Source organism: Dermacentor variabilis, chromosome 3 (genome assembly GCF_050947875.1).
Source record: "Dermacentor variabilis isolate Ectoservices chromosome 3, ASM5094787v1, whole genome shotgun sequence".
In the NCBI taxonomy this organism is placed as follows: domain Eukaryota; kingdom Metazoa; phylum Arthropoda; class Arachnida; order Ixodida; family Ixodidae; genus Dermacentor; species Dermacentor variabilis.
The window spans coordinates 127,970,155-128,042,243 of NC_134570.1; the positions used below are offsets into that span (position 1 = coordinate 127,970,155).

The following is a 72,089-nucleotide window of genomic DNA, read 5'->3' on the forward strand; positions in this document are numbered from 1 at the left end:
TGCCTCTCCCATACTTCTCCAACTATGCCGGTCATGTGCCAGTCGCGGCCATGTTGTCCCTGCAAACTTCTTAATCTCATCCGCCCACCTAACTTTCCGCTGCCCTCTGCCACGCTTCGCTTCTCTTGGAATCCAGTCCGTAACCCTTAATGACCATCGGTTACCTTCCCTCCTCATTACATGCCCTGTCCATGCCACCATTTCTTTTTCTTGATTTCAACTAAGATGCCAATAACTCGCGTTTGTTCCCTCACCGAATCTGCTTTTTTCTTATCCCTTAACGTTACACCCATCATTCTTATTTCCATAGCTCGTTGTGTCATCCTCAATTTAAGTAGAACTATAAGAACCAATTAAGAAGCATAGCTTCCAAGGCTTTCTTTACTTTTTCCGGCGTTACTTGGGGGATGTCAATTTCCTCTAGACTATTCTCTCTTCCATTAGTGTTCTTGCCTATTCCTAGTTTCTTCTTCACTGCTTTTAGGCTTCGTCTATTCCTGAGAGCATGTTCAATTCTGTCCATATTGTACTTCCTTATGTATTCGCTAAAGACGAAAAAACGAGCAGGTTTTATTTTCCTCGGGGGGGGGGGGGAGAAAGGGAGGAGGAGTGGAGGGAAAAGAGACAACTTTTCGCTCCATGACATAAAAGGTTCCCTGGGCAGCAAGCAGCAGCCAACGCGGACAAAACAGCGTTTGTAGTGCTTGCAGCACCTGCGCAGAGTTGCTTGCATTGCTTTCCGCAGCTCGCGAAGTTAGAGGTACCTTGCAATGCCAAACCGAGAACCGGCAAGAACCGCGTTCTTGAGCCTAAGAACCTCGTTCACACAGCACACATTCAAATATCTTCAGCAAAGAGAATCTATCGCGTTTTTATTCCTTATGAAAACAAACCTCACTTGTCGAGAGAAAACCACGCGCAATTTCCGTCAGGGGGTTAGCTAGCACTCGCTCTACTCATCAGCTGCTGTTGACAGGCAGCTTGAATGTCTTTAGAGACCGCAAACATGTTTACCGCGCACAGAAGACACTTCGTTGCGTCTATTAGTTTTTCAATAAGTTTGGCGACCATTCTATACACAACGACTTCATAAAAAGCGCGCTTACCTTTCATTCTCCTGGAAGAGGAATAAGGGGCCCGGCCATCTCGATGTGGCCCACGGAAAAGTCGCGCAGAATGTCTTGTAGCTTTTCTTCAGTTTGCGTTAAATTGCTGGAACACTGGCCTATACAGAAACATAATCCTGCTGCGCCCAGTAGAAAGCAAAGGCCTACACGCGTGCACTCAGTGTTAGGAGCACATGAACAGGAGAAAGCTGAAGCGACATCAGCGAAAGCGTCGCCCTTTGGGGCAACCAATGAAGTGACTAAATAAAGGCGAGAAGGACAAGATGGGATGAAACCCATTTTATTTCTACTCATAGTTCTGTCATTTTGCTTTAGTTACTCGTAGGTACCAAATACGGAGGCAAACATGCGAAATGTATTTAATTTTCCGTTGGCCACCAGATATATGGATGTTGACGTGGGCAGCGCGAAACAACAGTGATAAAAGGAGAGAAAACACAAGACTCAGCGTAGTCAATGAAATGAGAATCTCATTGAAAAACAAACAGATATAAACACCCTGAGAAACATGTGGTACCAAGAAGGTCAAAGTTGGAAGGAAGGTTTCAATTTCAAATCTCAGTTAGTGGTGCGCGTCCAAGTTATATAACTCGGCGGCATGTAGCGGAACGCCAGATATATGGTGACGCTTATTGCCAGAACGGAAAGTAGTCTGGCTGTGCACCCCTTGGTTATACTAGTTATACCGCAAGACACTTCAAAGCACGACTACGTTTACTACGCTTATAGTTGTCTAGGCTGCCGGCCTAGCTTTTTATGGAATTACTCAGTCATAAAGTAAGTGATACGTAGCTGTCCTCATTAAAAAAAAGATATGCGTCCTCAATACCACAATTTCTTTAACAAACGAACGTTTCTACCCTTTCTATGCGTACTTTACTAGCAACTATATAGGCACAATACGTCAAAGTCGCCATCTTGCGGACTGGTACGATTATGCATAATTACGTGACCTACGTACTACATGGGACAGATTTTCACAGGCGCCTGGCAGCAAACACACATCTGAATGCAACATGTACTTTATTTTTCTCTATTCTGATATGATTCGAATAGAGAAATGTTACAAGTAAGGGCTACATGTTTTCTCTGCCATTGTATTTATTCTCATCGTGCGCTGCTTTATTGATCTGTCACTATTACTGATGTCTGACTGTTCTGCGCCCGTCCATGTGTTCCTGTCTGACAGTGAGTATTTAGGTTTTAGGTCGCTTGAAAGTGGGAGAAACAATGAGCCAAGGCAACCCATTAGCCAGATTTGTGGCAACGTGTGTTCAGCTGCCTTTGACTGCGAGCTGGTTCAGGTACTTGACTACGCAATGATGCGTAGGATTTTTAAATACATGGATGCATTTTTATTCACATTGATAGCTAATTCTTCTATGACCACCATAAGCTCAGTGGATGAACTGTTAGTGTTGTTTCCACTACATACAAAGCGGCTTACCGTCACGCACGAGATGCCCCCTGGCCACATTCTATAGCTTCTAACGCGAGAGCGTTAAGGGCCCCGCGTCGCAGAAAATTCGGAGTCGGCGTCCGGCGCCGGCATCCGGCCATGGAGAAAGAAATTCAGCAAGAAGGGCCGATCGGCGAAAACTGGCAATAGGAAATGCATCGCGGCAGTATTAATGTCGGCCGTTTACTGCCGCGACCATAGGAAAGAACGAACGTGAAATGAAGGTAACAAATATGGTTTTCTTTTTGCATTCTTTCCTGGCAAAACGAAAAGCTTTGCATATAAATTAAATTATATTTTGCGACTCACTTTTCTTGCGTTACCTAGCGACAGGCCAATGACGCGCATGATGCATACGCCATAAGTCAGACACGCCACCGAAGCGAGCGAGGTAGGCTGTGCATGTGAGCGTTAGCCGGTTTGGCGATCCATCTGCCTGTTTTTCTTTTTTTGGACTTAGCCCGCTTTTCTTTTTCTTCGGCTAATAAAAAAAAAAAAGAAATCCAGTTTTTCTCGGCATATTAATGCGTCTTAAACGCGTTCACATAACTTTGTCGCAATGAGTTCTCGTGATTCTGTGACGTCGACTGACAGACAGGTGAAGAGGGGGAAGCCTGAAACCTTTTGAGCGATAGCAGAGAGTTAATGGAAAAAAAGCGTCGAATCGTAAATAATTATTTTTCTTTTCCGTCGAATCTTGCATGGTCACTGTGTACACTTTATGTCAGATTGGGGGCTATCGCGGTTTTCGTGACCTCGCATGAGAGGCAGGTGAAGTGGGGGTGTCTGGCTGGCTCAATAAACTTTATTGAAACCAGCAGGAGGTGGTGGCTGGGCCTATAGGCCTCCCACGTGGGGACGTCAAGGTGTTGCCTCTTCTCCGCCTCGCAGGCTTGCTGGGTCGCCAAGAGTTGGTCATCAAGGGTCAATTCAATTCAATTCAACAGTAATTTTATTCAAATAATCAAAACTGGTATGCGACAACGTCTGGATTCTTAGCCATAGGCTAGTAATGGATCCATGCAGTTATACAAATAAATGTAAACGATTCATACACAAGCACAATCATTTCTTGTTTTGGATCGAACAAACAAAACAAAAACAGACAAAAAAGAAAAACGAAAGAAGGAAATGCAACCAAACAAAAACCAACAAGCTAAGGTGCAGACCACTGCAGGAGGGAAAAAGCCACGGCCCCCGCCGGCTCGGGCGCGCCCCATTCCCCGCATGCCGGCAACACAGCCATCGGCACCCAGAAGCGAAAAGGCTTAGTTTCGGTCTACACTGCTAAGTGTCACCTGCTTGTTGGGCTCCCGGCGTATTCTTGCGTTTCTTCTGTACTTCGACGCGGCACCACTGCACTGTTGGACTACACTGCAGCAAGGTGAGCAATTTTGCTTGACAGTATGCGACACATTTCAAGCAATTAGGCTTACGGCACGAGACCTATTGGGGGCGATCTCCACCACTAGAAAAGCTGGCGTTGTTGTCAGCGTGATGTGGTATGAGGGATCAAGTGGACACAGCGGCCGCTTCAGCTTAATACGTCGGCTGCTTCGGAAGCGCCGAAGGGAGCTGGGAACGAAAGCTTAAAGTCCGACCTGCGCTGCGGTTCTGATTAAGTGGGGAGGTTTTCCCGCTTCGGGTGTGTGCTTGACAACCCCTCAAAGCCCTATAATAGGTAGCCACTGCCTTTGATGGCGTCCAACATGGCTCGGTGCCACAGTGCCGGACCTACGCAACGGGGCCCGGTGTCCGCCTTAACACGTACCGCGTGCAACAAGTGGCAAGGTTCTGACTGGTGTTGCGCAAGTCACTGACCAGTTTTTTTCGTCGCGATGATAGATTGGATTTTTTACAAGGACAACTCCACGAGGCACATGTAACCGGCAAACGGAGGCCTCAGGAGAACGCCTGAGATTATAATAAAGGCGGCGGTGCAGGATCTCTAGGGCACCCAAGGGGTAGCAAGGAGATCAAAGCTGGAAGCACGGGGGCTCATGGGTTAGGGCCGCGAAGGCGGAAGCGTGCCAGGGGTTGCTCACATCAAAAATTGGCTGTCCGCGAAAGCAGACAGCCGCTGTTATACACCCCTGGCATGCGCAGGCCTCGGCGTGCCCCAACCAACGGACAAGTCCGGGTTCTAGCTTTGGTGTTCCAGTTGCTGCTTTGGTGCCCTGGAGGCGCCGCCAATAATGCAAAATAATGACACGTTGTTAGAACTAGTAAAAAGCACGATAGAATAATAATAAACATGTCCAGCCCTCAAGTTGTGATGCTAAGTTGAGCACTACCGCGCCCCGCGACTTCTGCAACACCAGTCAGAGTTTTGCCCGAGAAGCTTTTGAAGCATGGATCGTGAAACTGAAAACCAGCAAGCAGCCATCGACTACAACTCTGGTATGCAGCAAGCGCAGACGCGAGGAAGATTTCTGCTACGGCATCGGAAATGCGATGTTCGGTGAGTAGCAGAAAGCGCGGACTGAGACGCTCGCCCGCTCGCGCTGTCCGGCTAATGTCATGAAGCTTAGAACTATGAACTTGCTCATGCTAGGCAGTGGCGAGTTCACGGGAATGGAAAGAGAACCGTGTGAAGCACATTAAGAAATGCATGGAATATGCTCGATTTTTGTTAGCACCAAACAATGAATGTATGGGATTAAGAAAAAAGAAACAGTGGGAAATGGCGCAATTAAAGGACCGATAAACATGCAGTGCGATGCAACTTGAGAAATAATGATATTAAGACGTCTAAGATTTTTTTACATTGAATAGTCCCGACGGCGCATCACAAGTGGCCGTCGTAGGCGTCCAAGTCGCTAGTTTTTATTAAATTACTTTTGAACAGTTCTGGTAGTGTTCATGCAAGAATGGTTGCTTGTGTGCTGTCAAGTGCACATATTCTGCGGCCTAGAGCTGATGGCGCGATGCAAAAACACGCTAGCAGCGAAAGCGAAATATCATATTGTTCGCTGACATATATATGCTTGGAGGCGCGCAGTCGGTCACCGCGAACTTGTGCGATCGCTGCACGGAAGCTTCATTCCGTTGCGCTCCATTTGGTTATACAGACAGCACACTATAGTTCACATAGTTAGCTATCAGCGATTTTCGACCTTTCACGCAAGAAGCCGGCTCGGGTGGCTCCATCGCGGCGACCGCCGCAGTGGGGGTTCACTGTACGTATTCGGTAAAAGGATATACTGTCTGTAAACGATTCTGTGTTTTCTTTGCCCAAGATTATTATTTTACCAGTAAAAAACTCCCTTCGTTTCGAGAGTAGTTACAGAACTGTTCAGTGAGGTGCTTCCGACAGATGGCCACTGCGTGAGTGCTCGCCTCCCATACTTGTGACGCAGATGGCGAAAAACAGCTCAGCCGTCCTGGGGCATGTAATCTGAGTTAACGACTTGTACTGGGAGATGTTTGCCACGCTTTGTGTGAATGCGACATTATTATAACTAATTTTGGTAGATATTGGGCGCGCACGCTGCACCTGGTGTTGTGACCCAGTTAGCCAAAAACAGTTCGACCGTGTGACGCAGTTAGTTTCGCGTGTGCAGAACCTTCCTGGGACAAGTTCGTGACGCTTTCTCGGACCCCGAGCATTATTGTAATCAATTTCGTTACTTTTTGGGATACCTTTTAGGATACTTTTGAGACGCGCTCGCCACGCCTGGCGCTGTGGTGCGGTTAGCGAAAACCAGCTTGAACTTGGTGACAAAGTTAGTTTGGCGCGCAATAAATCTTAGTGGGACAAGTTTAGTTTATGGCACCTTTTATGGCCCTCCAACAACATATGCCTTCTTTCGGTACTCACGCTTGTCGAAAACGCGACGAGCGATTTCCAAGAGTGATAACAATGGAGTATGTTGCTTGCGCCGGCAGAATGCGCGAAACATAACGCCAAGGAGCTCAAACACAAGGAAACTGTAACTTGCAAATTCTGCCTTTTGCATGACTGAAGACAGGCTTTGCACCCGCGCATTTGTCTTGAGTGCGAGTAGAACGAATTCTGTGTGTGTCTAGCATGGTCTAGCGCCTGTCTTGTGGTTACTTCTGTGTACTCGCCCAGTCGCCCGTGTATTTGTGCTCTTAAAGTGCAGGAATTAGGGCCCGAGAATGGGGGAGTGCTTGGAAAGCGGTCATTCTCGTGATGTATTGCGTACGGTGTTGTTTGGTATGAGTACGGCATTTTCTACACCACGTATGTAAAAGCAAATTTCTTTTGTTTGTAATGAGGCCCATTCACCACTTTTGCACGATGCGCCTGTACACGCTATATTCCTGTAAGCTGTTAATAGGAAAATAACACATGCTTGTAATTTCCTCTTTTTCAGCTGATGCAATCCGGTGTAGCATCGTACAGGAACTACTGCTGCTTACCTGGTGCCACAATGTTGGATGAGTGCTGAAAAAGCTCGGAACGAGTGTGTACATAGAATAAAATAAACATTTCCTCATTTCACAAGGCGTCCTGCGTGTTCTTTACGAAATTGCACGTGGCACATATTCGATTGAGGTTTGTAAAATCGTTCGGAATCGTTTATTCTTAATAGTAAATGTCGGCTGCTTGTTGCGGTGCAGTTAATTCGGCCGCTGGGCTCTATGGGAGTGTTTGCTCTCGTGGAATCCTTTCTCTAAGCTTCCTCAACCATTCCGCAAGGTAAAATATGTCAGAAAAAACGTAAAGAACGACTTACAATTTACAGACATCATAACATCGGATTATAGCTTGAATTTACGAGAAAACGTAAATCTGTTACGCGGAAACTCAAAACACTAACCCCTTCCGAAAAATTCAAAGGCCATAAAGCGGTTCGCCCAGTTCCTTGCAACAGCTGCAGATGGCGCTGGCCTCCGCCGCATCGCGCCCCACGCAAGAGACGGCGTCGTCGAGTTTCCACCAGAAAGCTCGCCATCGTTCGAGTTTATTGCTGTTATTTATTGTTTATCATTCCGAAAATGCCCCTCCTGCTTGCCAAAGAATTGGCCTGCAGTATGGTTAAATAAATAAAATAATAAATCGTGCATAGCGTCGCCATCAGCGTTTTCTGGCAAATTGTATGGCTACGTAAGTTGCAATTGCCGGGAAGCGTGAGAAGCAGTGAAGGATCTTTGAATGCTATCGCGGTCCAGTGTTAAAGGCGAAACATAGGCGCCCTCCAAACTTCTAGACTTCAGCCTCACATTTTCAGAGCGGCACATCTGTGGCGTTCACTGGCCTCGGTCGCGCAAGGAGCTTTTATCGTTCGATACTGCCCACTACAAACATTTTAAGAGGTGTATGCATCCTGGAGGGAGGGTTCTGCTAAGATCTTACCGCCGCAGGATGCAGGAAAGCTTTGACATTCACGCTAGCCGGTTTTCTTCGGAGGGATATTCAAGCTCTGTCGCTAATACAATTGCACAATCTTTCATTCAAAACTTGAAAGGAAATCGCACAGAAACGTCCCGACGGGGCAAGAAGGCCAATAGCCGTGCCTTACGTGTATAATGTTACGCACAACCTTAAAAATGTGGCTTGCACCTGCGTGCATAAAAACAGCCAAAGCTATCCACGTGTGTCACGAGGCATGTAAGCTTATACATTACATGCGCTGTGGCTGCGGTTTACAAACTGCATGTTATTTGCTTGGTTGAGGCAGGCTTTACATGGGTCAAACAGGCCGATGCTTAAACGATGGAGCTAGGGAACCGGAGCTTTCTATGAAAAGTAAACGTGCAGCCCTTCTGCCTTCACTTTGTAAGTCCTGCAAATATAGGGTTATTTTTTGGGTATCACCATACTTCTTAAGGGCAACGGTGCTTTAGTATGTGAAATCATGGAGGCCTATAACATGCGAGATAAAATGAGATCTGTGTCCCTGACGCCCCTGTAGTTTTGCGCACCGCCCAATAGAAATTCTTTTGTGGTTTTATAAATTAGCCCATATCTAAAAAATAATCCGATCTTGCTCGGCGCAATGCGCAGACCTATCTGGCGCATGATCGGCACGGAATTACACGGCGCACTTTGAGAATAAAGTTAGTTCCGGCGAGCGCTCTGTCCTATCGTTGGGGTTCTTTCTTCCTCGGATGCTGTGCGTCTAAGCAACATTAAGTAAGCCAACTCGCGTCATTAAAATCAGATGGAAGTTATCTCCGTTTTGTTAAGGGTGATAACCTCGGCAACCATACCGGAGGCCATTCCGGCGGTTTTTGCACTTTTCCTCGGGCTGTTAGACTTTCTCGGAAGTGCATTCGCGCTGGTCGTACGCCTCGGTCACAGGCATTTCTGAAGCGCCAGAGGCTGCGAAGGTCGGCAATCCTTAATCGATAGATCAAGAGGAGTCGCATCTTCAGTTACTATCGCCTACAGGTCACGATCGCAGGCGCTCGTTTCAAAGCCAGACAGTATTTCCCGGCGCGTGTGCTCTCTGCCACTTTGTCGTCTGCCTTCCTTGTGACAGCTCGCCCTTTGAGGCGCCGTGTTAGGCCACTAATATCCACAAGAGGGAGCTGCATCTTGCCTCGAGGGCGCGGGCCTCAATTCGGTGGGCTTGTCCCTGAAGCGAGCGCCAGCGTCCGCTCGATAGCTACCACACATGTTCCAATTTACGAATAATACGTGTCACTAATTCAACCACTTACATATTCAATTCTGGTTTGCTTAGAGCTGCAGGCTACCAAAAATCGAGATATTTTTATCAGCCGTCATAACATAGCGCTCAACGTTTTGGTGTTTTCTACATTGCTTTGTTTACTTCAGATTGTTCTATGTCAGGCACGTTATATTCAGAAGCACCTTTCGCATGCCATCATTTTTAACACGTATTGGCAGTTCCACTGATCTCCCCTTAGATCAGTGGGCAGTTCCCGAAACTGCAACGTGACAGTTCTTTTAAATGGAGCTCTTTGTACGCTTATTTAGCTGCCCTTGACTTTATAGAAATTAACCGTAAGCAGATTTTTTTTTACTTTCGTACTCTAAAGCTAACTGCTCACTGTAAATTTTATGCGTTGTATTTGTGAAGTAGCCAGAAAAATTTGGAGAACGCTTGAACTTCGCCTTTAAGAGTGGCACGCCGATAGCATTCAATGATCCCTGACTGGTTCTCACGCTTCCCGAGCACTGCAGCGCATGTAACCGTTACGTCTGCGGGTAAACGCTGGCGCCGAACGCTGTGCACGAAGGCGAGGTTTCTGGTGAAAACGCGGCCTCTTGCGCTCTGGTGGAAACGCTACCGCGATGCGGTGGAGGCGAGCGCCATCTGGATGTGTTGGTACGAACTGGGCGCTCCGATGCGTGGCCTCCAAGGTTTGCGCGTGCCGGCACGCGCAAACGACGGACGCCGCGGTCGGTCTGTGATTTGTAGGAGCGCAGGAAAAGGGTTTGTTTTAGTTTCAGCGTAACAGCATTATGTTTTCTCGTATATTGAAATAACAATCCGACGCTATCATCACTGCAGGGTGTGTATAAGTCGTACGTTACAATTTTTCTGACGTATCTTCTGTTGAGGAATTGTATTAGTTCAGTAACTTCCTTGCACCGCAATAGGGGTCTCCCTGGTTGGGTATGCGTCGTTCTGTTTGTACTGCTCTAAATGATTGTTGCCGAAACAACGGTTCATGCTGTCGCGTTAAAATGAAGCATTTTTGTCTCTTACGACCTGTATTAAGAGTCCGTAATTATCAGTATTATTTTTTTGCTTTACACAGGTATGAGCACTTGGCGACAAACACGACGGAATTTTCGGAACCTTTCCATTGTAGGCAAAAATGAAATGGCACACAGTGCCACACAAACAAAATAGCAACAACATACAAATCTAGTATTTGTAAACATGCGATTACTGCCCATATCATGAAACCAAAACCCAGCACAGCGTATAACCTCGATGACGAGCGTAAATGTCGCTCGCAGAAAACCGCACTTCGAGAAGGACGTCAGGTTGATGTGTATGTCGCTTCCTCTTAAAAAGTACATTCAACGAAAATTTATTTCCACCTGTGGCCGCCCCATGCTGTCTTTCCTTGCTCTAGTGACCACGGGGAAGAAATGTTAAAAAAAAAAAACACGAAAATGCGATCAGAAAAAGTGCCCCAGCTCGACAATGCTTCAATTTCACGCATTTCACGCATACGCTTCGAAGCCCTTGAAACACGTGTATCTTCGCTCGAATCTTCTACAGGAGCTGTTGACTGTAGTACAATGTATGACAAGCTTAACTCCGAAATAGTCTCACTTAGGGAATCTATCGCTAAACTCGCTTCAAAATCCGATGAGGTGGAAAACCGGTCACGCCGGGACAATATCAGACCTTCATCAGACCTCTCAGACCTTCAAGCCAAAATTGACGACTTGGAAAATCGTTCCCGAAGGTCAAACGTAATATTCTATGGAATTGACGACGGGGAACAATTTGAAACATGGGAATCGTCCGAGCGCCTTGTGCGTGACTTCTGCATGAACCGACTTGACTTTTCGATTTCGTCACTGGCCAGGGCTCACCGCATAGGTCGCTTCTCCTCAGATAAAAAGCGCCCCATCATCGCTAAACTTTTTAATGACAAAGAAGTCGAAACTATTCTGAGCAAAGGCTTGAAACTAAAGAATACGCCCTTCAGTGTCGCACGGGACTATTCGGAGGCTGTGCGGGACAAACGCAGGAAGTTGTTGCAGTTTTCGAAAACACTAAGGAAGGAAGGTGATCGTGTACGTCTTATTTTTGACAGGCTGTGCCTAAATAACGTCACCTACATTTGGGACACAACTTCTAATTGCGCGGTGTGTGTACCACGCACAGACGCACGCTCAGCAATGACCCCACCTACGTGACGTCCCCCTTCTAAGCGTCAAGCACATGTAACCACCCCATCTCGTTCAGACGGAAAGGTCTCTTTCTTCTACACTAATATCAGAAGTGTTCTTTCTAAAAGTATTGAACTATCTTCAATTATCGACTCAAGTTCGCCTTCCATCATCGCACTAACAGAAACGTGGCTCAACGATACTGTTTCCGATAATAATATTCTTGTCAGTCAAGTAGATTTTAACTTTTTTCGCTGCGATGGAAAGCATCAAAGAGGCGGGGGTGTGCTTATTGGAATTTCTAAAGATTTCTTTGCTATACCTATCTTTGTCAACTCATTTCTTGAAAGCGTATTTGTGTCCCTGAAGCTTGGTTCCACTGACCTCATTGTTGGTATTTTTTATCGCCCCCCGGACATGAATGCGACCTTCGAAGGGGAATTTCATCGCGTTGTTGTTGAAATATGCGGGAGGTTTCCAAATGCGGTTCTTTTAATCTTCGGAGACTTCAACTATCCCAATATTCAATGGTCTACACTATCTGTTTCAGCCAACGATACTCAGGCACAGGAATTTCTTGATTCTTGCCTTGATTTTTCGTTGTGCCAGCTTATCGAAAAGCCTACACGTTGCTCGAGCACATGCGCAAATATTCTTGACCTAATTTTAACTTCTCGACCTGACCTGTTTACTGACATAGCCCATCTCGATGGTCTTTCTGATCATGACATAATTACTGGAAGCTTAACTTGTTCACTTAACCAAAAGAGAGTTGCTGAAAAGTGTATAAGGTGCTATAAGCGAGCCAATTTTGATGCAATATGTATCGAATTATCCCATTTCACGGACCATTTTTTAGACGCCTACTTGTCACGTTCCATTGAAGATAACTGGAACCTTTTTAAACATACTCTCTCAAACTTAATTAACAAATACATTCCAGTTATGACCATCAAAACAAGCAACATTTCTCCATGGTTCAATCAGCAATTACGTCGACTTAATAATAAAAAGAAACGACTTTTTAGAATGGCAGACAAAAACAGACTATCAGCTTCATGGTGTCGCTATAAAAAGTGTGACAAGGAATATCAACAACTTTTAAAAACTACTCGTCGTCGCTTTTTCAGTCGTGATTTGCCATCTTTGCTAATAAATAACCCTCGGCGCTTTTGGCGCACAATAAATCCCAGCAACCACCCCGATGTAACTCTTGTTAATACCAATGGTTCTCCTGTTACTGAATCCGAATGTGCTAAGTTATTAAATGACTCATTCTCAACAGTTTTTACTCTTGAGGACATTACTACATGCCCTAGCATTGATGTTGTTTCCGGTATTAATATGACTGAAATAATTATTGATGAAGCTGGTATTTTATCTCTACTTGGAAAATTAAAAACGTCATCTGCATCTGATCATAATGGCTTCAACAACAAAATACTTAAACATATTTCTTCTGGTATCTATCGTTGCTTGGCAGCCATCTTTTCTCTATCAATGTCGTCAGGCACAATTCCTCAGGACTGGCTAATAGCAAAAGTAGTGCCCATATTTAAATCAGGGGATCGCTCATCCCCACTTAACTACAGACCTATATCTTTAACTAGTACCATCTGTAAACTCTTGGAACACATTATACACTCACAAGTAATTACATATTTAGAGCGACACAATATCATCTTCAAATACCAGCACGGTTTTCGCAAGTGCTTCTCATGTGAAACACAACTTGCAGGATTTACTCAGGATTTACACTCATCATTGGACGCCGGCATCCAAATTGACGCCATATTCCTTGACTTCTCAAAAGCGTTCGATCGAGTTCCTCACCACCGGCTCTTACTAAAACTTAGACATCTTAATATTCACCCACTTGTTCTGGCATGGGTGCAAGCCTTCCTCTCTAATAGACAACAGTTCACGTCCGTCAATAACTTTGACTCTCCTTTCGTCCCAGTCTCAACCGGTGTTCCTCAAGGAAGTGTGCTCGGTCCATTGCTTTTCCTAATTTATATAAATGACTTACCCTCGTCCCTCAAATCTAGAGTTAGGCTATTCGCTGATGATTGTGTTATTTACCGCAACATCTCTTCTGAAGCTGACCGCCAATCGCTACAATCTGACCTTGACTCCTTAACTTCGTGGTGCACAACTTGGCTAATGACACTAAATCCTTCAAAAACTAAAGTGATGTCTTTCTCTAAAAAAGCTTCTCGAATTCCAACCTCTTACTTACTAAATAATACTTCAGTGGAACTTACGACCACGTACAAATATCTTGGAGTTAACTTTCAGTCTGACCTGTCCTGGAATTACCATATTAACGTCACCCTTGCTTCAGCAAACCGCTCACTTGGTTTTCTTAAACGTAACTTGAAATATACCCCATCGCACTTACGTAAACAGGCTTATATCACTTTAATCCGTCCTAAAATAGAATATGCCTCAGCCATTTGGGATCCCGATCAAGTCTACAATATTAAAAACATCGAAGCCCTGCAGAACCGTGCTGTGCGTTTTATTTTTTCGGATTATTCACGCCACACCAGCGTCACTTCATTGAAGAATCGTGCTGAACTGCATGTGTTATCATGTCGGCGTAAAATCGCTCGCTTATCACTTCTTCATAAGCTTTACCATCATGCATCACTTCGCGAGGACTTCTTTAGGCCACCCCCTGCCATCTTTCCCCGCCGTGATCACCCTTTTAAAATCGAACGCTTCACGTGTCGCACACTAACTTATGCCAGATCATTCATACCGCGCACCATAACCGAGTGGAATAGCTTGCCATCACACATCGCAACCGTCACCGACATAAATGAATTTCAGAAACTTCTAATCCTTAATGAAAGTGCATAAACCTTTTTTGTGTCATGTCCCACCCCCATTTTTTTTTTCGCTAAGAATGATGTTAAAAGATGTTCTTGTCCTCTATGTAACATGCATATTGTTTTGGTTATTGTTCCTATTTTTATTGCGGTGTTTTGCCTTTTTCTTTTAAGTTTACGTTTTGTATTGTTTACTGATTTGTTATACATTAATGGTCTGAGTGCTTTCTATGACTCAAATTACCCTCCATTTTTCGTGTGTTTGTGATACGTATTCTTCTTGTACACTTCTCATTATTTTTACTACCACAATAATCTTAATCGTCTTGTATTATTATCTTTTGTGATTATTGTTTATCAATTCCCAATTTTCGTTTTCAGCTTACTACTCACTTATTACATCTGTATGCGTTACTGCACCGCCCCCCCTATGTAATACCCTCCTGCGAGAGGGCCTTTAGGGGTATTCTGAATAAATAAATAAATAAATAAATTTCACGACAAGCGGAGGAACACACAATGGCTTCCCAGGCTCCCGCCTTCGTTAGCAGAGATGCGCCATCCAGCAATTTATTGAAGGTCAGTGTGTCAGACTGCGCTGTCTCCAGCATCGGATCATTTTCCCAAGTACCTACCTCGTAGTAGCTTACGCTATGTAGAAACTGTGCGACGTAGGTTACAGAGAATTCGTGATCGCCCACGTTAATCGAGTTCGGACATTCCTTCGGCGAATTGTAAATAACATCGTCGTTTTAACATACCCCACGTGAAGTAGACGTAGTACGACGATTGTATACACGTAGTAGCTGATGACGTCAGAATCCGCGTTACTCTTCCTTAGGCTTGCCCACTACCGTTGTAGATCCCAATAATTGCCATGTCGTATGCTCGCGCCGAACGAGCGGCGTATGAATCCAGCCACTGTCGTGTTACGATCATCTACAACGTACCTGTCGTCCTATGGCTGTCGTCAAACACACATATTGACAGCTCTGGGATTCTTTATCTGTCTCCAGTGAGTGCCGTTCAGCAGCTAACAAATGTTAAACATTATCGCTCAGAGCAGGACGCGCCTGCATGTATCGGAAGTTTCGCGAATGTTATCCGTGGTACTATACGTTGTCGGTTGTGGCTGCACCTTATGTAATGTGACTGTTTGCGCGACGTGAATCCTGTAGCACCTACTGAATACCTGCGGAGACCAACGATTACTCTGGAACCTTCCATAACTCATGTATAAAAGCAGACGCGCTTGACCCGCAGAACAGATTCCGACGATCACCGACATTTTATCACGACGATCGCTATCATTGTGCTTTGTGTGTCACGTGCTTCAGTGGGTACAAGTTCGCCGAATCAAAGTTAGTTTCCTCACTCAGAGCTTTGCTACTGTGTTCTTTGCGGTCACTACCGTCAAGAACAAATGAACAAATGAAAGAAAAAATTAATGCAAGCAATATTGGTTCCCGTTGGCGCCGTTATGGCGTTTCCCCTTCCCGCATCAACAAAACCGATGCCATGGCAGCATTCTTGAGGTTTTTTGCATTTCTCTCTCGAAACTTTGACCAACCAAGCAGTAAAGGAGAAATTGGCGTTCGTGACCCAGTTCCCGCTTACCTGGAGGGTGTATCAGCTGACATAACTGTGATGTCACTCTCCACGCCGCAAGCTGCCGTCGCTGCGGCAGCCTGCAAACAATATTTGCAGGGAAACGTTTGCGGGGAGCGCTACGTGCTTACCATTGTTACCAGGAGTGCTTTATCATCAATCATGTTGTTCGGATGCTTGTTTTGCACTTCTTCTTTATTCAAACTGATAGTGTGATGTATATTGTATGCGTTATATATCAAAGAATGTACGCACTTCTCGAGCGCTCCAATCGCCGAGGGGTTTGTTATGTTATGCGAAGTATTTTTCAGGTACCTGGCAATCCAGGCTTGTTCGGAGTTCCGAAATACAGCACCAGATGGAGTGGCGCATTCCTCTAAATTGAGTAGTTTTTGTGTGTGGGTCGCGAGCGCATGTGTGTGACAGAAGCAGCATGAAGACAGGTAAGTTGTAGATGATCATATGACGGCGATGGCTTGATTCTTACGCTGGCCATTCAGCGCGACGATTCAGCGCAACATGACGATTGTTGGGTTCTACAACGGTAGTGGGCGAACGTAAGCGAGAGCAGCGCGGACTGGGACGTCATCAGCTACTGCTTGTACACAATCGTACGTACTACGTCTATATCATGTGGCGAATGTTAAAACGACGATGCCATTGCCGAAGGAATGCCGATGCCGAAGGAATGCTACAACTTGATTAACCTGCGCGATCACGAATTCTGCGCAACGTCGCACAATTTCTACTTAGCGTAAGCTGCTGCCATGATAGTGCTGGGCAAAATGGGACTATGCCGGAGATTGTGCAGTCTAACACACAGACCTACACTAACACTGCTGGATGGCGCATCGCCGCTAACCAAGCCGGGAGCTTGAGAAGGCAGTGGATGTCCTGCCGCTTGTGCCGGAAGCGAGACTCTGTCGCGCTTCTCAATTGGCGAAAATGAAGCATTGTTGGGCAGGAGCGTTTTTTGCGATGGCTTCCTTTGTTAAACATCATATGCTCGTGTTCGCCACAGCAAGAATGGACAGCATGGGCTGCCACAGATGCAAATAAATTTTGGCTGAATGTACTTTTTAAGACGAAGCGATACACACTAACCTGACGTCGTTCTCGAAGTGTGCCTTTCTGGGAGGGGCATTTACGCTTGTCATCGCGGTTTTACGCAATGATGAGTTTCTTTCAAGATATGCGCCGTTATCGCGTGTTTAGAACCACTAGATTTGTTTATTGTTGCTATTTTGCTTACGTGACACTGTGTGCCGTTTCATTTTTCCCTGCGATGGAAAGCTCCAGAAATTCCGCCGTGTTGTCGGCAAGTGCTCATGCCTCCGTAAAGAAAAAAAATAATAATTGGAGAGTCCTTACTCCGGTAGTAGGAGATAAAAACCCATACATTTAACGCGATAGCCTCGAGGGCAACGTCTCGCAGAAAATCCGGCGCTGGCGTACCACGTCTGGCGGCCAGCTACAGTGTTGCCAGGTCGGACAACGTGGAGTAGCCCAAAGCTAGAGAAACTGTAGCCCAAATGTAGCCAAACACAAAAAAGAGCAAAACAAATTTGTAGCCAAATGTAGCCATTGTTATTTTCAGTTTTATTTGTATCTACATTTTCGCATTCGACTACGGTAATCGCTTCGTAAAAAATAGTCCGTGATGCCCTGACGGTCGACCCTTGACATCTACAACAGCTAAACATCTTGAAGGGGCAGCGCAATACAACGAAGACAGAAGGCAGGAACACACAGTAGAGCGCTGATCTCACAACTAACTTCATTCGAAGGCATACACAAACTTAGGTACATAACCCATAGTTACGTGCTCTCCCATCAATGGCGTCATTAACAGTGCACAGGCAAAAAACGCAAAACCCTGTAATCTAATGTTACACTATGAGGCGGCTTAAAAATTCAAATTCACTGTCATGCAAATTTAACGATGGCCTGCTAACGCAACGCGACCCTTTTTTCCTGATATAGTATACCTCCATAATCTCCCCCGTGGTCTCCCTCGATGTCGAATGGAAGCACGAACAAAAACTTGGAGGACGCTTGGAGGACAACTGGTCAGAAAGTGTTGTGGGACGTTGATGGAAATGAACTGATCATGATTTATGGCGATAGAAACAGGCACGCTGTTCGGGATTGAAGAAGGGATTATAATTTAAAATTGGCAAAGAATATCTCAAAGGCCAGTAAGTGGCGAGGCCTGGCAATGAAATCTTGGTACTTCGAATGTAGTCTATGCGATTACTGTAAGTAAGTCGGCTGTTATTTAATACAACATAATTATTGCTTAAAATTGCAGTTGCTATAGTATTAGACACTTGCGCTTTATTCTATTCTTCGGAAATAAAAAGCGCACGCATGGCTACGGCAACACGCTGAACTGCGTATCACACGTAAAATCGTCGTTTCGTTTCCAATCCGATTAGTTTCGCTTTGACTGTTTAAATACCAAAGCAGTTGGGCAGGAAACAATGGAAACACGTAGCTATTACCGCAAAAGTACTTAAGACTTCGGAAAACATGAATCGCAGGAACGTCGAATTGTTAGACAAACTACTTTGTCACACTTACGGCCGCACTTGTCGTCTGCCTCCCACTAATGCCGGCGTATAATCACTATCGCGCTCACCTACCACCGCTGCCAACAAGCTGCCAGTGAAAGACTACATCCTCACTGCAGATAAAAAAAATCTGATAAAAAAATGTTCCACGACGTTTTGCGCGTTACCACTTCATGATTATACACTCTGACTAGCAAACTTTCCATTGCTATAAAATATAGGTGCCATGAAAATTGGCTCTTAGCTCTTTAATATTCACATTTAAGAGTGGGATGTGATAACATTAAAAGATCCCTGACTGCTTTTCACCCTTCCCGGCAACTGCAGTGTATGCAACCATAATGTTTACCTTCAAACGCTGGAGGCGAACAATATGCATGAAGGCGCGCTTTCTGGTTCTTTTTTTTTCCATTCCACTCACATGGCAGGCGCCACCGATGCTGCGGAGGCGAGTGCCATCTGTATGGTGTTGCATGGAACCGAGAGGCGCGCTCCGCTCCTACTTGGCAGTAACCGCTTGTCCTCGTTTTTTTCCTGTGTCCCATGTCCTGGTTCGCGCTGCACCACTCAGTCTCATGGAAAACCAACTAGCCCAAACCATCGCCCCCCTACTAAGATGTCGAACAGCAGCTAGTAAAGGGGTTTGTGTTCGAGGTTCCGCGCAACAGGCATAGTTTTCTGGTATAATCAAATTACAATTCGACGCTACCATGTCTATAGAGTGAATGTAAGTCGTATTTTACGAATTTTCTGCCGCGTTTTACTTTGAGAAAATCAGTTACTTCAGTAATGCATATGCGCCAGCCAAAGGGCCTACGTGGTTCGGGATAATTTTTTCACACGGCAACGGCGTCGACGCCGGATTTTCTGCGACACGGGGTCCTTAACGCCTGCCTATCGCATTAAAGTTCATTTCACACGCAAAGGAAAATGGCAGTAAAAAGCTTACCGTGGGAAACGCGGACTAGGTCAGAAACTGTGCCTAGCGCGATACTTCAAAAAGACACCTTCGCCTTGGACACACTGGAGCGTGTCATTTACCCAGGCTTCCCTTCTTTCATGTCGGCGCCACGATGGCACAACCATATTGCTCTCTGTTTCTCAGCATAGCCATGTTAGTACAGTGCACTGTGAAACACCCTCCACTCCCAGGCTCATCCCGATGCCCGGTGATTGGGTGTCGGGATAAGACGAAGCAGAGACAACATTGCTGGAGGAGTAAATGTTAGCACGGTGAAGCGCGGTGTAAATTTAAGTTCGTCAAGGATAAAATCATCGGCTCAAAGAATGATGCACTGAGGGGGAGGGGGGGGGGGGGGCATTTCGCGCACACACGCACAGCCACGCTGCTGGCTCAGGCAGCTAAAACATAGCCTTCAAGCTTTGTTTCTACTCTATGAGAGTCACCTCTGGAGCGTGGATTAAGGATCCACTCATGGCCTAAACAAAGCCAAGTCGCAGATTTTCAGTAGCCCAAATATAGCCACGTAGCCAACTCACCCAAGTCGACGGCAAAAATTTTTTTCTGTAGCCCAATTTGGCTATATATAGCCAAACCTGGCAACACTGGGCCAGCATCGAATGTTATTTCGGCAACAGTGATTGCGAGCGATGCAAACCAAACCACGCATACCCAACCACGCAGACCGGCCATGTGGTGCATAGATATCACTGAACTAATAGAATTTCTCAAACTAAAATACATCAGAAAAATCGTAAAGCACAATTTACGCACACCCTGCAGTCATGATAGCGCGCGATTGTAATTTGAACATACGAGAAAATATAATTCTGCTACGCTTACACTCAAACAAACCCTTTTTCCAGCGTTTCTACGAAACATGAACCGGCCAAGGCGTCCGTCATTTGCGCGCGCCGGTGCGCGCGAACCTTGGAGGCCACGCATCGGCACGCCCGGTTCCATGCAAAACTTCCAGATGGCGCTCGCATCCACCGCATCGAAGCCGCGTTCCCACCAGACAGCTCGCCTTCGTGCTCAGCGTTCGGCGCCAGCGTTTCCCGGTTGACGTAACGAATATATATGCTGCAGTTGCCGGGAAGAGTGAAAAGCAGTCAGGGATCTTTGAATGCTATCGCGTTCCACTCTTAAAGGCGAAATTTAAGCGTCCTTGAAATTTTTATGGGAACTTGACAAATACAACGCATCGAATTTATAATGAGCAGTTAGCTTTATGGCGCGAAAGCAAAAAACTGATCCCACTTCATTTCTATAAAGTCGAGGGCAGCTAAATAAGTGTACAAAGTGCTCCATTTAAAAGAACTGTCACGTTGCAGTTTATGAAACGGCCTATTGATCTATGTGGAGGTCATTGGCACTGCCAATACGTGTTAAAAGCGATGGCATGGGGAAGATGCTAGAACAATCTGCAGTAAACGAAGCGATGCAGAAAACACCAAAACTTTGAGCGCTATGTTATGACGGCTGATAAAAATATATAGATTTATGGTAGCCTCCCGCCTTAAGCAAACCAGCATGTAAAATGTAAGTTGTTCAATTAGTCATGTTTATTATCACGTAAATTGGAACATGTGTGCCAGCTATCGAGCCGACGCTGGCGCTCGCTTCAGGGACAAGCCCAGCAAATTGAGGCCCGCGCGCTAGAAGCAAGATGCAGCTCCCTGTAGTGGATATTAGTGGCCTGACACAGCACCTCAAAGGGCGAGCTGTCACAAGGAAGGGAGACGACTTAGTGGCAGAGAGCACACGCGCCGGGAAAAACTGGCTGGCTTTGGAAAGAGCGCCTGCGATCGTGGCCTGTAGGCGATAGAAAATGAAGATGCCATTCTTGTCGATCTATCGATTAAGGCTTGCTGACCGTCGCCGCCTCCGGAGCTTCAGAAATGCCTGTGACCGAGACGCACGACCTGCGCGAATGCACTTCCGAGTAAGTCTAACCGCCTGAGGAAAAGTGCAAAAACCGCAGGAATGGCCTCCGGAATGGTTGCCGAGGTTAGAACCCTTGCCAAAACTGATAGAATTTCAATTTGATTTTTATCACGCTACTTGCCTTACATAATGTTACTTCGGCGTACAGCGTCAGAGGAAGAGAAAAACCCTACGTTAGGACCAGGGCGTACCCCGCAACTAACTTTATTCTCAAAGTGCGCCATATAATGCCATGCAGATTGTGCCCAAGAAAGTTCTGCGCATTAAAAAAAAATTAAATTATGGGGTTTCACGTGCCAAAACCACTTTCTGATTTGAGGCACGCCGTAGTGGCGGACTCCGGAAATTTTGACCACCTGGGGTTCTTTAACGTGCACCTAAATCTAAGTACACGGGTGTTTTCGCCCCCATCGAAATTCGGCCGCCGTGGCCGGGATTCGATCCCGCGACCTCGTGCTCAGCAGCCTAACACCATAGCCACTGAGCAACCACGGCGGGTCTGCGCATTTCGCCAAGCAAGATAGGAAGATATTTAGATATGGCCAATTTATAGAACCACGCAAAAATTTCTATTATTGATAACTAATAAATATAATAGGTCCTTAAGCGACCGAGCGCACCTGTCACAGCAGATTGCCGCTCTTAATATGTTAGTCTGAATTCCCAAAACTATAAATTATGCTGAGTGGGCATCTCGCGCGTGTAGGTAAGCCGCTTTGCATGTAGTCGAAACAACACTATATAGGTTACCCACTAATTCTGTAGTGGTCATGGAAGAGTTAGCTTTCATTTTCAATAAAAATGCATTCACGTATCTACAAATGCAAACATCCTTGCGCAGTCAGTCACCTGAACCAGCTCTCAGTATAAGGCAGTTAAAAGCATGCTGCCATAAATCTGGCTCATGGCTTGCCTTAGCTCATAATTTCTCCCACCTTCAAGCGACATAAATACTCATTGACACTCACAAACTCACGGACGCGCGCCGAACGCGTTTAAAAATACCTGATGCTTCTACAAACCGACATGGCTTCTTTTGTATTCATCGCTTCCTCGACTGCAATTACTGGTGAATATACTTGAAAGTTTTCCTGCTCACCTTTAGCGCTGTTTTACGACAACCCTTCATGGATGAGCCACTGCACAATGCTGCATAGATCACCAGAAACTCAGTAGACCGACTTAGGTTGGTCCCTCAAAGGAAAGTTCATGCGGCAATCTTCAACAGGGCTTACGGACCGAGCAAGGACCGCTCATGTCTGTGCTTGTCTGGCATACTGCGGCCATACGCCTACACGTGTTATACGCACTCCTCTTTGTGACAAGTTTCTCCTGCATCACTCGTGAACTGCAGCTTCTTCGGCCATGCAATTTCGTGAACAAATCAATAGCCCTAAAATGTTTAATAAGTTTGAATGATTATTGTGTATTTTATGAAACTTGCGCTATGCAGGATGTTCATTGGAGAACTTTACTTTTACGCTCTGTTGAAATGAAACCGTAGTGCTCAAAATGAAATCTTCATGTACTTCTTTCACTTCGTGAATGAGAGCGGAATATTGATAGATCACTAAAGCTGTGAGAGAGCACAAGAAATAGGACTGCACACAAAAGATGTAGCACTTACTTGTCCCACATGTCTATTCGAGTGGTATCAGAGCACAAATAAATAAAGGCCCTGTTGCATTCAGATGTGTATTTAACACGAACGAGCTGTATGCCGGGCTCCTGTGAAAATATTTTCCGTATACGTAGGTCGCATAATCATGATCATACTAATCCGAGAGATGGCGATAGTTGGACGCTTTGGGCCTACCTAATTGTTACCAAAGTAGCCATAGAAAGTTTGGAAACGTTTGTTCATTGAAGAAATTGTGGTATTGAGGACGCATATTTTCTTGCAATGAGAATATTTGGGTATCGTTTGCTTTATGGCTGAGTAATTCCGTAAAAAGCTAGGCCGGCAGCCTTGACAACTATAAGCGTAGTAAATGTAGTCGTGCTTTGGAGTGTCTTGCGTTTAATCAGTATAACCAAGTGGTGCACAGCCGGACTTTTTTTTATTCAAATGAAAATAAAAGAAAGAGACGTAGTCACCTTATAATGGTGACGGCTACTCCTTCTCTCATAGCAGAAACAACGATATAAAAATATGTTGGAAAATAAAAAAAAAGAAAGATCACTTCATAGGGTGAGAAAGCCACAGCACAGTCCTATAAGCCCATGAACATCACAGCGTAAAAGTCAAATGCAAGTTGCACCACAATGAGTTCATAAACGGTCACAAACACACACAAATGGCCATGATGTAGACTTCAATGAGCAAATAAACAGATGAGGAATTACAGTGTTAAAATAATTCACGCACAACAACAAAAGATGTATAATACGTAATGTACAAGCACTAATAATTACAAATAATAGAAGAATGTGTTAGTGACATCGTGTGATTATTCAATGCAATACCTAGTATTTGTTGAGGATGCTTGTGTCTTCGTAAAATTGCTCAATGGCGTGCAATGCTTTTCGCTGTGCTATTTTCGATGGCCATGGGCCGGCCGGACTACGTTCGGTTTTGGCAATAAGCGTCACCATATAGCTAGCGTTCCGCTACATGCCGCCGAGTTAGTTTACTTGAATGCGAACCACTAAGTGAGGTTTGAAATAAAGCTACCTTCCAACTTATTCATTTAAGGACCACGTATGTGTCAAAGTGTTAATATCTATCTGTTTTTCAGCAAAATGCTCAGTTGATAGTCTGTGTTTACTTTTTTATCTCTGTTGTTTCGCGCTGCCCACGTCGAGATCCATATATCTGCTGGCCAACAGAAAATTAAATACATTTTGCATATTTCCCTCTGTATTCGGGACCAACGAGTAACTAAAGCAATATGACGGTATTGTGAGTAGAAATAAAATACATTTCATCCTATCTTGTGCTTTACGCCTTTTTTTATTTCGTCACCTCATTGGCTGCACCAAAGGGCGACGATTTCGCTGATGTCGCTTCATACAGAGAGATATATAGATAGGGGAAAGGGGAATGGCAAGGAGGTTAACCGGAAGGGAAGATCCGTTTTGCTACCCTACGCTAGGGAAAGAGGGGAGGGTGAGGTAAAGTGATAACAAAGTAGGTATAAAGAAAGGAGCACAGACATACAATCACAGTTGGTCACTGTCGCCTCACACTGTCACCGCACAGCACAGTAGCACTTACAGCACTACGAACATCTGTTCATGCTACAGCCGCTTGTCCAATTCCGTAGCCTTCAGCTTCCTTCTGTTCGTATACACCTGACACTATCTGGACACGTGTACGCCATTGTTTCCACTGGGCGCTGCAGGATTTTGTTTCTGTATAGGCCAGTGTTCCAGCAATTTAACGGAAACTGAAGAAAAGCTACACGGCCTTCTGCACGACTTTTTCGTGGGCCAACACGAGATGGCAGGGCCACTTATTCCTCCTCCAGGAGAATGAAAGGTAAGCTCGCTTTTTATGAAGTCGTTGGGAATGGTCGCCAAACTTATTGGCGACCTTATTGGCCTTATTGGCGACCTTATTGGCCAAACAAAGAATGGTCGCCAAACTTATTGAAAGGCTATAAGACGCAACGAAGTGTCTTCTGTGAGCGGTAAACATGTTTGCAGTCTGTAAAGACGTTCAAGTTGCCTATCGACAGCAGCTGATGAGTAGAGCGAGGGTAGCTAACCCCCTGACGGAAATTTAGCGTGGTTTTCTCTGGGTAAGTATGGTTTGTTTCCATAAGGAATAAAAAACGTGATAGTTTCTCTTTGCTGGAGATATTTGAATGTCTGCTGTGTGAACGAGGTTGTTAGCTACAAGGAAGCGGTGCTTGTCGGCTCTCGGTACGGCATTGCAAGCCACCTGTAACTTCGCAAGCTGCGGAAAGCAATTCAAGCAGCAATGTAGGCACTGTTTTGTCCGCGGTGGTTGCTACGGCGCAGGAGGCCTTTTACGTCAAAAAGCAAAAATTTCTGTGTCGAACGCCCCCCCCCCCTACACACACACACACACGCGCGCACACACACACGCACACGCACACACACACACACACACACACACACACACACACACACACACACACACACACACACACACACACACACACACACACACACACACACACACACACACACACACACACACACACACGCACACACAAGAAAAAAAATATAGCCCGCTCATCTTTTCATTGTTATCGGATAATTATAGGGGATGTTGTTGTGGTTTACAAAGCACAAATCTGAGGAGCTGATTTTGCTGAGAACTAGCGAACTTGCGTTTCAGCAAGTCGCTCTACCGCGCAGTGCGTACAAAGGTGCTTACGTCGGCGATTAGCGATTCAAGAACTCCGGTGTTATCGCAAATTATAATATGGACTCTCCACGGCCATTTTTGCTGTCCTCTTGATGTGCCGTATTTAATCGAAGGGCGATCGATGTTATCGTCGCCGAGCGCCGTATGCCGCATGTGCGAGTGAAAGCGTGCGCGGGTGAGCCGACCATGGCGGCACAATCTCGCGCGCGCAAGTGATTAAACGGGAAGGATGCTTCTGCCGCGCGCAAGGCACCGGGGAGAGGGAGGGGTGTTCTATTCCGGCGGCTGCTGCCTATGGCTCCGCCGCGAGCAGCCGCGCGAACGTTATTTCGAAACCGATCTGCTATAGGGACAGATCACGCCGATTTCTGATAGCTTCGAGTGCGCTGTGTTTTCACTGCCTAATTCGTGTTAAAGCGAGAGGCAGCACTAAGGTCCATTCGATCGCTGCTGCTGCCGCCCTTCCTTACTTCAGCGTTTTCACAGCGACTTTCTGAGGTCATCAAGCGTGATGTGTTCAAGTTTGCTCGTGTGAGCGCGACACCATGCTTGTTAATTTAGTCAGCAAGCGAATGCTTACAAGTTGCTACGTCTGATAAAACTATTAACTTGACTGTAACTACCATCCTTACACAAATAAATGCTGCGGAAACCAATTTCTATTTCGTAGGGTTGTCACATTCAAATGAAAAGATCGTGACTGTTGCTACTCAGTGTTCGTCAGAAGCATTGGTATGTACTAATGCACCCTTAGAACGTACGGTTTGTACTGAGTATACGAGATACTCAGCTCTGACAAATGGTTTTGTGTAATGTATTGCCTGCCGTGCAAAAGTTGCGGACGATTATGCAAAATAAAGCAGATTTTTCTCCCAATTATGTCTGGACAAAACGGCACAACCGCACGCTATGGCATCCAGGCTCGCATATATTGAACGGAATAAAGTTTTAAGAAATACAGATGCACTGCAGGCACCGAAAACATAGGCGCAAAGCCACACACAAACACATCACCATTAGAAGAACGAGATATTTAAAATGACAGTTTTTACTACAAAACAGACTGCAAAAGCAAACCGAACTTGTGCTCGTTCCATGTCGCGAGTGCCGAGAATATCATGCGCTCATCGCGCTTAGCACACGACAAGCGAGATCATCTCGCCCGTGCGTGGCAACAAAACCGTTGCTGTGACAGCAGGTTTAACTTTTTAATGAATTTTTTTTCTCGGAAGCATGGGCTTCGAGGTGCCAGGGGAGAGACTGGCACTCGTGACACAGTTCTCATTTTTCTAGGAGGTATATCCGGTGACATAGCCGCGGTGTAACTCAGTGGGCATCTACAGGCCACGGCGTTCCTGGCACTCGTGGCGCTTTCACCGAAGGGGATCGCCGACAATCGTCACCGCTCAGTGGAAACGCGGCGGCTCAGGCCGTGTTCGTGTAGCTGGTGATCATACAACATGGGTAAGGGCGCTCGCACATGATGCCGCCAAAGCTCTAACGATGCCGTTTTGCCTCGCATAAGCAGAGACGCAGAGAAAGCCGGTAGGGACCGTTTGCACCTGAACACGTAGGGTTACGTGACCTTAGCAAAAAAAGAAAAAAAATGGCACCGTGGCTGAATATGGTTAAGACGTAAACTGGATGCGTCTTTTTTAATAGAAACAACATGCGCGCAGGCGCGGACAACGTGAGGAAAGCAACCTGTAGTTTTGTTTTCGAACTATGCGCCGCCCTCGCAGCGGATGGCTCTTTAAAGCAACAGTATGTGATAAAACGGAATAAACTAATACGTGTCAAGTGTGCTTGCTGTTCCAGTTGTTTTAATAACTAACCAAATCATAAAATAAAACAACTTTTATTGAAAAAAAGAAAAAAAAAGACAGGCTTTCTCTTACTTCAGTTCGTCGGTTTCGTCTGAGATAACCAGGCGGCGACGATTGACGGCTGCTAAGCTCAGCTCAGCTGGCTTAGCCGCTCATGCTTGATGTGGATGATGTGGAGTGTTTGGAGACAGTTTTCACTTCCACTTGTAGGCCAAACATGGAAACATCCTGAACCATCAATTTTGCGGCATTTCAAGAAGTGACTCAGGCAGACGAGCTTGGGTTAAATGACGACATGGCTATGTGGTGGAATCGCAACACCTTTACTGCTCTGTCGTGTACGCCGGCTACTTTCGATTCGTTAAAGGCGACAGGTAAGCGATATTGTTTTCTGTCAGTGTTTGATTTTCATTATCCAAACATTTTTGTGCAGTCGTGGTGTCCATAACCAAACTGGAGTAACTTTGTGACTCTACTTGGAGAAAGCTTAGTGTAATGCACATCATTGGATGAGTTTGCGTTATTTCAGACCTGATTAGCATTGTATTACAAATTTTTTACCAACTAATACCGGCAAGCGCGATCGAAAAAGGCACAGCAGTTGAGAATTGAGGTGATGGTCGCGCTAATTCATTGCTGTATCTCAGGGCACGCAGTGAAATCGCCGTTCTCTATTGTCACGAATGAAAGCAACGCTGCCAGCCTTGCAGCAGGGCTTGTTTGGTACTGAAATTTGTTTTTTTTTTCGTAGATAGGGAGAAAAAATCCGCATGAGGTGTTTCAACGGTCGAAATTAGCTTTCCCTAAGACATTCGCTGCATCTTTTGCCGTGAATGGGTTAAACGTAATATACAGACGAGTTCCCCAACGTCAAAAACTCAATGGGAGCCTCGGTTAACAAAAAATTGAGAGATGTATGTGTGAAAGATGAGCAATTTATGTGAAAGAAACAAATACAATCCCTTCAAGTACAACATAAACAATTAAATACATGAAAAATAACTGTTATTATACAACTCTACAGTGCATAAAATACTGTCCATGCAAACAAATGAGAAATGTATGTAATGCACGATGTAAACATAGCTATACATGTAAAAGAAGCGTAAGGAGATGATTGGATGCTATAAATGATGAAAGTTTAATAGTGTTGGGCGAACCATTTCATAGCTTAATAGCCGCGAATGACGACGTCATTTTTTTATAATGAGAAAGAACACCCAAAGGCAGTAGAAAAGCGTAGTTAACGTGCAAATCTGGTATTGTTATTAATAAGGAGATAGTTTAACCAATGAATTCGTATGAAAGCTGTGTGTAAAGAATAAGTAATTTTTGTGAGTAAGGGCACATGCTGAGCGGAAGAAGAACCGATGTTACAAGGGTTCCTCAAGGACAGCAACCGTACTCATCTGCAGACGGCGCCACAAATGCACAGGGTATTGATGGTATTCAATGAGCGTCTTTCACGTTAAGGCTTATGCGTGCTGCACATTCAATGAAACCGGTATGTGCGGCTTTTCAGTGAATGTCTCGCTAACTTGCGCTACTCAGCATGTGGCACTGAGTGCGCAGCAAACGAGGGAACAAATCTAGGAGTTCGCGCGCACTTGTGCGCCAGGCTTCTCGTCTCAGAAGCCAGGCGCGGGGGGTCATGGCTGTGCTGCTAGATGGCGGAGCATGTTCAGTAAAAAGCGCCACAGGGGAGCGCGGTTGCCGCATGACGCGTTTCTCAGCGTTCCCACGCACCGGCGGGCCACGCATTTCTGAGGCCGCGCACAGGCTTCGTGGCGGCACCGCTAGGTAGCACGGAATGTTCTCAGGGAAGCGCGAAAGAGGAATCACTACAACAGCACACGCCCCATACATACTGGTTTCGACGGTTGGAACACGTTGTGCAGCTATATCGATGCAACATGAATGGAATCACCGTCGAAACTTATCGTGATATAAGTTCAACCACTTTTTAACGACGGTTCACCTTTAGATGCTGAACGCAGGCAGCAGCAAGCTCGGAATAGAAGAGACTGACAAGGAAAACTTTCTTTCTTGATCACAGTGACTTTCCAGCGGATCTCCGGGCGCTGATTTTCTCTGCTTTAGGAACATTTCTGCATATGTTGGATCGAAGAAATTACCCTTGGGCGTCCTTGCAACATCGGAATAATACAAACGCAAAGTTGGAAGACCGATGAGGGAAATGTTTGTATGAATAGAATTTATTCTTCTTAAGGCCTGATATAATATTCGTAAAAAGATTAACAGGCGCCGCAATTTGTAAAATTTGCGAAAAATATAGCGAGTGCCGGCAAGTATGCTGTTGGAAAATATTACTGGCGTCAGATCTTTTCAAAAACTGTAATACAACTCAAATATTTAAGGAAAGTCAGTATAGCCGAGAACCCCCCGTGGTTGTGTAAAGCAGCAAGGTTGAACACACGCAAGACGAGTCTCTATGTGTTCCAAATATTTCCCTTTTAACTCTCTGTTTGTGGTTATAATCAACGTATCGCTATCAACTTTTGGGAGCGCTGACCCGTGACCGCTTCTACTTCGGATCCAGAAATGCCATACTTACTCGTGTTTATATAAATTCCGGATGATCGCATTTCCGCACGTTTCCACTGGTCACTAACCGGCATCCGTAAAGATGTCACTATATTTACTCCTTTGCGGCCAATGCTTCCCGTCAAGCAACGACAATATAGTTCGTTCCTCCAACAAATGGCATTTTCATTGACCCTTGCTTATAGATCAATTCGGTTCTCTAAAATTTACTTATCGGGTACAGAAAGTTTGTTACCATGCTCCACAGGATAACTATAAGAGATTATGAATATGTCAGAAAATTTGACCATTGTTAAGGATTCCGTGCTCGGAGGTATAAAAGTGGCAAGCTTTTAGCGGGCATGCACACTTGTTGCAGCTCTCGTTAGTGTAGCGAAGGATTCCTAGAGACACTATGAAGTCTGTTTACCTTTTCGCCTTCACTTTCTTTTTCCTTTATACTGCGTGCATGGGGTAAGTACAGTGCGGTGTATAATCATTGTAGTTTGTCAAAATGTGCATACCTTAAACACGAGCGTTGCACCAATTTAGGTGTACGAAACTCCCTAGGAAATCTAATTTTATTTAAAGAAGACAAGTGTGCGATGAGTCCTGCACCAAGATCAGAAATAGTGTCAGGACTGGAGGCATTTAAATCATACGTCAAATGTTTTTAAATAGTGCAAACAACGAAGGCGTACAGCACTGCCAAGTGCTCGGTTTGTCATGCTTTCTTGCTCTAGTTACAACGTACATTTAGAAAAAAGGTTTTCGCAAAGGGGAGATGTAGTTTTACTTCTTAGTCGTTGCGCGTAGAGCTTTACTTTCATGATAAGGACCATTATGTTGCAGAAAAAAACATATAAGAAACACTGCGCAGAATCACGAGCGTGAATAGGTTTTATCTTGACCACAAAAAAAAAAAAAAAGGCGTTGTTGCTTCTTTTTTCAGTATTATGCCGATTGTTTGGACAAAATATTTATTATTACCGATTGACAGCAGTGCACTAGTTTAAACGGATGATTCTTTGCTGGTACACTGCCTCTAAATGAAGTGGACAAACTAATTTGCAATTGGGCAGAAAATGATATCAAAGCTTTCAGGTTTGCAACAGTGGCAATAATTATTTAAAAAAAGAAAATATGTAGGCATGTTGGGTTTGTAATATTCAAACTGAGCCTAATTCAAAGAAAAATATTCGAAAATATTTTTGTACCATCTAACAAAACCAAATTTGTGTAGTTACTGTTTCTGTTCCAGCTGTCAGTTAAGTAGCTTTCGCCTCGTGGCTATGTCACATTGAAGAACGACAGATCCGTAGAGGTGATGGCAACAGGTTCCATATTTGAACGAAGATTTTTTTTCTTAATTCTGGAGGTTTCTTCGGGGGGAAGCCGCAAAATATATTACGTTTAGTGTTCTGTTGCTACAATGAGGTGAATGCTAAATTTTGTATAATATTGCACAGCATTTCGTATGTTTAAGAAAGTCATTTCTGTTCCTGTAATTTATTTATGAGCAACCAAGGCCGGGTCACTACATTTAGACTGAAATAAACACAATTAGCGTGCATCTTAGAAGAGACTGACACAGGAATCGTTATTGATGGTTCCTAACCTATAAAAGTGTGGTATAGCGTAGAATAGAGAAAGCCACCACTGCAACGACTTTCTTTGTCATATCAGCCTCTTTCAATGCAGGTTGTCCAAGTGTCATATACTGTGCGGCAAATTTGATCTCCTTGAACTGCTGTACAGCACTACGCAATCGCATTTCCCAGCTTTATTCAGTGATACATTAGGGTAATTCGTTTATCAGATGCAAACAGTATATAACGCTCTGAACGAAAAAGCAGTTAAATCCTAGTTACCATGTTGTCTAGACAGTTAGCCTATTTATTGTGGTGTGGTTGTTCCGTTGCATCCAGTCTGATCACACAAAGAGACTGGTAAGCATAATAAAACATAGATTACACCTATGGAAACATCTTGAGCATCAAGGATACGCTTGGTATATTATAGCAAATGGAACACCTGGTCCGTCGAAACTGCATTGCGCGGGAAATATCCTGTCTACATCGTACATTCCCATGCACCGTGTAAAATATTAAGATGAACTTTCCCTAAGCCGAACTTCCATAAGAAACGTACACTGTGCATCTTCCTTAATACAAGGAAGCCCATCTTATACATGCGAAAAAATGCAGCATGCCCATACTTCAGAGTATTGTGCTAAGCATTCTTTTTAAATTTTGTTCTTGTGATATCCATTATTTCTACGAACTGCAGACATTGCGTACAACAGCACAAATAAAAAGGCCAGCAAGTCATTGAATGCTGTAAGCATAGAAGATTTCCCAATAGAAAAATATGTATAGAAAGCAATAAGACGTATTACTTCAGTAGCCGTTCGAGCTATTGTCACCTCATCTGACGCACGGGCTCACCAGACTGTAATACGTGCGAAGTGCCTGAGACAGTGGAGAGCACACTAGATGCTTGTCGTTAATATTACGGTAAACGGGTCTGTTTATTAGCTAAAATTGAATACAGGCCACTGAGTAGAAATGTCCTGCTGAGCAATGGCTTGGGACTAATATTAACGATGCCAACAATCAACACTCTGCGGAGGTTTTAGTTGACACGGCCCTACATTCAAGACTGGAACGGGGCCTTCGGAGACCATCGCGTATTTAAACCCCATCCTACTGCCTATCCTTATTCTTTTCACCCATCCTTTTGACTTCTTTCGTCTGAGAAAATTAGTCGTCCAGCCAGGGAACAGTTATACATTCACATCACAGGGACCTCTGTGCATTGCCTCAATAAAGCTTTTCGTCTCTCTTCGGCGGAAAGGGCACCTACAACATACTCTTTTCCTCTCGTACACAAATAATTTTAATGAAATAGTGTAATGCAGATAAAAGAGGTTATAGTTAATAAAGAATTTCACCTTTACAGAATGCCAGGCCCCTTTCATCCAGAAGACTATGGCTACCCTTGTGACGTGAGTTCTGACAAGTGTTTTACATTCGTTACTTCCGTACGCCCATACTGACGCAGTTGCATAAATTTTGCAATGTTCTTTTTCTATGAATGCTTGTAATTGAATGCAACAACGAAATATTAAAGCTTCAATTGTCGCTGAGATATGTCGCAGATCAACGTAGCCAAATCACCTGATCGTCTTACAGATCGCTTTCTATTCTCGTTGTTCGGGCTCTACGTTGAGGATAACACAAGGCGCAGAAGGAACAAAGAAACGCAGAAATGATAATAGAGGCGCTTCTCTCCAAAAAAGGAAACCTTATCCTGACCCACATCGACATCTTCATAGCGAGAGCGCGACTTCATGCGGCCATCATTTCTTTTTTGCACAGAAAAATTTAACTGAACTCCATGAAACGGCGTTCATGAAATGGCATCACTTCATATCATTAAAACGTTTAGATGTTTATATTCGTAGCACGAAAATACTTTACCTAATAAAGCTGACTCGTCATTTCGGCCTTTAGAAAGTGGGTGTCCAGCAAAGCTGTTGAAAACCACCACTACAACTGCTGAGGGGGTTCGCAATGCTTTATTTCTTTAGAGTAATGGCAGTAATGGTAAGTTAGAGTAAGGATAGTAATGGTGATTTTGCCAACACACCGCTGCTGGTCGTATTGTCATTTCCTTTACCTTTGCAGCTCCTCGTATTCATGCTGCTTTTCGCGAATCCTAACTACGCGATACTACCCACAGCGGTGCTGCAACAACAATGAAATCAGTTGCGAGGCTGGTGATTTCACATATGAAAGGCTAGTGACGCCACTTCACACATCGCAACCTGCCGTCGCCGCGGCAGCTTGCGCAACAGAAATCGTTGCCGTATAACGTATGAGCGGAGCGCTACGTGCTTGGCATTGTTAAGCAGGAGCGCTTTATCAACCATGTGGTTAGGATGCTTGTTTTGCGCTTGTTTTTTATAGAATTGAATGATGTGCTGAATGTTATAGCCAAGATACAAAGTAATGAAATGCACTTTTCGTTTCAATTGCTGCTGATTTTTTTTCGTTGGAAAAACCCCGCAAGAAATCTCGACCAATTAGAGGCTAACTGTTTCGCTGTAATATTAATGCACTGAAAAACATTAGGTACTTAGATCTCAGCTGGTTTACGGGCCAGCGGGCCCAGAGGTCGAGCGAAGACGCCACTGCGCACATGCGAAACGCTGAGGCGGCCAGCGTGCTTACGAAGAGGACAGCACGCTCGCTTGTCTGCTCTCTGCAGCGGAGCGCGAATAGCCAACCGCTGTTTTTTTTTTTTCGAAACAAACCTGGCGACCACGCGCACGAATACCAATGGCACGTCGTCGGCGTCAACGCCAATAGCGGCGCTGGCTCGCCTGCAGGCGAAAAAGCCTCGGAGGTTTTTCACAACTGAAGAGGACCTCTGTGTGCCGCTAGAGGTTTAAGCAACAGGGCGGTTTGGCGACGGTTTGAAGTGGATGACCGCGATGGAGAGCCTGAAGTGAGCGCTTGGCAATAGAAAAAAGAACCGCGAGAAGGATTGGCTTATATTCTTTTCACAGTAACTCCAACATTGCTCGATACGTGGCGCAGCAATGCGCTCCGCTCTACGTGCCTTAAACAAAACTATAGTGCACTAGGATACGGTTGAGAGAGACGAACGGCTGGGGCAGTGCATGCTCCTTTGGAGTGAGGCGCGCGACGATGAAAAATACTGCGGCGGTGCTGCGATCGAAGTGGATTGGGCCGCATTAAGGTCGCGCCGTTGGAAACTGCTGGCAATACTACTCGAAAGGGTCATTCGTACTACTTCGCGCGCTGGTATATGCGTTCAGACCGCTCAAATTGGGTTCATAATTGCGTGTAACATACATTCATGCCTTTGAAATAGATGCCTTTCTTTCTATTCTTTATGTCATTCTACTTTTTTTAATGATAATTATGTATGCTAATCTCAGGCCCGTAAGTCTTGTGAAACATTCTGTCCCAGTCCATGCTTAACAACATAAAAAAACAGCGTGGTAGCCTAATTAGTGGCTACATATTGGATATGGCTTTGCTCTGCTAAACTCGAGCTTACGGGTTCAAACCAAGTCACGGAATTCGATGGGAACAAAATGGAAAAATACTCGTGCACTTCTGATTAGATGCACGCTAAATAGCCCCAGGTGGTGAGAACTAAACAGGGTGCATCAGTATCATATCTCCGGAAGTCAAATGCCTCAATTTGTTTAATTAGAAAAAAATAAAGAAGGTAGCCGCGTCCGGCAGCTTTCTTCTAGGTGTGTAAACGAGAGAACAGGTTCTGAGAAAAACATGTTACACTTATCTTAGATTTCATGCCTAAATGCAATGCCGTTCCCAACTTTACGTCCGTTCCACTAAGCAGCTTCTGCATTATAAACGGCTGCTTTCAGTTATCCGGTGCACTATCATATGTACAACAAGGAAGCAATTAAAGGAACGGCATGCCCCTCATACAGGTAGAGATATTTGTTGATCTGACGTGTTCATTCAAGGAGATAATTATGGTGCCACATTGGGCACCCAGTTTTAATGGGTTGCAGAGATAGTGATACTGTCAAAAATGTTTTCGTTGCCTGAATCAAGTTAATAGATTTACAGACTGCCCCAAAACGGGTGGTTTATATTGAGTAACAACTAGGAAATCGTCCAGGAGAACTTATAAGAACCCTTGCTTTAATTATCTTAGGAACTGGTGCTCCTCTGCGCAATAGCTACGACTCTCCAGCAGCACAATCATTCGGAATAAGTGTCTTCACTTGCATCGGCCCGGACCTTCGGGACTTCAAAAGTGGTGTTATGCATTTCATTCGAAAGGAAACGGCTTTTCGATACGGAGATTACATTGGTAAAGACTTCCTGCTCGCCCCGATTCAGTCTCAGTACATAGGCAATGTCTTTTTGATAGCATTTCTGTTCACATTAACGTCCAATAATTGCGTTGATTCCCTTTCTTGAAAAGTCAACTGGGAGCTGGCGCAGCTTTTAAAAGAAACACGCTTATTTGAGTCGGCAGTTTGCACTTTTTCATTCAGCGCATTAGGATATTTGATAATTTTTCTATTACATATATGTCCTAGATATATACATATAAGTACCATTAGATTTGCCTGGAAGGGCACCGCAATTAACAAACCTGGTGTACTGTATTTCACTATAATATTTTCTTTGATAATTTTCCTCGATCAATGTTGCACCAACAAGAAGCGCGCGTAAAGTGACACAGTATCAATAAAATTTTCTTACGTAGCTTCATGTTGCAGATAGGTGACTTCTGTGGCAAAAATTACGTGCTAATTTAAGGAAACAGTGTTAAAAATACCAGTTCACCTGGCTAAAACAAGAATTGATGCCGGCCGACAAGAATTGCGGGCGCATCAAAGCAAGTGAAACCATAGAAAAAATCTTATCGCGCCGAATTTCTGCGAGAAAAACTGGGCGTACGCCAGCGTACGTCCCATTGACACGAGCTCGCCAGCAGAAGACGCGCTTGACCGTGACAGCAAAGTTGAAGACATCATGTTGCATAACCCAGGCCTCAAGTATGTATTAGCAAAAAAGGTGTCAATATAACTTTGAAGTTAATATAAAACGCCATTAAAAGAGCATAAACGCGCAATCGGCCTCAACGCCCACAGTGAAATTACGTTGAATATGGCGCGAAGCGCGTCTCCGCCCCAATCCAATTTGCCCGCAGTGCCCTCGCATAGCGCCGTTAGGCCAACTCGGCCATTGTCTCTACACTATAATAAAAGTAAAGGTATCCACATTCCTCCTCGCGCGGTCTCTCCTTCTCCTGGTCTCCTCGCCTCTCGCCCTTTCCCTCGTCTCTTGCCCTGGCAGGTTGGTCATTCGCTCCATGACGTGCTGGCTTCGTGGAAGCTAATTATTTCTGTACAGAAGCAAGCTATTTCGATTGCATTGATCAGATTCTTTATTTGGCTTTTTAGAGACACTTTCCCGGCGTGAAAGGGCTCCGATGAAGTCAAGGTATCGGTGAAATACGGGAGAGGCGATGCGTTTGCGTGTTTGCAGCACTGTGTAGCTGCTTATTGAACAACTCGGATGTCTTTGCACTGCTCGGTATGAGTAAGTGTGTCCTTACGTGTACCCAATCAACTGCCATGAGTCGAGATTGTGCAGCTTTACAAGTTAATGATCATAGTACCACGGTGACCGAGTGTAACGCGCGTGACATATTCGCCTGAATAAGGCGGGCGTGATGTAGAAGTGGGCGCGATCAACGCGGAGCATCTAAAGTATTCTCGCCATTTCGTAATGACGATGTCATCTCTGTATGTAGTGAAGCTGGTCCTACGCCTTCATGAAAAACTTGTGCCGCTGGCTCTCAAGCGCCAAAATCACATTGGAACCGGTACTTCATTTGTAAACAAAGTGTATGCAAGGACGAAAGCTACGCACAGAAATGGTTTCCATCAATGAGCACCTTCCCCCCTTTCTCAGCACAGCTTCCGTGTCAATAGCAGCCAACAAACTCGTGCACCCCTTTAATATGCCTAGAAAGCGAAGCGGCTAAAGCCTACTCACAATAGTCAAAATCACTTACACTTGGCAATGAGCAGCTTGTCCTCGCAAAATATATTTGCAGCGCCTAACAAAAGCATAGACTGGCAATGCTACCCACTCTCAGCAGTACAACAATAAAGCGTGTAAGGTTTTTAGCACGATATGTGACAGCACACAGCCCAGGTTCTCCATAGCTTGATACACTTGGTGACGATAGCGCTATCAGGAAAAAAAAAATTGAACGAAAACCGAGATTAGCAACAGTGCGTAAGTTCAGCCATGCCTGATCTCTGTACCCCATCAACAAAGAAAAAAAGCTCTGTTCGTATGCGTTTGTAGCTTCAGTACATTAAACAAAACGAAAACACAGTTCTTCAGTGAAGCGGGTAGCCACGAAACATAGACAAAACATGTGAAATTCCTTTCAAATGCCTCGCCACTGGAACTCGACAGCCAACTATCATGGCAAAAACTGCGTGGAGACGACCAAAAGAAGAAAAATAGAGAAAAGGTTGCGACAAACACCACGTGACGGCGCTCACCCGATAGGAAGACGCAGACCTTCTCTCCTGCTTCCGTTCATGCTCCTCGCCGCAGCTGCAGCGGCAAGGCATATATCGCTACGTGTTGTTTTACTCAGGGGGTTGCGCTCAACGGAGTGACAAAACGCTGAGCTAATAGACAGCTTTAGCAGAGCGTTAGCGCGCTCTACTCAGACAGGCGTGTCCTAATAGAGACATTTAGCGTGTCCGCTATTCCGGCAAACGGAGAGTGGTTTAGGGGGATTACCGGATGGTCGAGGGCGCAAACGTGAGCGGCCGGAGCGGTGCAGCCGCCTGGCGGCGTAGAGCTCAACCAGACAAAAACAGAGCTAAAAATGCAGTGACCTACTGTATTCTGCTTCGCTGCTGGTGTAAATTTTCGGCAGCAGAGTAATTGTGAACACATTTACGCTGCTGTAGAAAATTTGCACTAGCAGCTAAGAAGACTATTGTAACTGGCTATGTCTTTATGTAGTTGAGCTCTGCACCACCAGCTGGCGCCACCAATCTTGCCGCTCCCGTTTACGCACCCGCTCATCCGGCAAACCGCCCGCGCAATCCTGAATGGCGTACACACTCAACTTCTCTCATTTCCACACAGCCGCTCAGCAGAACGCTACGGAGGACACTGGAGCGCAGGGCTTAGCGGCGAAGCAATATAGTGGAACAGGCTGTGCTCGCACTTGTCTAGGCTGAGAAATCTGAAAGACAGTCTGGCTGCGCCAACTGCGGGAGATCGTGCGAAAGGACATTTTGTATGCAATGCTGGTATGCAACGCAGGCGGCTAGTTGCGCTTTCGCTGTTCATCCGTACCGGCAGCGCGCTTGCCACGCTTGTGCAATCTGTCGTTTTCCAGTCGCTTCTATAGTTTTTCGGTAGTTTCATTGGCACATTTCAACATTTATAATTGTCTTCTTTGTCACTACCGTCACAATCGCTAAGCGAAATGTTCATCGGTCGACTCCCTCAGCCTCTGTCGCCGAGCTCTTTTTTGTTGGCGGCGCTTGGCGCAACGAATACCTTCTCTAGACATTTCCAACCACGATTCCGATTTACTTTCCACTTTTATTTCATGCATAGACACGCGGGCGTCGTTGCGCACAAGGCGAGGCGGCACCGGTGCACTCCTTTAAAGAGTGCGGAAGATTTTCATGACCTCACGCACGGCGGCGCGTGTGTGCGTCGTCCGATAATGGAGACGGAGCCTGCCGTGACGCGGCCACAGAGGAGAGGCTTCATAGAGACAGAGGCGAAAATCAGGTTGCTCGAAATCCCAGCGTTGACCTTGTGTTAACGGAGCAGCTTGCAAATTGAACAATGTCGCAGCAACAAAAAAAAAATTAGAAGATGATGATTAAAATAGTAGAGGTAGCAAGGCTGCTGAAGCACTCCACTGCTGTCGCAGTAGCTGAGCTGGGATTTAGCAAACCCAGGTTTGCGTGGTTATTGATTTAGTCATGGTTTCATAGCTCGCTAGTTCAATGACATAGAGACAGCTCATAATTTAAAGAAATCACTTGCAATTCATGGATTTTAAAAATCTACCTTACATGCCCTCACAAGGCCGCCAATTAATTTGCCTAAAATGTGTTGCATAGCAACAGTAAAAATCCCAAAGCAATTCAGTCTATAAATGCAGATGACAAGTGTGGAATGTAACAAGAAACGTTAAACGTTAAAACGTTGTTGTTTGAGGCTACCCTGTGGATGGATGGACGAATGGGCGCTGTGAGCTTTCCCTTGTAAACGGATTGATCGGTTGCACCACCAAGTTCTTATTCTTAATTTGTCTAATGTCCTACAAGTTTTTAAAGGCGAAAACTATAAGTGGGTGAATTATGCATCGAAAAACGCGTCGTCTGGCGTTATGGTAACAAAATTGTTGGTGCCAAGCACAACCATTTGTGGGACTCAAATTCACGACCTTTAGGCTAAAGGTCGTGGTTCGAGTGCCCTAATTAGCTTTGTCCTAATTATCACCAGACGTCGTGGGTTCAACTCCCACCAAAGGCATTGGCGGGAGTCAAACCGACGACGGCTGGTGTTAATTAAGTTAAAGCTAATGAGGGCGGCTTTGGTGCGAGTATAACCGATGGCCATTGGTAGGAGTCAAAACGTCAACCTTTGATGGGACCGACGATCAATGGCACCAGAATTGATCGTGCCACCATTGATGGTCGAATCCACAACCATAGGTGTTAAGGCGAAGTTAATTAACGCACAGGTTTTGAAATTGAGTTAAATAAGGCACCAGAACGTACGACCTTTTGTGGAAGTCGTACCCACAACTATTGGTTCGACTCAAACCACGACTTTCGGTGGGAGTCGAACCCTCGACCATTGGCGGGACCTAAAGTAAATGGTAGCACAATTGATGATGCCGACCATTGCTGGCTTCGATAATTGGTAGACGGATGCTCCGCTATAACGGAGCGGCGCTAACGCCGTGGAGCGTGCTGATGCGAGTGGGTCCGTCACAGGGGCAGGTAGCGGTACAAATAAGAAAAAAAAATTGAGGAAGGAAAAAAAGAAATATTCAGTAGTTGTATTGAAAAATGCTTATATGAAACGCATATATAGCGTACCTGATTAACTCAAACAGGTTAGGTTACTATTTGTCACCGCCCCGTTTCAAAGGGGATGTGAGTAAATAATGATCGTCATCATTGTTAACTGAAGGGTTCATAAGAGAAAATCGCCCATATTAAAGGCTAAAATGGCATCTATGAGAAACATTTCTGGAAATCCGGAACCAAAGGAAAAAAAAATTATGGACGTCTTAACCCAGACCTGGTATGCCAAGAAAGAGCGAATATGAGTATGATGAGCATTAGTGAACCCGTTGCTTGCATAGGACCTTTCGCATTAACTCTTCTATAGCGCTGGACAGGCTAGTGCGACAAAGGCTATCTTGAAATCTGCAACCACATCTCGAAATGAGGGAAGCGATGCAATCCAACAATTCGCCGATTAATCAAGGGCGCTACTATGCATTGCAGTATCAGAGTTATTTCTCACGAGAGGTGTTCAGAAAATACATTTAAGCGTTTTACACATTATCAATGGGTTTCGTTCGTGTGAACTTTTCACTTTATGAACCCTACTATGGCTCGTGCCAATAACAATGAGCTAAGACCCTGCGAAAAAAGAATATACTTAGTTTTTTACCGGAATCGATAATGTAGTGTAATCACATGAATAGTAGCTTCTGCTTAACCATTCCTCACACTGAATTTGGCGTAATGCAAACTGATAAATTTTCCTGCGGCTCGGATAAATCTTCCTATCAGTGAAAAATGAAGATTAACATGTCCATACTTTTTTATAAACCACATAATATTTGGCAGAAATTTTGAAAGTCCAGTTTGCTTATATTAACCACAGAGGCAGCACATACTTGTGCTTACACATCGCACGGGCATGGCTCACAGTTGTGATGCAAATTGATAGCCGCTTTAATGGCGTCGCTGGGATAGCTTTTTATCGTACAGTATCGTAATCCTCGTGATAACGCTTTAGGAATGCATTTGCAGCGGTTAAGAACCTGGAAACGTTCTGCTCAATATACGCTCACTACAATCACTAACTGCCTTGGCTTGCGAGTCGCACGTTATGATGTGTATCGCCTTACATGAAACTGGTGTAAAACAACATGAACTTAATTTAGTTGAACTGAACCCTGCCATACCAAATGAAGCAAAACAACGATAAGAAAAAGTTGGAAGTAGAGCAGAGTAAACGTCGTTGAATTCAAACAGCGCTAAACCAACGTAGTACAAATAACTCAGACTGAATCTTGACCCAACTCGTCCAATTTGCCACTTTGACGTAGTAAACTTAAAGAGCCAAGAAATGCCGTTTTCTTGGGGTGCAGGAATCCTGACAGAATGGCTGCACTGGTGCGTCTAGATCAGTGTAGATAGATAAAGCACTCGAGAACGTGAGGCCACAATTTGCAATACGAGGTTCTTCCCATATTGCACTTCGCGCAGGCTCGAGTTCACAGTTTTAGCCGGCTCAGCTATACTCTTGTATTATGTAAAGAGTGGAGGAATATAGTCCATGGTACAATCGTTGGCTCTGAGCCGCTTCTGACAGTCGGTGTTCTTATGATTGTGTGAGCCGGACGCTCGTCTGGATAACCTCCCTGCCTTTCCTCTTTGCTATATATTTATTTATTTACAATACTGACAGTCTCATATCCAGACCATAGCAGGTGGGCATATGCCTATACATACAATTCATGTATCATATACCGAATGGTAAGAACATGAAAACATGTAAATGGAAATACATCAAACAGGTTCAATGCACAATTTTACAACACTAATAATATCAATAACAAGAGCAACTATATATATATATATATATATATATATATATATATATATATATATATATATATATATATATATATATATATATATATATATATATATATATATATATGTATATATATATATATATTAATTCTGAGAGTATTGCATTAAATTTATCCTCGAATCATGACTGCGCTAAAGACGACGAGCACTTCTTACTGCGTGCCACACGGATGGGTACATGCTTCTCAATGTCACGATTTGAGAGAAACCAAAACAATGAATTCCTGTAGCAGCGCGTAAATAAATAGACGTACAACATGGCACTGTAAGGAAGATGCTTTAAAAAATTGAGTCCGTGACCTAATAGTTTTTGAATAGATTATGAAACTCATTTCCCAACTTGAAGAGCCTGAATTTGGACCTGCGTAATTTAGCTAGTAAGGTGTGCGAACTGTGGAAGGGGCATAGGGAAGGATAGAACATAGAGGTGGATGTTTTCTGCGTTTCATCGCCATACGAGTTATACGTTACGTAGACACAGTGGTGGAAGGCGGATCGCTTTCACGAATCTGCGTACAGGGCTCAGCGACTTGTACGCTATACAAGGTATACGTGTACAGGGTAGCGAGACTCATATAGAAGCCCATACGTCTTCCAGTGGCGGCTTGTGGCGGCATTACAGCGCCATCTACATTTCTCGGGGCCAACTTCTTGGTGTAAAAAAAAAAAACGTTTCTCGTTACAGGCTTGCCGCGTCAAATCTACTACGCCAGCTCACATTACATCGCCACATACGCAGACCACACAACAGTGCAGTTGAAGCGCAAGTAAATGAGAAGATCACCCGAAGATCGCGTCGCGATCCAACACGTTCTGACGCACCTGTATATATAGCCCTCTTTCTATGCCTGCAGGCATTACACCGGTGGGTTTGAAAAGGTTTGCATGAATTCAGAGCGACGAGTTCACCCAGATAATTAATTACGTACTACATGCATTAGCCACACATCTATGTTATTCCGGTGTCATTACAAATAAACACCACATTGAAATAATTCATAAAGAGCAACCTCTCATCGTCACTGATGCAGGCGCGCGTGTCACCTGTAATTTTTCTGTGGTACTGAAGATATAGCGAACACGTACTATTCAGTGAAAAGGAAGACAAAAAAATAAGGTTGCTAATCATATCTTGTAAGGTTAATGCTATATTGTGGCCATTCATTTTTGATAGCTATGCAGCGCTTAATACGGCAATACAATCATGGCATATCTCAGGAGTAGAGTGTACTAGAATAGGTTACGTCGGCCGGACGGCGCACACTCCCCGTCCCCTCTTCCCCCCTGAGGCGCCGCGTGTGGAAAAAAAAATGAAGCACGCTAAACCTACGCCTTCAAAATGGAACGCCATAGCATTCAACGATCCCTGACTGCTTCTCATGCTTCACGACAACTTCAGCTTATGTAACCGTAATGTTTACCGGGAAACACTGGCGGCGAACACTGTTCACGAAGGTGAGCTTTCTGGTACAGAAACGAGGCTTCTTGCGTGAGCCGCGGGTGCGCGAAGGCGAGCGCCATCTGGATGGTATTGTTGCAAGGAACTGACGTGGGCACGCCGCTCTATGAAGGGTTGAAAGGGTGGAAAAGCGGTTTGCGTTTGAATTTCCGCGTAACAGAATTATACTTTCTCGTATATTATAATTCCAACCCGACGCTTTCATGCCTGTATGTCGCGTGTAAGTCGTACTTTACAATTTTTCTGGCGCATTTTCCTTTGAGAAATTCAATCGGTTCAGTAACGCCTTTCATTTCGGCAACGCCACGCCGAGGGCCCGCGTGCTTCGGTATCTGTGTTTCGGAATAACGTTTCGCTCACAAAGCGGTCGGCGCCGGACGCTGGACGCTGACACCAGATTTTTTGCGACACGGTGCCCTTAACGCCACCGCGTTAAAGTTCGGCCGGGGCACTGCGAGCGTACTGAATTGTGGCGCAGACGCGCTCCGTGCCATATTTAAAGGCTGTCGCTGCGGGCGCTGAGACCGATTGCGCATATGCACTCTTAAAATAATACTTTATTTCAAATTAAGATTGATGTTTTCAGCATTTTCACACTTACATATACATTTAGGGCATGGATTAAGCAACACGAGGTTTTAAACTTTGCTCTTATTGTGAAATGTGTCATCTGCTGGCGGGTGGGCGTTTGTAATTTTGTCACAGCAACCACCAATCTGCAACATGAAGCTATTTAAGAAATTTTTATCTTTTTGTTTCACGCCCACTTCTTGTTGGCGCAGTATTCAAGTGAAAGGATAATAATCGAAGACAAGAATATAGTAGTGAAAATACCCAAGCTTGTTAGCTGTGTGGCGCAAAGAGGAGAGACGGGTGGCAAATCAAAGGGTACATATACATACTCATGACACATATATCAGAAAAATTATCGGATGGCTTAAATGCACTAATTGCAAATGCGAAAACTCTCGACCGGAATAACCCTGTTTTTGGCGTCGGCAAAGCATGCGCGTCTCGCACCCCGCAGGCCCGGGTCGGATTTTCACTGAATACTACATTTAGCAAATTTCATTTTACATAAATCCATGAATATACTTTGTTTGCAGGAACCTCCCAGAGAAATTTAACCTCAATCCGAAGATTTTTGACGTGTTTTTACTGTTTGCACGGTCGGCCATTTCCGGTACGACTGCTCGGTGGCGAGACCGCCGACGCCAGATTTTTCGCTCAATGCGGGGCATATCGTGCTTTCGCATTAAAAGACAGCCAGTTACTCCGAAGACATAAATACACGCCATGTCCTAGTTAGGAATATCACTGGGCCGGTGCGATCGCAAATACCAGCGCGCGAAGTGGTATGAACGACTCCGCTGAGCAGTATCGCTAGTAGTTTCCAACGGTGCGGCGAGGATGCGGCCCACTCCGCTTCGAGCCTAGCGCCAACACAGTATTTTTCGTCGTCAGCCGCCTCACTGAAAATAATGCACTGCCCTGGCCGCTCGTCCCACTTAACCTTGACGTACAGTAAGTACACTGTACGCAGCACCACGGCCGTGGCAGCACGCATCGCCTCTCGCAAACTTGAGAAAGAATGCGCAGTTTCGTACTCATATTTATTCGTGAATAGAAGCAAGCAGCCTGTGACTTAGCATTTTCTATTTAAGGACATTTTCTGTACTTTTCCGTATGTTTTAATTGGTGACGTATTGGATGCATATTGTTCATCAACTGGCGTTTTTCCCCGCGCGATGTAGCCGCGCTTCAATCGTAATATACCATAAATAATGTCGCTGCTGATTGGTTTGGAACCGCATTTCAGCCTCGCTTTGTAACCGTATGAATCTACCTTGGGCGCCACTTGTACCCTATGGCGGCCGGCGCATTTTGCATTACCGGTGAGCGCTGGATGATCGCTGAGTGGCTGAATACATAGCAGAATTCATCACAAACACTCTCGCTTTCAAGGGGCACCAAAATGTCTCGGCTCGGAGTCGCCGACGCGAACCGGTTGCCCAAAAAGTGCCCGGCGGCCACGCGCTCCGAGTATGCGTGAGCTAGCTTTCTTGTTAAAGTACATAAGCTTGATTGTTATGGTAATATTTTCACGATGTCACTTGCCTTTTGCAGTGCATAAGCAAGGAAGCTGAAGAGGCATGCCCAGGGAAATGCGCCTGCTGGCAAAGAGGGGATATGCCTGGTGGCCCTAGGTGTGTTAATAGGCCTTCGAGGAGAACCTAAGGAGGCGAGCACATTGCGATGGACTTCCTTCGTAAGCGTGGCAAGGACGGTAGAAAAATAAAGAATTTTTCGATGGAATGCCTCTAAAACAATTATTTTCTACATTAAGCGTTAAGAGGAAGCTTTAGCGTAGGGGCTCCTGTCTAAATACATGTGAAAGGAGAATTCGTTTTTCTTAGCAACCACTGCACCCAATTTGACAAGGTTTGTTCCATATGAACGAAAAGCTTAAAATCTAGTGACTGTTGGTTTCCAATTTCTGATTTAAGTCGTCAACGTTTTATTAAAAACTTGCAAAAAAAAATTCAGGAAACAAAACTATCAAATTTACAACTCAGTAACTCAGCAAGGAAAAATGATATCACAATGCTATGAGCTGCATATGATAGTACACTGTAAACGGAAATAACTCCGAGGTGGGAGTATACTGCTTGTCCTATAGCGACCCCCCGGTTCGGAGTTTTTTTTGCTCCGTATGATCGGAGTAGAATTTTTACTCCGTACGAGCGGAATTTTCGCGTGGAATTATGGGAGTTTTTTTCTGTATTTTCTTTATTTTTTGCTTTGCTATTGACGGAGTTTTTTCGAGGTGCAACGGGAGTATAAAAAGAGCCATCGCGTGAGTTTGCGCGAACATGTTTACATGCAGAGGCTGCTGGTCAAATTTCGAAATACGCACACGAGACCGCGTCGAATTCGACGGAACAAGTCAATGAAATCACATATATCATGACATACATAAACATTTCAGAAACGCCCAATGCAGAAATTTGAAAGACATCACACGTACACGCGATACTCAAGAAGCAACGGTGCCAGTATATATAGCCACGATATTGTGTGCCTCGAAACCGCCTAGGGAGCAGCTGTGCTGTTTTCAGAATTACGACTCACATGCTCGTTCATACGAGATCTCTCTCTCTGAAATTAACAGAATACCTTAAGCAACACAAAACTGTTAATTCAAAATCGTGAGAGAAAAAAGTTAATTTCGTAATTTTTCAAAATTATCATGCCATTCTGTGAGTGCTGAAGCGACTTCGCACACTGCCGGCGTTCGCGGCCAAAAAGTAGTGCGTTAGTTACAGTAAGCAAGAAAAATGTAAGTGCATGTGTTGCATAGCAAAATTAAATTTTCGCGATATAGTGGTAGCGTAGCAAGAAATTATTACGTTTGAGCATGACCCGCAGCAGCCGACATAACACCGAGAAATGCACAGTCATACATTTTATACACCGCACTACTTGCTCTGCGTCCGAGCATTCTGTCTCGGTTGCGAAAAGGAGCTACATCGCTGATCTGTCGAGTGAATCCCTAAACTCGGAGCCAGCAGGCATGCGTCTAAATCAGTGTCTCGGATAGAGCGTAATGTTAATGCAATATAGGAAGCAATGACGTGACCAAAACATATATACGCGATAACAATTCGATTCACATCGCTCAATAAGAAGCTTTATTTTCAGTACGCATACTTATGTCCTACCGTTTTTCTTCGGGCGAGGATATCCGTTCACAGATACATAAAAACAGTTGCTTGCACTCCGGTCTTTCTCACTGGCAACACAGCACCGCAACGAACTTGGGTTACGCCATTAAGGCGCGACTAGCACGGATGTCGTCGCTCGAACAGTGGCTACTGTTGCCATTGCTACGCGGTCCTTTCAAACACTACACTGGACGTTGCCAGCATGTACTCAAAAGGACATAGAAGTCGCATTTCACGTACTGAAGAACACAAGACAGGGTGACGCAGCACGAAAACACAGCCAGAACGTGAGCCGACATCACGAGCCAGTGAGCAGCTTCGAGGTATACCTAAGCCTTTTTCCGCAGTTGAAAACGTGATTCTTGCAATCATCGTTGTCAGCAAAGCGATCACAGCTAATGTACTTGATGCTAAGATACAGTGAGCTTCAGGCATGCCTATAACACTTTCTCGAAGGAAATACGGGAAACAAATTGACGAAACGCTGTCACGGAACGACACTTCACAGATGTAAACAAACCGTCAGCCATGAGCACTGCCCGCTCCGCCGAACGCGCCCGCTCGCTGGCGAGGCGCACAGCCTCATGGGAAGCGCCACGTGACCAACCTGTATCGGCGGAGGGGAGTTTTTTAAAACTCCCTGTCGGAGTTTCACGGGAGAACAAGATTTTTAAGCGGAGTAAAATCGCGTCATGTCGCCTTAATACTCCCGCAGCTACCCAGCGGAGTGAAACGAGGGGATGGCGCTGTTTTGCTCCCATACATCGGAGTAAATATTTGAGAGGGGAGGTTTTAGGGCACATCACCTCTTAAAAACTCCCAGGTGGGTTTATTTTCGTTTACAGTGTACATCTAAAGCGGACAAGACTGATATGTTACACATGAATCTCAAAAAAATTTAGTAATTTGGAAATAGAGGTGTTCCAGAACCCTTGTACACAACGTAACACATTCACGTAAGATATAAATTGACGTATCGAATTTGTCCGCTTAGAAAGATCTAATGGATGCCGTTTACAGAACCACGATATCTGTTCTTGATGCAGAGCTATTAAGTTATAAAGTTCGTGCGTCTATATTTCTAGAACTTGTGAATTCTTTAAAATTCTTTTAAAATTGAGGCCCTAAGTCAAAATTCCGCTGCCAGCAGTCACTAGAGTTTATTGTTTCTCTCGAATGCAACAAATTTTATTAACATTGGTCTAGAAAAGCGTTTTCGCGTTTTAGATTTATTTGAATAGGCCGCATCGGAGTTGGGCCCGAGCTAAAGCTTCCTCCTAACATCTTGTAGGTTGAACAAAGTGATAATGCAAGCTAGTTACAACCCCACAAGAGCGGATTGAGCAACTTTTTTTCTAAGCATTGGTTACAACAGGAGCAGGAAACCCGTTGTTATGTCTGTTTTACTTGGGATTGGAACAATACAGATTAGAAACGGTGCTTTGGTATAAAAGGTGCAATACCTGTTGTGACGCAAAGAATAGCTTTCTCAATGCAACCAAGGAATAGTCATGCTTATAAAAGTTTACACAGATTGGAAGCTGCAAGGAATACACAGCGACAGTTACGGCAGAAGACGCTTTGAGAAAGTGCTGAATATACCGAAAATGCACTAAGCCAAAATGCTATAAGGCAACCCAAAATGCACTAAGCGAATACGCTATAAAGCATTGGCGGAGAGTTTCTATTACCCCAGGAGGAGAGGACAGTGAGGGAAGGCTGAGGCCCGACGAGCTTTTTCAAACCACTTCTTTCATTTCTCCCCTCCTGCTTTACTTTTGTGTCTCGGCCTCTCTCATTCTATATATATTTATGTATTAAGTGGCGTCCCAATAATCACGTTTTCGTGCATACTTCCTTTTATAGTTAGCCCTCCTGGAAATCAATCCATGGATATGTACATTTGTGCTGTGAGCTTTTCAATTAATAATCTAATGCAATTTCATTGGTCGGCTCTGTCAATTTCTATTCATAACATATAAAATCGGGAAAAATTACATCTTAATATACGTCATTGTCTGAAATTGGCTGTGGAATGATGTGCCGGCCGCGGAAAACGTGACGTTTACAAAGCAACTAGCCTATTCATTTACACTGCCTGATTGAATCTGCATTGACGTTTAACGGTGATTGAGACTGTCAAAAATGCACTTATAATAAATGCTAAATAGAGCACCAATCCAATACGCAGCATATTTTCAGGGTGCATTTATCGAAAGGGGTTCAAGGCATGAGACTGCGAACGGATGGGTATGACTTGCGTAATAGGTAGCTTGAATTTCCCATTACATGTTTCCAAATTATTGTTGCAAGGTTAAAGAGTAAATTTTGGTTAATTGGAGGGTGGATTAGAAGAGTTACTCGCGCATGTAATGTCCACCGCAGCACCTTAAAACAATCCGCATAACTCACATAGACCTCTGTGCGTAAGTGGCCATGTTTTAATAACTGATAAATGTAACCAATTAAACAGTTGCTCTGTGAGCCGTTAGCACTGCTTACTTGGAGAAGAAATATTGTCTAAACACGTATAATTCCTGCCTATTTCACGCGTCAATTAAGACGACTTCACCGTAGGAATCACTGAAGTCTTCAGGTTAATTTTCTCACAAGCAATAAAAGACATAATACTTGTACCACCTTGCAAAATCACAGTCCAATTGCCAGAGAAGCTATCTTTAAACCAATATTTTTATTTTATATACTCATTTCAAACACTCATGACGTGGCGCCATCGCCTCCCCGTTGACTGCGCTGTCACGTGCTCAGTGACGCACTCAGTAGGGCCCGTCTTTAGTCAGCGAGAACCATGGTGACGCCGTGAATACAATATCTTTTTCGGCTTGTAGCCAAGCTGGTAATAAAAAAAAATAAGATGCCGTGGCGTCGGAGAAGCATGCTCGTCTCGCATCCACCAGGCCTGGGCTCGATTCCTAACCGAAATCTACCGTATCTTCGTTTCGAAGCCATTAATATCCTTTGTTTACAGGAACCTCGACGAGAAAGGTGATGTCAGTCCGAGCACTTTGTCACTCTTTGTACCGTGTTCAATTTTTGCTACCATCGCTGGGGAGGAAAACAGAGCCCCTCAACCTCACCCCCCCCCCCTCTAAAAAAATTTCCGAAAGGGATCGAGCCCCAGCCACCCTGTAGACTGAAGGCGCGACCAAATGACGAGTTCACCGGGATCTGGGACGGCTATCTGAGATTATCGCCCTCTCCTTAAAGTCGAAATCGTGACTGCGCCAGAATATTGATGCGGGTGTCAAAGGGCACGTGCTGGTTTTGTAAACTAAAAGCATAGATATGCTCTACTGACTATTTGCCGTCGAGGAGTAGCTGCAGCCCGACATGCACAGGCTCTTCAGACGCTTTGATCGAGTGGAAGTCATTTGTATCCAACTCCATAGACATCTGGCACCACACTATTCAATGCCACGTCGTCTTTGTTTCTTGGTGTGCTATTTTGGACAGCGGCGAATTCCTGCTTAGTCTCGAATTCGCAACATGTTCAGTTCTTTTTGTCCCAGTCGGCCTCTCTCATTGGCTCAAAAATCCGCGTTACAGGATCTGACCATATATCGAAATTCGCCGATACCCAGAACAGACCACCAGAGCACTCATGGCCGTCGAGACCTGATCCTGCTCTTGTTTAATTACACAAGCAGCCGGGAAGATCGGGTTCAGCTAGGCAGAAACATGACGAGCCCCTGCCCAAATGAGCGTGAAGCATGCACCTAATTTATCTAGCCACCTGCCCGTCGAAAGGCGGATGTATCGCTGTTTCCATCGGTCCAGCATCTATCCCTCATTTACTGCCAGAGCAATAGGGACCGTGAAGACGCGTTTGTGCAGTTTTGGCCATCGTGCTGTTACGATAGCAACGGCGCATGCGCTACCAGTGCGAGGAGGATCGGAAGGTCTCCGGAGAAGCATGGTGCGTTTGTCTGAAAAGGCGACGAAGTGGACGCATCGTCCCGCATCACTCAGTAGGCTTTGTCAGGTCCAGGACATTGCTTCCGCAACTGGCATGAGCATGGTGTGCACAAAGCGTTTCTATTGCGTAGATTTGTGGCTATCACAAGGTGGTACTAAATATTGGGGACAAGGACTTACCGAGTCACCATGTGTAGGAAGCACCTCCCTTGCTTAGTATGAGGGATCACGCGGCGTGCTCCTCGTAGGTTTGGCTGCCGGCGCTCAATAAAAACACCACGCGGTTCTGGATATTTCTGTAAGTACTCTCGAAACGACGGAAGGTTTCTACCGTCAAGATAATAATCTTCGTCAAACAGAAAGCATAATTTACAGGCGCTACCTTTTTACCGAATACGTAGAGTGAACGCCACTGCGCGTGGTCGCCGCGATGGAGTCTGCCGAAGCTTCTTGCGTGAAATCTAAGCGAACGCTGAGAACAAACTATGTGAAATATGTTATTCTAGTTGGCTGTATGCATAACCAATTGGAGCATCATGGAATGAAGCCTCAATGAAGGGATCGCATGGGTTCGCAGTGACCGACTGTGCGCCCGCTTGCATGTCCGCGCACAATGTTTCGCTTTCCCTGCGAGCGCGTTTTTGCACCGTGCCTTGAGCTTTATTGAGGCCGCAGAATATGAGTATTTGACAGTACACAAGCAACCATTGTTTCGTGGACGTTATCAGAAGCTGTTCAAAAATAATTTTGCTATAGAGGCTTCGACGCCTATAGGGCGACTGTAATGTGCCATCGCGACGATTCAATCTTTTTTTTCTTCTAAATTCTTGAACGTTTCAATATTATTTCTTAAGCTGGGTCGCACTGTATGTTTATCGGTCTTCTCAGTCCGCTATTTCCCGCTGCTTCTTTTTCATAATCCATGCAGTGCATTAATTCATGCCGCAAACATGACCATACGCCATGCCTTTTATTTAAAATTTGCTTCTTACCGATCCCTTTTCATTCCAATGAACTTGCCAATATCTAGCATAAACAAGTTCATACACCAAGCCGTCATGCCATTAGCCGGGCAGCGGGTGCGGGCGAGTGTCACAGTGCCCGTTTTCTGCCACTGACCGAACGTCGCTGTCCCGGCGCCGTAGCAGAAATCTTCCTCCTGGCTGTGCTTGCTGCATACCCGAATTGTAGCCGATGGCTGTTTGCCGGCTCTAAGTTCCGCTAGCCAAGGGTCACACGGCTTCTTCTTCTCCTGCGGCTACGTGTGAAGAAGGCTGACACCGGCCTGCGTTGCGTACGTCCGGCACTGCATCACCAAGCAGTAGCCTGCATGCTGCACGCTTCCAAGGCAGCCACTACCTATATTACAGTGCTTTCAAATGTTGTCAAGCAGGGACCCGAGGCGGGAAAGCGTCACCACTTAATCAGAACCGCAGCGCAAGTGGGACTTTAAACTTTCGTTTTTAGCTCGCTTCGGCGCTTCCGAAATAGACGACGCGGCCGCTGTGTCCACGTGATCCCTGATGCCAGGCCGACAGTGGCGCCAGGTTATCCAATGGTTAACATCAGTTAAATGTATTTATTAGTTTTATTGGTTACTGACAAAACAGATGGTTTTACGTCGTTCTGATCCCGTCACAATAGAGGCGCGACGCGCACTACTACCGGCGTTTTTTTTTTCGTTTTTTTTTTATCGCACCAGCATTGTGACACTGCTGCGGCGCTGTTTCGGCTTCACAGCAACAGTAGCCCAGCGTGGCGCGTCACTTTATGGGGGCTCCCCGAATGTTCGCTCGATAGTACCGCACCTCTCCGGCGCTTCAATCGAGGCACCCTACCACCGCGTATTGCTAGAGCACCATGGGAATAGCTGGAACACAATGCTAAATCTTGCCATCGCTTTCAGTGGTTCAAGCTAGGGCTGAACTGCCAATGTTTAGCGCGCAAGCGGTCTTCGTCGAAGTCCCCCTCACACTTAATTTTCATACAAGCTACATTATGGCCCGCCATCGTCCGACACTGCCCATTGCATATACGTGTACCAAGTTGGTGTATACGTATAGCGATCCTTAGGATCCCTCTAGATGTGCTGGCTCCTGGCCATTTTGTCAAAGTAATTTCACAAAGAAACAACAAGCGCTACCCAAACATCTTCACTGCGACAAATTTACGCCTTGAAACTCATGACTCCTTTAGTAAATCTAACTGATTTTTTTTTACCATTGAGGTCCTTTTAAACTGAATACCCTTGTTGAGTTCTTTCTCCCGCATTCCTTCTCTAACCGGTACGTTAATCGCCGAACGCATAACAATTATTCAAGAGGAACGTGCTGTCGCACGAGAGCGTTCTGTTGCGTGAAATTCGAAATGCAGTGATCGGTAGTGGCACTGTGCATGTGCTGCCGCTAGATGTATCCTTGCCTTCTGATTCATGCTCTCGAAATGTGCTCTTCTTCCATGGGCACATAATTCAGTGCCGTTTACGCGCAAACATATATTTCCGGCGTGTGGCTGCGACAGTGACGAAGCAAAGTAGATGCATGGTCATGCCGTTCTCAGTCGATACAGCTGGTTTCCGCAGGTGTCACGAGTGCTGGCGCACACGTTTTAGTGCTCCTTGTTTTGTAGCTGTGTTAACAACGCCTTGGTGAATACATTGGCTTGAGCGGGACGAAGAGTGAAGCTGTATCCATATGAAATGCAAAATCGCTGTTCTCGACGGCAGCTCACCGGTCCCCGCGTCACGTCAGCCCACGTTGGTAAGTGTGGGAGGGCTGCGCGGCCGCACTAGACCGCAAACCGCGCAGTGCAGAAATGCCAATTGCCATTTCTTTTCTTTTTTGGTGGCGTGTCTCAGGCTTTTAGAAGACGTAAAGTCCGCAATGCTGGCAACGATGTCGTTCTTTTCTCTCCCTAATCGGACGCCAGACCTGCGGCGGATTCTTATAAAAGTTGGGAAAGGGAACGGCACACTTCGCAGCTTGCGTCACTCCATGGGCCGTTGCCAAGCAGGATATGGAAGAAGGGGAGGCCGTGGTCTGTAAACGTTTGCCACCTCAGCAGTGCGCGTCATCATAATAGGCGCTTGTCGAAGAATTTCAGAATGTTCCTGCTTGTTCAATAAACATAAATATAGATCCTATAACATCTCGCAAGTTTTAAATTACAGTTATGTGGCGCCGCGTGTTTACGCACTGCTTGAAGTACTTCAATGTCGCTCTTTTTCATCCTTAGCCGGCAGGTAGTGTCCAAGCGTTGTGTCGCAAGAGCTGGCTGAGTGCAGCACTGCGTCGTCAGCTACCAGTTGTTTGCACAATGCACGCACCAGGCATACACTGCCAGCACTTCCCAATTAGCGTGTGCAAGAGAACCGTGAAGTGGCTCCTAGGGCCCCGTTTTCTAATGTTCCAAGTAAATTTTCCTTTTTTTTATCGCCATTCTTGATCGGCTCGAACATAACTCGCATCCCGCCGCGTTGCCGTTATTGCTGCCATCTGCCTCTCGGCACGTCGCGTACTACAAACATTGAAAAAATTTGGGACACGCCTAAAGTGCCCGTCACCAGGCCCCATAGCAAATTTTGGTTACACGCTGGAAGTTGTTACGTGTCCTCTAGAAAGCGTTCTGCTGCAAACTTTTTCAAACCGGCTCTATAAAGCCTAGATGGAAATATTTCCGTGCCGCGAACCCATGATTTCAGCAGGCGGGCTCCACAGCCAAGCTAGACGCTCCCTCCTCTTGCCTCGTCTAGCCTACGCAAGGGAAATTCCTTCCCTGCGTTCTCCCATACCGGACCTCGAGGATCGCTTGACGCATACGTCACAGGCCCCGCCTTCACTTTTTTTGCTGCTCCTTTTTTTTCGGCGCTAAGCACTTCGGCCGACGGCCTCGCTCGCGAGCTGTTGCCTTGTTCGCGCAGTGCAGGATTTTGAGGGCCGTGCACAAGCAAACATGACTAGTGGTATATTTCAGTGCTGCACGGATACCAGGCATAACAAGTGGAGCGCAGAGCCTGATCATTCGCTGGCACACGGTAGAAAATGGCATAGTTTCGGTACCTGCACACGTGACCGCACGACCGTGAGAACAAGGAGACGAAGCGGAGGTACATCTCTCTTGCTTCGATGTGAAGTAAAAAAAAGAAAACATGCTGACATTGCGTTTGTGTTTTATTATTTCTCTAAACTTCAATTCGTCAATTCAAGTGATAGATCGCACAGATAACAGATGTTGTCCTCAATAATTCTCGATGTCACGCGTCACCACGAGCAACGTCACGCTGCGGACACGATTACGTAGGCGCAGGGGCACGAATACGTCACCGTCCGGCTTGGAGGGCGGCGACCACGAGTGAAGAGGGAAACGGCGTTCGCATTGAACTTTCAAATCTTTCCGTGGCGCGTAGCGATGTTATACTTTGCAGACACGATTGTTATCGTGCAATGTATGCTCTGCGCTTGTCAGCTCAAGATGGCCAGACCTGGTGAGGGGACCTTTAAGCTTTGCCTTTAAGAGGAAGCATTATGTATAAACCCCATGCAAGCGACCTTGCACGCGACAGCGACAAGCAACACGATGGAGATGGCTGTCGCGTTAGCTTGTCGCCTACAAGTCGTACCCCATGCTAGCGGCAATTATGAGCGACGTCTTCCCCGTGTTGCCGGTATGAGGGCAGCAATATACGCGCGGAAACTAGCGTGGCGCTTGCTTTATAAATTTAGGTTGATGTATGTTACTGTAAAAAGCATCATAAAATATTTCTGAGGGTATTGAAGTATGTTCTTATCCTTGCACGTATAAAAATTCAATCGTTTGCTCCTACCGTGCGACAATCAGCAGTAGATGAGTGATGTACATGCAGCTCCGACTTCGCGCTATAGGCTAGTTGCTCATAACACTTGCGGATGACGAGCGACGAATTCTAGGTTTCTAGAAGCGAGCAATCTGTTCATGCGACGGCCCGTTTGTCGCACGAAGCTGTCGCTCGTCGCTGTTGCGCATAAAATCGCTCTCATGGGGTTTAGCCTTTAAGTCGGGTCCAACTCAGACGCGGCCTATTCAAATACATGTAAAACCCTATCAATAGGAGTTATATCGATTATAGCTTTTTAGAAGCGTGCTGCCCGTGAGCTATCTACTGGAAGGAATAACCGAGTAAGCAGTGATATTAAATATGTATGTCTTGTTGCCTATGCGCAGGCTGTCAACTGTTACTTTGAACTATTTTTCCGGTGTCATCGCGAATATTATTTACAGGATTGCTGCTTATCGCAAGATGTATCAGGGCCACTTAGCATCTGATGAGCACATACAAAACCAAGCTCGGCGCATTATTTCTAAATTTAATCGAGATAGTATTAATGTCATACGCATGGAGAATAAATTGCATAGAAATACCGACTTATTCGCACTTAACTAAATTACTATGCTTTTCAGATTCATTAATAAACATCTTGCACACAATATCATTTCTTGGCTTCCTTGCAAAATGTTAACCGTACTCGTTTTAGCCAGACAAATTATGTCTTGCCGCCTAAAGCTCTGAAAATTACGGTAAAATGACAGCATGATTCTGCGCTATTAAACTGTGGAATTCACTTCCCTACTCCATTAAAACATCATCTCTCACTGCATTTAAAAAAACACTTAAAACTCATCTTTTAAATAAATAAGTAAATTAAGACTTATTTATTATATCTACTGTGTTTCCTTGCTTTTTTGTTTCTTTCCTTTCTTTCTAATTATTCCTTGTAATTATTCAACGTGATAGCGATGCACTGTTACTGTTCAAGTTAATTTTATTTACATGCATATTTTCAGCCTTAGTATGAATTTGTAATACCATATCTAATATTTATGCCATCTCAAAGCAGATTTATGTATATATACCTTGTTTGTTTGTACCTATTTCTTCTGTTGGCTTTGTTCTATATTTCTTTGCTAACTTCGTCATTTGTATCCAATAATCATGTAAAGAGAGTCCCGGTACTGTCTTGTGACCTTGGGACTTTCTTCTGCATATCCTTATTGTTTTATTGCTGCTTTGGAAAAGAAAAACAACTATTTGATTGGTTGATTCAATGCAATGAGCAGTCTTCTCGCTTCCGTGTAGCTGTGGAGAAATCTTCCCTGATAGCAAAGGGAAGATCCTTTGAGTTTGCGTGCAGGCATTCGAATGTTTTCTTTGCCCTTGAAAAAGTTAATTTTGCTAATATTGGCTGCGTATATTGTCACTGTATCTGCCTAGCCTATGAAAGCGTTCAAATCGGCAATTTGTCACAGTAATTTGAAGCTTCTCACAGCAGAACTTCTCTTTTTTCGGAGACAACCCAATCTTCGTCAAGGGCGTCTTCAATTCGAATACAGAAGGCTAGAGCATCGCATGCGATTTTGGGAGTTATCACACCTAGATGAAATGTTGTGCAGCTGGTCAGTAACACTGCACAAGTTAGTTCTAGTTGTGACAACAACGGATGTTTGCCCTTCGGATTTGTTCCATGTTTTCAAAGTTATGTATACAATTCTGGCATCTAGGAGCTTAATTGCATTCGGGCTGTTACACACCTCTCCTTGTTTAGTATCAATTCGGCAAGTAAATTATCCTGCCCCTCCTCAAGTTTAAAATATTTTTCCATGGCTTAGGTGAAGGCATCTGCCTCCACCTTGCTCATGGGGCCTGCAATAATTTCAGCTTCGCCAGAGTGGATTAGCACCAAACTAGACAAAAAAGAGCCCACGCAAATTAAAAAAAGAAAGCATCGGTTCAGTGGATCAAGTAATGGTGGTGGCCTCGACGCCGCGATAAAACAGTAATTACTAGACGAAATACAAGGTGCTGCTTCCTGGTAACTAACCTGTAAGAACAACGGTGGCACCTGCGGCGTCCTTGCTCCGGTGTCGAGCCCCAAGTGGATCGTGGTCGATAGACGCTTTTCTGTTGCTGTGGCCGTTCCAGGCGAGGCAAAGGCACACTCAGGAGGCCAGCCCAAAAAAGACGGGTTCTCCCAGACAAGGCTCCAGGCAACCTGTAGTTGAATCAGCCTAAGAGGCGGCACTAGAAAAACTGACGGCATGAGCAAAACGACTCCGCATGAGGCGCACCAGGCGACGACGGAAAGTCGTTGCAGGAATAGATCCGGGAGGAACCGTGCGTCAATGGGCACACCGAGGAAGGCCACTCTGGAGCGGCGCCATCGGGAAACAGTTGCCTACTACTGAGCTGCCCATAGCATATCGCCAAGGTAATCGCTGTAGGAACAACGGCGGTAAGTGCAGCATCCTTGCTGCGATGTCGAGACCCCTTGTTGCGGCTTAGGGTGGCGTTAGGACAAGAAATCCACCAGGGCCATCGACGAGGACGTGCAGCGGTAGGAATGAAGGAAAAAGGGTTTATTGGCTTAATTACACGGCTTCAGTACGGAAACACCCCATGCAGGAGCAAGTTAAACATCCGAGTTCACATCAGGACCATCTTCCCCTTCTGCACGAAAAGCCTCCGCTTTTAATACCGTAATCTTCCCTAGGCGAGTCGACCAGGGAATCTGAAGGCTGTCTGTCAGCAAATCGCAATCGTCGAATTCATTGCGATACCACACCCATGGTATCGCAACGCTCCGTAGTAAACCCGCCTCTGAAGCACGATTGTATGGAATATGTGGCAGGATAGCAATATGCGAATCTACGCTCGCCATCCTTGTTCGGTAGCATTTAATGCCCCCCTCCCCCTTATCATTTGATTAGGCTGTCAGGTAATGGTGGTGGGCAGAGGCCTTTTGTGGACCCGTCAAGAGTCAGTGTCCCCGCTTTGTTGACGTCTGGATAGGCGCTGATGGAATGGGGGGGGGGCGGTTGGCTAGCGGGAAACGTCGAATTAACTGCGAATCAAAAGTCGCGGTCGTTCTTCAGTAGCATTTGATGGTGGCGCCCTAATCATTAGTTGAGGCTGCATGGTAGTGACGGGGGTTGTGGCCTTTTGTGGACCCATCAGCAGTCGGTGTCCGCGCTGTCTTGACGTCTGGATAGGCGCTGATGAATGGGTGGGTGTTTGCCTCGTGGCAAACGTCTAATTAACGCCTCTGTGGTGTTGAGACGTAACATTATTAATGTAGAAACGTTATCGTTTCACCAAACATCGCACATAGATTGCCTACGATTTTTATTCAATGTACACATGCTGTGACATAATGTCTTTTCGGGATATTGTGCAACACAACGCATGATATCATTATATAACTGATTCGAGCACTTGAAGAAATTTTTTACAAGGGAATGAAGAGCTCTGAACGCAGAATCTTACACATGCGCTTGGTATCTTCGCACCAGACTTCTACACCAACCCATTATCTTATTGTTCCCCTGATATTAACAGAGTGTAAACAAAATAGCTAAATCAATTCGCTGAATTCGGGGAGACTGACTACGAGGGTCGTTTAATGCATGAAAGTGAAAAAAAGATTAATTAATAACTTAGAGAGAGAGAGAGCAAATGATAAAGGAAAGATAGGGAGGTTAACCAGGACTGAGCCCGGTTGGCTACCCTACACTGGGGAAAGGGAAAAGGGGACGGAAAGATTAAAAGAAGAAAAGAAAGTCTACTGGTTATATCGTTTGGTCACTCAGTCCAGTTCACAGGATACTTATAATCAAGCCGGGTGAGCGGAAGCTGTGCTGTACGTTTCACCTAACGTGACCCTCTGTTTTCTCCAAATGTAAATTTGATGGGATGTAGAATTTTTTCGCAACACTGGGAAACTTTGCTGATAATGACCATACAACGCTCTCGAGCACTTTGTTAAGAAGAAGAAGAAAAGAAACTTTATTAAAAAGAATGGTACGGCAGTTTTGGTCGTGGTGACCTCAGGTGGCGGCTCGAAGCACTTGCTTAAAGAATAATTTTGATTGCGATAGCAAATGTATGGAAACTCCCGGCGCATTTCTGCGCCTTGTTAGGGTTGGCGTCCCGCACCTCGTGCACAAAGAACTTTCTCTCACCCGACCTTCTTCCACCAGGCCTCGTCGAAATGAAGCGCGACTTCCTAATTTGCCATCACCGTTTCGAGTGTCTGCCTGTCTGCCGGAAGCCCCGCAGCGTACAGGCCCCTTTTGTGTGTGTATCTGTGTGTGGGTGTGCGAGTTGAGAGAGGGCCTTACCTCGAATTGGACCTAGAGGAGAACTTCCACGAACTCGCAACGCGCAGACGAGACGGACAGGCATCTACAATTCCAGGAGGCGTGACGAGCTCCTCTCTGCAGCAGCTCCTCTCTGCAGCAAGCTCCTCGCAGCAGCAAGCTCTTTCTGTGCCGGTCACGTGACGTCCACGGAAGCAAGATCCCGCCCACGATTGTAGAGAGCCTATTTAAGGGGCTCCGAGATGTACTTGTAATCACTTCATGCTCTTCTCATTTTCTTTCATCTACCTTTGAATAAACCGTGCAAGATTCGCACTAGAAATCGTCTCGGCCTTGCTTGGTCGCCATGGTCTACCGGATGCCTGCAGCTCGCCGACAACGCCACGCTACCCAATAAATAATGTCGGTCGAGCTTCGATAGGCAGGCGCCGCTACAACTCGGGAGCAGTACGGTACGCTACCCTGGAGTACGCAACAAACTGACTGGCAGCGATTGGGATACGGAACCCAGGAGACCCATCTTGGACGACAACTACGAGATCATAGCCTCTTTGTCCTGGCGACAACGTTAGGAAGGAAGGTGTCTGGATTCATGACTGCATATGGTGAGTGCACGGCTTTTCTTCACTGAGATATCACTTGGCTTTTACGTATTTTTTGGAAAGTACAGTCCAGTGATTTTTCTTTAACCGTTGACGGAAGTTTTGAGTACGCCAAGGTTGTTATAGAGTGAAGAGTTATCAGCACTAAGAGCAGCCATGAACTTGAAGGCACTAAAGAAGCCGGAATTGTTGAGCTTGGCCAAAGAGTTGGGCCTCCAAATTGCCGAATCAAAAAGAAAGCCGGAGATCATTGAGGCCATTGAAGCGACCGGGGCATACGACAACGAACTGACGGAATGCTTAGAGAGCATTGAAGAGAAAGAAGAAGATCGTCAGCGCCTAGAGGAAAAAGAAGAGCGCGACCGTGTTGCACGCGACGCACTCGAAATGAAGCACCTAGAGGTTGAGCTCTTGAAAGCTCAAAATACTGGAACACCTAGCACAGAGGCACGCGAAAGCGAGCGCAGAATGACAGACTTGATGGCACCCTACGCAGTAGGAGGGGTCATAGGTCTTTTTCTGGTACAGTTTGATCGTACGTGTGAGAAGGCAAAATTCGCGAGAAACACGTGGCCGGAACGCTTGCTTACGTTACTGCCGCGTGAGGTAGCTGATATCATTGCCCGCATGGGGAAAGAAGAAGAAGAGGACTTCGATGAAGTCAAAGCGAATCTGCTTAAAAGGTATAGATTATCAGCAGAAGCATTCAGGCGAAAATCAGGAAAGTCAAGAAAACCAAAAACGAGTCATACTCAGATTTTGCATACACCTTGGAGGTAAACCTAAAGAAATGGCTCAGAGAAGATGGTGCACTCGGCAACGCCGAAAAGACAATGCAGTGCGTTGCTTTAGAACAGTTCTACCGCCGGCTGCCAATAAACATCAACTATTGGGTTCAGGATAGACCAGGCGTAGACACTATCACGAGAGCGGCAAATCTCGCTGAGGAGTACGTAACCCGCCGTGCGTTCGAAGGCAACGAAGCGCCTAAGAAGGAGGTGACTAAATAAGGACCCGACAAGCCAGAGCGATGGTCCAAGCCGAATCAGTATGAAGCAAAGTAAAGGTCAGATTCAGTGAAAAGTATTGACGAGAACAGCAAGGGAAGGGAGGAGTCACCCGAACAGAGGGCAGAAAGGCCTAAGAAAAAAGCTTTCGAGGCCAAGAAACCAATAGTTTGCTACAATTGCAAGCAAACGGGGCATATCTCCGTGGGGTTCAAAAATCCCAAACTAGTGTTGATGTCGCTAACTAGTAACGAGGAAAATCTAAAATTGCTAGAACCATGCATTCGAGACCTCGTGGTAAATGGGAAACCGTGTAGGGTGCTTCGCGACTCGGCAGCCACAACGGAAGTGGTGCATCCGTCGTACGTAGAGGAAGGCCAGTTCCCGGGAGAATGTGGTTGGATGGCAAGCCATGGAAACCTGCAGTGTGGCCAAGATGCAGTGTGGCCAAGGCCTGTGGCCAAGATTCGTATCGAAGAACCTTTTGGAGTACTGGACACTGAAGCTGCCGTCTCGGCACAAACGTGGCTAATAGGTGCAGGTAACCTCTAATCTTAGTTTTCTCTGTACCAAAGAAGTTGTGCGGCTTGTGCCCGCGTAGACAAAGACCGTCAAAATTCCAGTCGTGCGGGAAGTGATATGCAAGCTCATATGTAACCTGCGCGGTAGGGTTGCTTCATGAAATCCTGCTCAGTTGCGACAGATTTTACATTCGTCCAACACGTCGATGCGCAAATAATAGAACTATGAAACATAAGCTTTCTTTAAAAAAACAATCGTCCAGCGCATCTGCTTATGCATCGGGACTCCTGCAAATTTGAGGCAAGGTTTTTCGTTGTCAGCATTCAAAGAAAGAGCGACAATGCTTTAGCAAGTGAAACGATGGAGGCCTATCACATAAGGAATAAAAATGAGATCTGTGTCAGTGATGCGTCTGTGTTTTATCGCGTGGCTTGTATATAAATTCTTTTGTGGTTTTCTATGTTAGCATGTCTCGAGATCTTCCGATCTGGCGTGGCACAATGCGCAGAACTTTATTGCGCATGCTTGGCCACGGCTTCATACAACGCACTCTTTCTTAGAATAAAGTTAGCTGAATTCTGGGGTTTTACGTGCCCAAACTACGATTTGCTGATGAGGCACGTCATAGTGGGGGACTCCGGTATAATTTTGACCACCTTGACATCTATAACCTACTTCCAATGAACGTGACACAGACGTTTTTCCATTTCGCCCCATCTAATGCGGCCGCCGCGGCCACGATTCGATCTCGCAACCTCGCGCTTAACAGCGCTGCACCAAATCTGCTAAGCCACAACCGCGGGTTGATATAGTTAGTTGCGAGTGATGCCCCGTCCCACCTTTGGGTATTTCTTCCTCTGATGTTGTGAGTCTATTTAATTTTAATTATACGAACTAGCGTGATAATCAACTCGAGACTCTCTTAGTTTTGTCAAGGGTTATAAGCTCAACAACTACTCTGGAGGGCGTTCCTGCGGTTTTGGCATTTCCAGATAGGAATTTATCCTTTCTCAGAAGAACATTCGCTAAGGACGTGCGTCTGGGTCACAGAAATTCTGGAGCGCAGAGGCTGTGAAGGCGAACAAACATTACTAGATGAAAAAGAACCTTATTTTCATTTTTTAATAATACAGGCCACAATAACACGCACGTTTCTCTCGTTGAAAAGCTAGGTTTTTTTGCACCGTCGATGGGCGACATGTGCAACACCACTGGCGGCGCTCTTCATCGCGCCAGCGTTGTCAGGCGTCTCGTAGCAGCTAAGAGGGTGCTGTGACTACTGCCCAGCAGGAGTCCCTTTATATGCTGCGTCGGGTTGAGATTTCACGCCGTTCGAGAAGTCCAAGCACAACGCTGAATCTTGCTATCGCTGTCAATAATTCGTCCTTCGGGCGAAACTGCCGGTTAGCTTAAATAAGTAGACAAATGAATTCTCCGACAGCCCGATTCAAACAGAGGAACTCAAGCAAAGAATCCCGGTGTTGTAACCATACCGCAACGAACGCCTTCCCCCCTCAACGACGTGCCTCATTATCGGAAAGCAGTTTTGGCACGTAACACCTCGGAAAATATTTAACATATTTAACACGTCATGATGCTCAAAAATCTGGGCCAACCCCGAAAACAGTGCAGTCTAAAAATGTAAGTCGATCGCGAACATAGGGCACTCTAAAGATGCATACCGATGGCGAAGATAGTGGCAGCAAGAGCTTTAAGGATCCTGTGCTCCTCTTACTCCCCTCATGGGAGGGATGACACCATAGAGTGGCATGCGCAGTGACTCTGCCCCAATCTCGCCCTCAACTCGCTCTGGAGGACTGTCTTTTATAGACTTCAATTGGAGTTCGAATCGCCTTCTAACTTTTGTTTCTTAATTACCTGGTTTTGCATAAAATACAGACATAATTGTAATTTTATTACACTTCTGGTATGAACACCCCCATTCGGCCACGATCGCAAGCATGCTTCATTCGTGCCAACGCCAATGAGCTCTTTGAGGACCACAGGCGCGTGCGTCGCCTCACAAAGGAGGAGCCAGAGAACATCTGAGCGAGCTAGTTTCCATTCGGCCGTAGACTTGACATCCACTTTCCCTCGCGGCACTAGTGGAGCGTCTAACTTTCTCCCATTCTTGCCTCGTGGCAGGTAGCGCTTTGGGGCTGTGTTAGACTGCAGACCCACCTTCGAGATCGGCCTACATTCCCCAGTCCTTTCTTCATCACAGAACGCTACGAACACGATGCGCGGCATTGTACCACATTCGGGGTGGGTCCCGCTAGGTCACACCAAAACAGGTAGTAGCGTTTCTTTACAGAATAAAAAAAAGGAACTGTCGTAATGCGTTCGCCATCCTGCTACCTTTGATGTCTTGCTTCTGTCGTTGTAGAAATACTTGGGTGTAACATGTTTGCTTTACATCTTTGCGTTAAACATGTTTGCTTTACACAAACATGTTCTTCCATCTGGCAACTTTTTGAAGAACCCTCAAGGGTGCTAGATAGCATACTACTTGCAAAATTATTCGCATAATATGGATTTTCACAGTGCGTGAAATCTGCATATTCTTTTACCTTCCTTTTTTATCTAAATTCGGTAGGTTCAGTCGGGAATCGAAGGCGCGCAAACTAGCGTAGCCTCCCCCCCAACCCCCCCCCTCCCGCAGCAGAAGATCACACTCAGCCACCACTCCGAGTACATACAGGTCGAATGAACAAGCGGCAAGTTGCAAAGAAATGAAATTGAATCACCCGCATTGGCCAGGTTGATAACGGAGACGACTGAATGTGTGAACAGATTTTATTTAATTCACTGAGGAGGACCACAGGAACTATCCCAATCAATAAGCCCAACTAAGCGAGAGTTCCCTAACTTAGAGGCAGGGTCCACATTGTGTGTACACCTAGTTATCTATTATGCTGAAATTTGCGGCAATTTGGTTTGCGTCCATTGGCGTATCGTACATTTGGCCTAATGAGTTGAAGCTTCGCTTCATAAATCATTCCGTTTTATCTTGATAGTCGGAGCATAGCACGCACTGGCATCTTCAAATAAGTACGTCTTTTCCTTTTCAGTTGTTTCAGCGTCTTCGCCCCCACCCCCAGCCCCCTATATGTATTCAGGATAAGTTATTAGCACTGGTTATACAAATAACGGGGCTTCGCAGCAGCTACGAGCGTATGTAGTAGACACTTGGCGGGACGTGAGAGCCTACGTTATACTTGGAACGTAGCCACAGGTCGTCTTGCTCTTGTGCACTCTGCGATACCCTTAAAACCAATGCACTTTAGTGTGCAGGTACGGACACGGAACCACTGCACGTTTGAGATCACAGTTAGTCCCCATTCAGACACCACCTTCATCCTTCGCAACATTCTTGCAAGCAAAAAGCTGCAACTAAGCACTAGAGCCCTGCGCAAACACAGTGCTGTGTGACTTTTCATCATTTACTTGGCATTGCGGCATGAACGAAAGCTGCAACCATTTAATGCTTAGGCTGGCTTTTGCTGCATTGGGATTTTTTCGAGCCCGTCAGCTCGGCTACTGTTTGCCTTGCACGCGCTTTGAACGCGTACAGTTAAACCTCACGCGCATACGCAAACGCAGAACGGCCGCTTCGGCACGGGGTATATAAAGCAAAACTCATTCCATTGAGCTATCTCTGCAGATCAACGTTCTTTACAGTACACGACGGCGTCGACCAGCTCAAAGATGCGTGTGCTGCTTCTGGGCGCTATCGTTGGACTTTTCCGGCAGACGTCGTGTGTGTATATCGGTCTACAAACCGGAAGCTTCGGAACAAGTGAAAACAGCGGCACAACCAGGCCAGATCCTGACTCCAAACACGCGGTGCGTATTACGACAAAACCTTTTGCTTCGGTCGGAGCGCATGCAGCCGAACTTAGTTACCTCCCTAGCTCCTCTGCCCAAGACGTGCATTCCACCTCGAACGTTACTGTGTTCCACAACCGGCGTGCGATCAGAGCCAGGGATGAGGAAGCTATTACCAGCAATAGGACATCAGGTTCAATCTCCGATGACGTCCGCAAGCGACACAACTCAGCGCCGAATGCTTCAAGACACCTTGGGGGGGATTCAGGGAAGCAGCTTCTCAGAAGACAAGCAACCCCTTCTTCAAACTTCACATCACGATCGAGTGAGCACCTTTTTGGAAGTGAAGCAGTCACGAATAATGCAACGCACCTCTCCAAGCAGACGACGCAGAAAGGGCAGGCCCAAAAAGAGCTTCAGCTGTATGGCGCAGTTCACAGGATGGTAAGGAGGGACATAAGGGCAGAAAGCAAGAAACATGAAGATGGCAATAAATATTTGCGGCTTTTTGCATACACCAAGAAAGAAACATTGCAGACAGGGGACGGTCGGAGTAACGAGACCAAGGTAAACAAGACGACAGTTGGATCAAGGAATGCGGGAAGAGGCGTGCGCTCTGTGGTCGCCGGCACTGCAACTACACCATCAAGCGTGGGCACGAGGGGAGTGCGAACCACGGGTGGCCTCGCCTAAGAAACGCCTGAAAAAATCAAATGAACCTTAAGCTTCCAGGTGACGAATCACATAAAACTGCTTACTAGTGCACCGCATAGTCGAACTCAGAACAACAGGATCGATTGGGAATCGACGAGTAGTAGACTATTCCAGGATATCTGGAGGACGCCTCAGTAGTATCATACATGTACCTATGCATAAAGTGAACAAAATAAACAGCCAATATTTTACGACGATGTGGTCTCGTCTCTTATTCCATGAAAGTAAAAAGCTAACCGATCAGAACCAAAAAAATATCGATTTAACAAAAAACAGTAAGAGGAAACGCACTTGGCTTGCCGCCACTTGCACAATATTCCCAATATGAGGTGATACAGACTTGCTAGTTGTGCACTGTTACGACTTTGAGGTGGTCCCGTAGCGCTCGTCACCCGTTTTGTGACAGAGCGTTGGTAGCGAAGACTCCGAGTCAGGCGTCGGTGAGAATAACGAAAGGGATTTTATACACTATATACAGGTCAATATACAGGATAAGATCGGATCGACACGGGGGCCGAGAGCTAACAGCAAACGCGGCTGTTCCCGCACGGCGACGTCTGGCGAGAGTCCAGCGCGTGACACATCTCACTCCACTCGAGAGCGGCACTGGGCTTCCGCTGGGTCAGTGGATCCGGTTCTTCCGGCGGCGGCGTCGGGGCTTATAAAGCCCCAAGAAACGATTGTCACTCAAACGGCCCAATACAAAGCCAGCACTCGACGGTCGTCCGAGAGGTCCAACCAGCGACCGCGCTGGCCACCCCGTTCAAAGTGGCCGCGCGCGGTGACCTCCAGGCAAAAGGAAATACGGCGCCGGGCTGTCTAGAACTTTGTTGCACGTTTGGACATGTCGCTTGCCGATGCTTCTCCTCAGGACGCCGCTGCTTGACGGCTCAACATCATTACTTGTCAAGGGAAAGTTTAGGGCGCTGTGCCTTTCGGCGAAGCCCCGGATTTGTCGAAAGGGCGTTCGCAGGATAAATTCTGCATCTTGTAGATTCGCAATCCGGGCTGGTGGTAATGGCACAACGGCATCCCCGCCATCAGATAAGGCGCCGGGAAGACGAGCTGCCTCCACGTGGCTCGGATGCCAGGCGCGCACGTTCGTCAGGTTCGTCCAAGTTCACGTCCAGTGTCCGGACGCCAGGTAACTTCACGTGCCCAGGTCGCACTCGCCAGGACAGGATCTCTGCTCACCGCATTCTCGCCAAGGCACCTCGACCAGCTCCGCTCAGGTCGTTCCGAAGCCCTTGCTTCTCGCCACTGGTCCCGGTTGGTCGTTCTGCAGCTTGCAAAACCGACCGGCAAAAGGCAACACCCAACACGAACAAGCGCCCTCTGTCTCCCGTCAAACACCCGACAAGGCTATAATCCAAATCAACCTAACTAAATTGCTATCCCCCTTTTTGCTCCCGCTGCAACAAGAGGCAGGTGTACGATCTGGTACACAAGGCTCAAACAACCATTTTTTAAAATTAACAACACACCAAAATATCAGGAACAACTAATAATCAGCAATAATAATGACAAATAGAATGGTCCCCTTGAAATCACTTGGACCGAAAACATACTACTGAGGAAGCAAGTGATGTCATTAATTTTTCCCGGTGATATTTTCGAGGAATCAGAAGCTGCTTATATTTGCAACCCTGCTTATCCGTGTAGCGGCGGTACAATAAGCCAGATTCCTCGTAAAATGAAAGCCTCTTTTTTTCACTCCCCGTTTGACGCTCTTCCTCAGATCAGCTATTGAACAGTGTTCCTTTTGCTCGCGAATCAGACTTTCCCTTTCAACTGCAGCCAGCTCCTGCCAGCTGGCGGAAACCGGAGCGAGTGTGGAGCCCGCGTCGCCTAACTGCGGCGTCGCGTCCGTATCGCGGCTAGCACTGCACGTGTCACTCCCACTTACTTCCAGGACACGCTCGCCCAGGCCGGCCTCCAAGCTCTGCTTCTCCCGTGCCTGCTCGCCACTCAAGTTACCTTGATCGGTCCGTGTGCCGCACCGCTGTTCGCTCAACGACGCAAAGTCAAGTTCCCTCGACAGCGGGTGCGCTTTGGATCGCGTGAGGGCCATGTACGCCACGTCGGCAAAAAATGATTTGCCCTGATCCTTCAGCAGCTGCTCCGAGCTATTTGAGAAGAGGTAGGGAAAGTGCTCCGGGAGGGCGGCAGACACAGCGGCTTCTGTGTTAAGTTTCCCAAACTCTCCTTCAATGATAACCGTTGCGCTCGGTAAACAGACACTCTCCTCCTCGGCCACTTGCCGTATCCTAGCGCACTCTCCCGTAAAATCACTCGAGGAGACGAAAGACGGGTGGACAACGTCCATAGTTGCTGCAGAGTCCCGAAGTGCACGGCACTTCTTACCGTTTACCTTAATTTCCTGCACATATGGCTCCAATAGTCGTATGTATTTGTGAGTTTCCTGTATTGTTGCAAAAGCAATTTTCTCTTCGCAGTTCGCAGCGATGTGCCCTTGCCTTTTGCAATTGTAGCAGGTTAACGGTTTCCGTTTTTCAAAAGAACGCGTCGTATCGTTTCGCTGTTTTGTTGCAAAAGCAATTTTCTCTGTGCAGTTCGCAGCGATGTGCCCTTGCTTTTCCCAATTGTAGCAAGTTAATGGCTTCCGTTTTTCGGGCTTCCCGGAAAACCCATCTCTCCTATCTGCTTTTTCTACGCGCACTGCCTTGCTGTGCAAGCTGCGGCGGGTGTAATACTCTTCCGCTAACTCTGCTGTGTTCTTTAGCTTAACCTCCTTTAGCCTATCTTGCAGCCAGAGCCTGACATCCTCATCAATGCAACGGTAGAACTGCTCCAACGCGATGCATTCGACGATTTTGTCGCGGTCGTCGTAAACCTCTTCGCCCGTCAGCCATTCCACCAGGTCGGCTTTTAGACGAAACGCGAAGTCAACTTTTGACTCCCTGCCGTTTTTTGCATACCGGAACCGCTGCCGGAAAGCTTCGGGCGACAATTTGTACTTCTGCAGTAGCGCATCCTTCACATCACTGTAGCTCTCAAACGCCTCTTTCGATAAGCAAGTTATTACGTCTGATGCCTCACCAGGAAGCAAGGCTAACAGATTCTGTGCCCAGAGGGATCGCTCAATGCTATTCCGTTCGCACACGTGCTCAAATTTCACGAGGTGTTTGGCCATATCCTCTCCGACGACAAAAGGTGGAAGTTGATCGCGTATTATTTTACCGTTAGAAGTGAGACTAGGCGCCGGCGAGCTATTTCGGGTCTCCAAGTCTTTCATTTTAAGCTCGTGCTCATGACGCTCCTTCTCTTCCCTTTCCTCGCGACGTTCCTTTTCTCTCTTTTCCTCCTTGCAACGTTCCTGCTCCCTCTTTTCCTCCTCGCGACGTTCCTTTTCTGCCTGCCGCTCCCGACGTTCATTGATATCCGCTCAGGCCTCTTCGGCTTCCTCAGCCGTTACGTCCCTAGTTTTCATGACCTCAAGGATCGCATTCTTTCTTTTGGTTGAGCCCAACTCAATGCCCAACTCCTCACAAATTTGAAGAAGTTCTTTGACCTTGTACTTCTCCATCGTTCACACTGTCCTCCTGCTGTTTCACCCTTTTTGAATATACCTGCCGTACGCTACTATAATGCTACTAGTAAGACATCCGCAAGTATTTCACACACTGCCCTGTTTACCCCCTCAGCATCCCCTGGTTTTCAAAACACTCTCACTAGGCTTGAAACACACAAGGATAACACAATGCAACACCAAATCCTTCCCTAAGCTACTATAACCTGTGTCAGTGAAAGTCTGGTGTTTGAGGTAAACTTCAGGCACTCACCGCGCCGAGGTAGCCGATGCCGGTCAATCCCGTAGCTGCCATCCACTGTTACGACTTTGAGGTGGTCCCGTAGCGCTCGTCGCCCGTTTCGTGACAGAGCGTTGGTAGCGAAGACTCCGAGTCAGGCGTCGATGAGAATAACGCAAGGGATTTTATACACTATATACAGGTCATTATACAGGACAAGATCGGTTCGGCACGTGGGCCAAGAGCTAACAGCAAACGCGACTGTTCCCGCACGGCGACGTCCGGCGAGAGTCCAACGCGTGACACATCTCACTCCACTCGAGAGCGGCACTGGTCTACCGGTGGGTCGGTGGATCCGGTTCTCCCGGAGGTGGCGTCGGGGCTTATAAAGCCCCGAGAAACGATTGTTACTCAAACGGCCCAATACAAAGCCAGCACTCGACGGTCGTCCGATAGGTCCAACCAGCGACTGCGCTGGCCACCCGGTTCAAGGTTGCCGCGCGCGGTGAACGCCAGGCAAAAGGAAATACGGCGCCGGGTTGTCTAGCACTTGGCGAACCCTTTGGACATGTCGCTTGCCGATGCTTCTCCTCAGGACGCCGCTGCCTGACGGCTCAGCATCTTGACTTGTCAAGGGAGAGTTTAGGGCGCTGTGCCTTTCGGCGCAGCCCCGGGTTTGTCCAAAGGGCGTTCGCAGGATAAATTCTGCATCTTGTAGATTCGAAATCCGGGCTGGTGGTAATGGCACAACAGCACCGAAGGGCTCGCGGAACGACTACCAGCGCCCACCTTGTTACTTGGGCGTAACGATCAGGCGATCAACACAAACTAGTAAACCATAGAAAAGTGAAAAAGGAAATAACACTTTACGACCGGAAAAACTATTCTGCTTTTAACA

At 45.9% G+C, this 72,089-nt stretch overlaps 1 long non-coding RNA gene across 1 annotated transcript; it reads left to right on the forward strand.

The window, feature by feature from the left end:
• The first annotated feature begins 30,341 nt into the window (after positions 1-30,341).
• On the forward strand, positions 30,342-46,293 carry LOC142574169 (uncharacterized). The gene is made up of 3 exons (XR_012826445.1): positions 30,342-30,486; positions 32,974-33,019; positions 46,086-46,293. It is a non-coding gene; the product is annotated as an uncharacterized LOC142574169 (long non-coding RNA).
• Positions 46,294-72,089: the final 25,796 nt, after the last annotated feature.